Here is a 72089-nt window from a genome sequence, read left to right as displayed (position 1 = left end):
CTTTCAGGAGTAGGGACTGTAAATCTGGTCAAGAATGTTGCGAAGATGAATGCTTCTAAACACAGAGATATCCTGGATAAACAACTGCTGGCTCTGCCAGAAAGCATAAACAGATGAGGAGTGTGCCAGCGCAACCCTGAGGTGGCTTCAAAGAAAGAAAACTGCTGTCCTTCAGAGGCCTTGTCAGATTTCTGTCCTTAACCAATCTAACATCGCTGACAAGAACTGCCGATTGTTGTCCACCACTGCTCCCCAATAACCTGGCACAGTTTAAGCACTTTTGCGCGGAGTAATGGGCAAATCTTGCTCCATCACATTGTGGAAAATTAAATACCTGGTTGGAATATTAATTTATGTGTACTAAAGGTTGGAGTGTGAGTATTTTTCAAAGGCAATGTATTTATATAGGACGATATAAAATACTGAGAACATCAGCTGTAGAGTCCTTGAAAGTGAGTCCATAGGTTGTGGAATCAGTTTAGTATTGAAGTGAGTGAAATTATCCATGCCACTAGAGCAGCCTGATGTTGAAGGATAATAACCGTCCTTGACCTGGTGGTGTGAGCATCAAGAATGAATTAACCAGAAGGATATTCGTATTAGATCAGAATTGGCCACAGATGAGAGTGAATAATTTGTAAAGTTTTGCAGGGAAATAGAATATTCAGCTCTAGGAACTGCATCGCATCTCTCTGACCGTTTCTGTCTCTGTACCAGATCACCACCCTATTTTCCAGTAAACTCTGTCACCTCTCTCTGTGGGTGAATTTGCATTTGTGGCTTTCAACATGTAATACCTGCGTGAGTGAAATTAACAGCCTTTTCTGCTGAATCGGTGTGTTTCCTGTTGCAAATGTGCTGTCAAAAAGAGAGAGGATTAAAACATGCAGTATTATTATTTGAAATACAGTAACTGCAGAGACACATTGACTTATTTAGGAGGAATTTGCAAAAACAGGTCACTTGGAAAAAAAAATCCTGTTTAAATATACCGGACTTTGCCTCCACAACTGCGCCATGAATTCCAATTACCACTCTCTAGCTAACGAAATTCCTTTTCACCTCTGTTCCAAATGGACGTCCATCTATTCTGAGGCTATGGTCCTCAGTCCTAGACTTTTCCATGATGGAACACATTCTCTAACGTCCACTCTGTCCAGGGATTTCAGTATGCGAAAGGTTCCAATTAAATCCTTGTCATTCTGGTAAACCGCAGCAAATACCTACACAGAACCATCAAATGTTCTACTTATGTTAATCCTTTCATTCACAGGAACAATCCTGCAAGCCTCCTGTGGATATTCTCCAATGCCAGCACACCCTTTCTTCAAAAACGGCCCCAGAACTACTAAACCCTCTAAATGGAGTCTGACAACTCCCTTATAAAGCTTCAAAATTCAATCTTGCTTTTATATTCTTGTCCTCTCAAAATGAATTCTAACATCGCGTTTGCCTTCCTTACCAACAACTCAGCCTGCAGGTTAACCTTTGGGAATCCTTCAGGAGGACTCTGAAATCCCTTTGATTCGCTGACTTCTGAATATTTTCCTCTTTTAGGAAACAGCCGATACCTTTAATCCTACCAAATAACATGATCATACACTTCCCTACACTAGATTCTATCTGCTACACTTTGCGTAGTCTCCTGACCGATGTAAGTCCTTCTTTAGGCACCCTGCTTGCTCAACGCCACCTCCACTCTACTTATCTTTTTATCACCCATAAAACCATCAATCCTGTCATCCGGACTATTGACATACAGTATTATGTGAAAAGAAATTATCTCAACACCGATCAGGGTGAATCACAACTAGTCACCGGCTGGCATTCAGAAAAAAGGCCCTCTTTATTCCTACTCCCAGATTTCTGTCAGTCAGGCATTCTTCCATTCATGCTGGTATCTTTCCTGTAATACCATGTGCGCTTACCTTGTGAAGCAGCCTCCCGTGCAGCACTTTGTGAAGGGCCTTCTGAAAATGCAAGTAAACAACAAACACCGACTCTCCTATGTGTTCCCTACCTGTCATTTCCTCAATGAATTACTACACTTAACAGGTAGGAAAACCTTGTTGACTATAGCCTATTTTATCACGTGCTTCCTAGTACCCCAAACTTTATTTTTATTACTGGAAATTTTTACCAACCATTGAAGTCAGACTAACTAGTTTATAATTTACTGTCATTTGCCTCCCTCCCTTCTTAAAGAGTGGAGTGTCTTTTGCAATTTTGCATTCCTCTGAAACCATTCCAGATTAAAGTCATTGTTGAAAGATCACTACAAATGCCTCTACAAATTTTTCAGCTCCATCTTTTAAAACCCTGAGGCATAGTCCACTGGTCTATGTGACTTATCTACTTTCAGCTACCCAAGCACCTTCTCCTTAGAAATAGCAAGTACACTGATTTCTTCCCCAACACACCAATTTCTGACCTACTGATGGTGTCTTTCACAACGAAGGCTGACGCAAAAAAACAATGATTGAGTTTTTCTATCTTTTCTGTCCCCCATTACTACCTCTCCAATGTCATTTTCCAATCTTGCCTCCGTTTTACATTTGAATATCTGAACAAGTTTTTGGTACGCTGTTTTATATTTTTGGCAAATTAACTTCCATATTTTATCTTTTCTGCTTGTTGGTCTTTATTGGTGTGTCGAGGAGAAGGTGTCTCGGGAAGTCGTTGTAGAGCAGAGGGTCTTGGTGGACAGCAAGTGATGATTTCAATTCAGCATAGAGCGGGATGGTGTTGGGGGGGGGGAATGAGAGAACAAAAATATCTCTGTAAGATCAGAGGAAATGAAACCTTCTCCCAGTCTCAAGACCACTACCTCATTATTTGTCTCTGGTAGTATTTATTTATTTTGCGATTAATGTCTTGCCCTTTCTTGTCAGCACAAAGCAATTTTCGCAACAGATGTCAGTGATAATAAACCTGATTTTGTTTCTCAGTTCCGTCTCTCACCTCGGCCTTGTTTCCAACTGTTGATTCATGTCGTCCTGTGGTTTTTCACCAGATGTTGTCTTTGAGTCTGACACAGAGAGTCCATCGGTCATTCTCTGTCTGTTTCCATTCACAAACACAACATCAGTATGTGGCACCAGGGACGGCAGGAATCTGGAACAACATACAAGATGGTGGAGGTATTCAGAAGGTCTGGCAGCATCTGCAGAGGGAAATGTTTTGGTTGAGACCTATAATTAATCTATGATCAGTTAACTCCTCAGAATATATCCAGCCCAAAACTGTGTCTGTGTCCATGCTCTCACACCATACACAGGATTGTAATGGACAGAGAGTGAGGGACAGACTGCAGGATTGATCCTTCCACACCAGCACAGTGTCAGATATGCACTTTGTAGAGGAAGTTGGGATTCGGTCAGACAGGCAACGTGGTAATTACAGATATTGTGGGTCAAACGGACTGTTCCTGTGCTGTACTGCTTTGTGCTTGAGTGGCATTCGTGTTTTGTACATAGAACACATTACAATGACACCACAGACAAGAGAAGATCTGCAGAGGCTGGATATCTGAGCAACACACTCAAAATGCAGGAGGAACTCAGCAGGCCAGGCAGCATTTAGGGCAAAATAAACACAGTCAACATTTTGGGATGAAACGCTTTGGTAGGACTGGAGAAAGGTGGGGGCAGGGGGGAGTTGAAACTTGGAGGGGAAGGGCTGAATCAAAGAGCTAGAAAGTTGATTGGTGAAAGAGATATTAGGCCATGGAAGAAAGAGAAAAAGGGGAGAGGAGCACCAGATGGAGGTGATGGGTGGGCAAGAAAATTACATAAGAGAGGAAAAAGGGGATGGGAAAGGGAGAAGGGGAGATTACGGGAAGTTTGAGAAATCGATGTTCATACCGTCAGGTTGGAGGGTACCCAAACGGAATATAAAGTATTTTTCTCCCTGTTACGTAGCTTGTAACTGAGTTACCAAACCAGCAGAAACTAAAGGTGTTTATTAGTAAACTAAGCAATACAGTACAAAAATGCAAATATACATATAAAACAGGTTAGCAATTATATATACGGAAGTGTAGAAATAAGAATCAAAACCAAGCTCTATCGTAGTCTAGGCGTAAGTGGATAGTCTTTAGATAATGCAGAGATCAGTTCAGTTTAAGGCGAGGTAGTTGCTGTTGTGACGTTGGAGAGAGAGAGAGAGAGAGAGATGTGAGCAGCTGGATCAACCAAACCTTCCGTTGTCTGCTTGTTCCATTGTACTGACGTGGTCATTCGGTTATTACCCCTCCGTTTTCGGCTAGACCATTCTTCCGTTGTGGTCTCGTCACTCTGGCCTGAGTGGACACACCCACAAGCCCCCACCGGTCCTGCCGTCACACTGTGAGCTTTGTGACCGACATCCCAATTCGGTCCTCCAAGCCCCCACCTTCCTGTTGGTGCCCAACACCCTTACAGTGTCTCGTGGCGTGTCTGCCGGTCTCAGCAGACCCGCCTTTTATCTCCCCTAACGTGATACCAGCCATCCAGCAACTCCATCTCCATCAAACTGGCCACTCTGTCCTTTCTCAGCAGGCACCTGGCATCATTCTGCTGTGTCAGCAGGGATCCACACAAACACGCCAAATGTCCTTGGCGTTAAAGTCAGCAATTAGCGAAGAAGCCATAATACTAAATGATCAATTTTAATCTCTCTCTCTCTCTCTCTCTCTCTCTCTCTCTCTCTCGCTCTCCCCCCCCCCATCTGTGTTGAATGACTCTCCCTCCCCCTCTGTTCTTCATCATCTGTGTCGTTAGCAGCACCAGCTCACGGGTGTTGGTCAGTGTCCAAAAGCCAGCCTCATTCTACCATTCTACTGACATTTTTAAAGTGTTTGTCCACAGAACGTATGAAATCTACGGGTACATAACACTCCCCAACCAAAGTGTGGCTTTTTCACGACAGTGGAGAAGGCCTAGGAGGGACAGATCAGAATGGGAATGGGAAGTAAAACTCAATTGGGTGGTCACTGGGAGATCCTGCTTGTGCTGGCGGATGGAGCATAGATGCTTGGAGAAGCCGTCTCCCAATCTACGTCAGGCCTCATTGATATAGAGGGAACCACACTGGGTGTGCTGAACACAGGATATGACCTCAACAGACTTACAGGTGAATTGCCACTATCTTGTGGATCTATGGAATGCTCTGCCTCAGAAGGCAGTGGGGGCCAAATCTCTGGATGCATTCAAGAAAGAGTTAGATAGGGCTCTTACAGATAGCAAAGTCAAGGGATATAGGGAGAAGGCAGGAACATGCTACTGATTGTGGATGATCAGCTATGATCACGTTGAATGGTGGTGCTGGCCCAATGGGCCAAATGGCCTACACATGCACCTATTGTCTATTGATTCAAGTGACAAGTTATTTGGTGATGTAAAACTGATGTATATTGGTATTTATTCTCACTGTGTTAACTCCAGAATTTTAAACACTGGAATTATTGCATGAAATGAATCAATCTGTGAAGGAATGGAAATCTGAAAGATTTGTAGAGCTGGCTCAGGCGGGATAGCAGTGATATCTCTGTGGAGTGTAAGACCAAAATGTTCAGCCTCCCAGTCTCAGCTCCATCGCTCACCTCAGACTGGTTTCCATCTGTTGTTAAGTGTTCCCCTGCGGCTGCACACCGGACATCGCCTCTCCGTCAGACAAGAGTCCATTACTCTCGCTCTGATACCTTCCTGTAACAGACCCGTCATCAGTGGACTCTCACCATTGGAACTTGCACACCTCGGAACCTCGTCCATCCCTCACCCTGAGAGAGCTCACTTTGTCTGTTCCTCATCATAAGAAGCTCCCTCAAAAACCATCCCTTTACCTCAGGATCTTATCAGACCATCCCTGCACCTGAGGAGCTCCTTCAATTCCCAAGAGCTTGCTCATTTCATCCTTAATTAGACCTTTCAAACCCTCGTCGGTCCATGATCATCACTGCATCACAGGATCTCCGACATCGTAGACAATGAACTTGGAGTAGGTGTGGAGGCGGGAGAGAGCATGAGAGGAGCGAGCTTTAGCCGCATTGAGAATCCAGGTGTCCCTGAAAATTCTTAGCTCCCAAAGGAGTTGAGGAGGTCAGCTCTTTTGGTCTTTCCCGTTTTCAGCAATTCCCTGACCTCAGACACTCCCTCCATTTGCATCAGAGATACGGGTTTGGGGTCATGAGTTGTGGATAGAAGATTGGAGTCACAGAGCAGAGGACTCAAATGATAGATGGAGTTTTGGCAGTTCGTTGTCTATCGGGGAGGGACGGAGGAGATTTGTGAGTAAAAGCATGGGAAGGAGGATGACCAGATGATGAGTGGGCGGGAGTGACTCAGATAGTGGTGGAGTAAGTGGGATGGAGGGTTGCACCGCGTCAGAAAAGGCCATCGGCAGAAGGTTAAACAGAGTGTTGTGAGAGGGGGCACCGAAGGAAAGGAGAAGAGGGATGAGGATTTGAGATTGAGTGACCAGGCAAGTGAGTGTAAGGTGAGGAAAAGCGTGTGACTGTTTCTCCGATGCTGGGAAAGCAGTTGTCAATGGTAGCCATCACAAACTGGCCGCCAGCCAGTGTGGTATGGGCGGCGATAGATGGGAGAGCGAGGGAACAGAGAGCCGAATGTTTCAGGAGTGACAGGATGGCGTGGGTGGGAGAGAGCGACTCGTAACAAGGGAGCTGGAACCGCGGGGAGGAATGTGACACGAGAAGAGGGTGGCATTGTTAACCTACACCACCCACCCTCTGTCTCCAAAATCCACCTCGATTTTTTTTGCTACCCCCCTCAAGTAGCTCGGACGGAATCTTTCAGGCTGTCCTGTGCAGTGAGGAACGTGTCATCACTAGGACCTATCAAAGGCAGGAGTGGCTGCGGGATTTCTGGAGAAGATGGAGGCGAGGTGTGGCGGTGCGGGCTAGATAGCGTGTATCACCAACATCATCGGCAGAGGCGAGCGGCAGGGATCAGATTGAGCGGGGAGAGTAGAAAGAGAAGTTGAGGAGAAGAGGCGAGACGAGTAAAAGCATCATCGCCCTTGCGTCATCCATTACCCATTACCATAGCCTTTCTCTCCCATTCCCCTTTCCCTTCTGTATCCCCTGTTCTCTATATCTCTTCCCCTACCTCTTTCACCCCAACCTATTATCCTCCCTCCACCCCCTCTCCCCACCCTTTTCCCCCCTTCTTCCCTCTGTCTACATCTAATTAGTACCCCTCCCACTCTCTTCCTTCCCCGTCTCTTCCCACACTCTTTTCATCTATCTCTACCATCTCTTCTATGACCCGTCCCTCGCCGTCCACACCCAGTGCACAGGAAGGTCCCACTCACCACCAGAGGCTGCGCGGTGGAGCACTCAATGCTCCTACAATTGATGATGTTGATAATGTCCGTGAGGACGGGCATCGCCAGAGAGACAAGGCAGTTTACCAGCAAAAATCACCGTGATTACGCTCAGAAACCTCTGAGAGAGAGAAGGGCGAGTGGGAGAGGAAGATATGGTCCGGCCGAGCGACATGGGAGGGGCAGAGAGCCTGTCGGAAAGACAGTAGAGAGGGAGAGAGAGAAATTGTGTGAGAGCGAGAGGTAAGAGACAGAGGGGCGGGAGAGTGGTGAGAGACAGATAGGAGGAGGAGAGAGAAGAAGGGTTATGTTTGGAGGTGTCTGCAGAAAAGAGAGGAGAGATGGGAGAGGGAAAGTTGGGTGTGGGTCTGAGGCGGAGGTGGGAGAGAGAAAGAAGGGGGCGCATGGTGAAGAGGGGAAGGGTGGGAAAGAGTTGGGCTTAAAGAAAGGGGGCGAGGGGAGGTGGGGGAGAATAGTCGACAGAGGAGAGAGACGTGAGACAGAGATGGCAGAGAGTGGTAGAAGTCAGAGGGTAGAAAAAGGTGAGGGGGAGAGAGAGAGGTGAGAGGGAGCGGATAGAGATGGAGAAGGGTGAGATGAGAGAGGTGTGAAAGGGGGAGAGAGGGTGAAAGACGGATGGGAAAAGGCAGGTGAAAAACAAAGGTGAACAGAGGGAAGAAGAGGTAAGAGTGCGGGTCGATAGTGTGGGAGAGAAGAGGTGAATTGAGAGTGTGAATGAGACGGGGCGGGAGCTATTTCCTCTGGAGCTGTAGAGAGTGCTGAAAGACGAAGAAGGGAGAGCGTAACAGATGAGAGTCAGAGGGATAGATAGCCGGTAAGAAAGAGGAGGGGTAGTGTGGAATAGGGGGGAAAGGTTGTGTAGAGACGGTGACGAGGGAAGGAGAGCGTTTCGCGAGGAGAGGGGGAGTTTGGGTGAGGGAGATGTGTTTAGAGGTGTGGGGGAGATAGTGAAGAGAACTCGGTGTTACCTCGGTCATTTCTTCGGCAGTCTGAACGGGGCACAACTGCGCAAGCGCATGAAGGTCGGCCTGTGGGAACAGCGGGAGAGTCGGCGTCGTAGGACTGGGCGACGGAATAGTGGAAGGCAGGGTAGGGAGGCATTGTCTCGAGAGGCTTAGGCGAGCAGAGGCTGAGGAGGAGTTTGCACCCGGTGAGGTATAGCGCCGGGTATGCTCCTTTAATTAATCAATGTAAATTAGGAGTAGGTAATGGAGGCAGCAGTTAGGGCAGTCGAGTGCTCCGTTTGCAGTACGTGGGAAGTCAGGGCCTGATGACTACACCTGTGAAACATGCATCCAGCACCAACTCCTGACAAACTGATTTAGGAAACTGGAGCTGGAGCTAGATAAACTTTGGATCATTCCTGAGGCAGAAGCCGAAATAGACAGGAGTTACAGGGAGATAGTCACCACTAAAAGGCAGGAGGCAGGTAACTGGCTGACTGTCAGGAGAGAAAAGGGGAACAGACAGGAGGAACAGAGCAACCCTGTGGCCGTTATATAAGTATACGGTTTTCGATAATGTTGTTGTGAAAGACTTACCTGGGACAAGATGCAGTGGTCACGTCTCTGGCACCGAGTCAGGACTTCTCAGCTCTGAAGGTGAGGAGGGAAAAGAGGAAAGCAGTAGTGGTAGGCGACTCGATAGCGAGGGGGACTGATAAAAGATTCTGTGGGAGAGATCGAAAATCCTGGATGGTCTGTTGCCTTCCTGGTGCCAGGGTCCGCGATGTCTCGGATCGAGTTCTCAGTATTCTCAAGGGGGAGGGAGAGCAGCCAGATGTCGTGGTCCATGTACGGACCAATGATGTGGGTAGAAAGAAGGAGGAGGTCCTGCAACGAATGTTTAGGGTCTTAGGTGCAAAGTTGAAGGACAGGACCTCCAGGGCTGCAATCTCAGGATTGCTACACGTGCCACTTGCTAGTGAGTCTAGAAATAAGAAGGTATTGCAGCTAAATACGTGGTTAAGGAGTTGATGCAGGAGGGAGGGCTTCATGTTTCTGGACAATTGGGTGTTGTTCCAGGGAAGTTGGGACCTATTCCGACGGGACGGGTTGCACCTGAACTGCAGAGGGACTAACACCTTTGCGGTAGGTTTGCTAGTGCTGCTCCGGGGGGTTTAAAAAGGGTTGGCAGAGGGAGTGAAACCAGATTGTTAGAGTACATAGTGAGGTGGAGGAGGATAGAGGTCATACGAGAACTGCAAATATATGCATGCCGTAAAGCTAATGAGGCTAAAAAATAGGCTTTCTGGAAAGAGAAGCAAAATAAAGGGTGTAAATATAATAAGGCTAAAGTACATGTACTTCAATGCAAAAAGCATTAAAAGTCTTTAATCGGCCCATACTTTAGATCGGAGCCAATGGTGTTAAACTAAAGTACTTGTTCAATTAACAATTAGTTAGGAGTGCAGTAATTAGTCTGGAGACCCATCCTTTGTATAAATCAGGGACGTCTGAATGCATCAGCTCAAATTGTCTGCTGGAGCTGTGAATTGAGGAGGAACAGAATTCATACATTCTCACTGAAATGGTGTATCGTGTCATCTCGCGAATAGAAGAATTGTACTATCCTTTTATTTCAGTCTTTGGAATTCTCGGTAAGCCACAGTGCTTGTGTCACAGTGTCACCGTGCTAAGTCTTTGGTGAGGACTGAAGTTTAATTCCAATATTGGGATTGTTTCTTTCGCCGCTTTCCACTGTCACTTGTCCACTCCCAGTGATCCGCATTTGAGGAATTGAATAGAAACACCGGGAATGTGGGTTCTGAGATCTGGATGGAAAACAAACTGCTGCAGGAATTTAGCGATTCGGCTAACATCATTGGAAATCAATGGATTGGGCAGTGTTCCTCCAGCTACTTCTGTTCAATAACGGGATGTTCGGGTCTCTGTGCTTTTGTTCTTGTAGCAGCTACACTGTATTTGGGAATATTCTGTTTACACACGGAGATTATACCAATTGATTGTCCGCATTTATAATTGAGCGGTTTTCTGCGTTAGGTGTAGCAGTCAAACCATCGATTGGCAGAAACTCTTCAGCAAATGTGAAGTGTTCCATGTTGCAGCATGAAACTTTTTGTGGATTTTAGGAAATGTGTGCGCTGTGACTGAATGTGAAGCAGTTGATGGAAAACACAGCGAAGACGATGCTGAGCCAATTTTCAGAACCGAAGTGTGGCGCTATAGTTACTGTGAAAAGTATTATATTACATCCACATAAGACGAGGCTACAAATGTCTGACTGCGGTACGGAGCTTGCTGCTGGCCGTAGAATTCCGCCTCCCCACCCCGTTTCTCTGCAATGCATTCCATGGGAGATGTCATGTCTCTCTGTGAGTTTGTATTAGAAACAGTCAATGTTCGGTTGTGTAGTCTGTGAAATGGAAATTGCTGGATTAGGAAACAAATCGGGGGAATGCTGGAAGCACTAAACTCCCAGCAGCTTGTATGGAAAGACAAACCAGATAACTTTCATATCAGGGAATATATATATATACATATATATTCATACTCTGAGATCAGTACTGAGGAGAGAGAAATTAATGGGACTGGTGTTTAATATTCTGCATCTGAGACAAATGAATCAGTTCTTTTTGAAACTCGGTCTCCGGTACTTAGTAAATTTATAACACACCTTGTGGACAGTAGAGAGTCAACCCAGGCCTGCTGGACCCTGCCAATGGTTCTGCTGCTGGGCAGTCCTGTTAAATCCTCCCCTGTTGTTCATCTCTCGCTCTCCCTGTGGTGATGGGTTCCAAACAGTCACCACTCTGTGGATGAAGAGGTTTCCTTTGAATTTTCTGCAGACTGAAGAAGTTGAGCTGACTGCAGTTCTGCTTGACATGTTCTTCACCCCTCAAATCTCTGCGCTAAAAGAGAATGACATTGGTAGTTAACCTCCTTATTCCGGGCTTATTCCACATTATGGATCATTTTCCCTGTTTCTATAGGATCGTTATAAAACACCATTGTCGTCTAAAGACTGAAATCAGAATGGAAGCCATTAATTGGATGTTCAACTGAGCAGGGTCAGAATCTAGAGGCGGGTCCGCACAGGGCAGAGTTTGGTGTACTGGAGGATGGTCGGGGTAAGAACGTATGCTGAGAAGGGAATCAGAAGCGGGACGTGGCTACAAATGACACAGTGGAAATATTTGGAAGCTGATTGACAAAGAAAATATTTTGTTTGTCTGACTGATGGCACAAGCAATACCTGTGGTGAGATGCTGTACTGGTCGAACGTGTGTGTTGGGAATTTATTTTATCTATTGAAGGAGTTGTTCCTGCTTGTTTATCTTGTAATATTATATCCAGATGTTTATTATGGATTGTCCTATCTGAAATAATGTATTGATTATCAAATAATTTGTAATATTTTGGCTCTAAAACTGCATCAGGCTGGAATTTATGGTGCCTTTATGAAGTGATGGTTGGTGTTCATGAGTTGGTATTTTAAAGCAAGATTTTGGTGAAAGATGTTTGTAGCTTTGTAAGTAATCAGATTGAGTTAAACTGCTGCCTGATCCTGGAATGTGTTGGATTGTGCGTGGTTTCTCTTGGCATTTTCTGTACTTACTGCCTTGTTTGTTGTATTTAAAGTGTTTTTGTTTTTTTTTCTTTCTTTTGTTGACCACCTTGTCCTGTATTTCTGCAAGGAACCCCTCTCCTTCTGGGAAGAGGTCTCCAACTCTCAGTCAGGTGCTCGATGCTTCCTTGTCACCATCTCATCTGCTCAGATCATTGGGATGTCTCCCATGGAGAGTCATTCTCATTCCAGTGTTTAATGTTTCATTCCACAGTGATGATTCATTTTCTCTCAGTGGGCATCGCATTGAAGTTTCTTTGGTCTGTATTGCTTATCACAATTGCATGTACACACATGGAGTACTGAATCCTGTTCATTTTTGATGAAAATATATACGTAGTTTTATCTGACTCTTGTGTGTGATTTTTTTTTCATGTGTGTTATTTCTGTTCCTCCTTCTGTCCAAGGTGGTGTTAATCTAAGTGGGCTTGAGAGCAAATAGTCTTTTCTAAAGTTTTCTGAAGTTCTTATTTATCTTTGTAAATTTTACTGATTGAAATGGGACCAACATTTTAATTAAAAAACAGTTAATGTCGGTATTGATGGAAGTTCGTATGGCCTCTGTTGTATTTGTTAAGTATTGAACACTGTTTTCCAGTTTTTTTAAGCCTTGAACTAAATTTTGTTAAAGGGCTTTTCTACAAACCCCATTTCCAGAAAAGTTGGGATATTTTCCAAAATGCAATAAAAACAAAAATTTGTGATATGTTAATTCACGTAAACCTTTATTTAACTGACAAAAGTACAAAGAAAATATTTTAATAGTTTTACTGACCAACTTAATTTATTTTGGAAATAGATATAAATTTAGAATTTGATGGCTGCAACACACTGAACAAAAGTTAAGAGAGGCATGTTTACCATTGTGTTACATCACCTTTCCTTTTAATAACACTTTTTAATCGTTTTGGAACTTAGGATACTAATTGTAGTAGATTTGCAATTTTGAAATTTTGTCCATTCTTGCTTGACCACAGTCCGTGGTCTCCGTTGTCTGATTCTCCTCTTCATGATGTGCCATACACTTTAAAAAGGAGATAGATGTGGACTGGCAGCAGGCCAGTCAAGCACACGCACTCTGTGTCTACAAAGCCACGCTGTTGTAGACCGTGCGGACTGTGGCCTGGCATTATCCTGCTGAAATAAGCATGGACGTCCCGGGAAGAGACGCCGCCTTGATGGCAACATATGTCTCTCTAAAATCCTAATATACGCCTCAGAGTCAATGGTACCTTCACATACATGTAACTCACCTATTACGTGGGGACTGATGCACCCTCATACTGTCACAGATGCTGGCTTTTGCAGCTTTCGCTGATAACAATCAGGATGGTCGTTTTCATCTTTGGCACGGAGAACTCGATGCCTGTTTTTTTCCGAAAACTAGCTGAAATGTGGACTCATCTGACCACAGCACATGGTTCCATAGTCTGAGATTCGGTCCACCTGAGATTAGCTCGGCCCCAGAGAACTCGCCGGAGTTTCTGCATGGAGTTGATGTATGGCTTCCTCCTTGCGTAATAAAGTTTCAAGTTGCATTTGTGGATGCAGCTACGGACTGTGTTTAGTGACAATGGTTTTCCGAAGTACTCCCGAGACCAGGAGTCTATAATTGTCACAGTAACATGACGGTTTCTCAGACAGTGCCGCCTGAGGGCTCGAAGTTCACGCGCATTCAACAGTGGTTTCCGACCTTGCCCTTTACGCACTGAGATGCCTCTGAATTCTCTGAATCTTTTCACAATATTATGTAATGTAGATGTTGAAAGACCTAAATTCTCTGTAATCTTGTGTTGGGAAATGTTCCTTTTGAACTGACTAACAATTCTCTCATGAATTTTGGCACAAAGTGGAGAGCCACGACCCATCCTTGCTTGCACAGACTGAGCCTCCGATGGATGCTACTTTTATAACCAGTCATGGTACCTCACTTGCTACCAATTAGACTGCTTAATGTGGAGTCTTACAAACCAGTATTACTTGAAAATTCTGTGCACTGTTCAACCTTATTTTAACTCTGTCCCAACTTTTGCTGATTGTGTTGCAGCCAGCAAATTCTAAATGTGTGTATATTTACAAAATACTCCCCCCTCCCGGTTGCACCTATCACTTACCACTTCTTCTACCCCTTTCACCCCCACACTTCTTCCTCTGACGTCTCATCTTTATTTTTCCCCAGTTCTGTTGAAGGGTCTTGGCCCGAAACGTCAACTGTTTACTATTTCCCTTATATGTTGCCTGGCCTCCAAGTTTCCTCCAGTATTTTGTATATGTGTTGCTTGGATTTCCAACATCCACAGATTTTCTGCTGTTTCTGTTTTTGATATAATATAGCAAGAAAATAGTGGGAAGTTAGATGATTGGAAAGCTTTTACATAAACAACAGGAGACAACTTAAAAAAAACACTCAGGAGAGACAAGATGAAAAATTAAGGTAAGTTAGACAAAAATATCAGGTATCAAAAGTTGTTCAGATATATAAAGAGTGAAAGCGAGGCAGGAGTGTTACTCGGGCGTGGCGGTGGATGTACCCAAGTGCAGAGCACGGATGCGAAGGCAGAGTCGGGAGTCGTTATTAACGTAGTCGTTATTCCAGGACTGATGCTACACCCAGAACTGGCAGTCCTAAGAACCATGAAATGAGGTTACTCACACCGGAGTCGACCACCGTACTGGCAGCTCCTTGTTGTGCTCGCAGGGCTTTTATACTGCATTTGCTGATAAACGAGTGGGAACTAAACGAGGTGACTGAGGCCCAATTTCTGAGGAAAATAGCCAGGTGGGCGATTGCCAGAAGAGACCATGACAGTACCCCTCCCTCAACGGGAGCTGCCAGGCAATCCTCCAGGCCTGCCTGGATGGTCCTGATGAAAATCCTGGGCGAGCGATGGGTCGAGGATGAAGGAGCGGGGCAACGCTCTTCTGGACCATGCCCTTCCCAGTCTACCAGGTATTGGAGACCCCTGCCCCTACGGCGCTCATCCAGTTGTCTTCGGACAGTGTATGCCAGATGGTCATCGATGATCCGGGCAGGTGGGGGAGTCTCAGCCGGGGGACACAAGGGGCTGACGGAAACTCCGTTAACTGGGAAACATGAAAAGTTGGGTGGATGCGCATGGATCTTGGTAATTTTAGGCGAACCGCTGCGGGATTGATAACACTTTCGACCTTGAATGGTCCCACGAAGCAAGGGGCAAGTTTCCTACGCTCGTTCCTCAGCAGGATTTCCCTGGATGAAAGCCACACCATCTGCCCTCGTTGGTACTCGGGCACCGAAGTCCGATTTCGGTCGGTTGTCTTCTTACTACGTCTTGCTGATCTGAGTAGGGCCGTGCGTGCCTCCTCCCACACTTTAAAGCACCGATCGATATGGTCCTGAACCGATGGTACTGCAATATCCTCCACCTGCGCGGGGGACAGCGGGGGTTTGTACCACAGGGAACACTCAAATGGAGACCTTCAAATGGCTGAGCTTACTACAGAGTTGTGGACGTACTCAACCCACGGGAGGTGGTCGCTTCCAGTCCACGGGTTGTTTGCAATTACACAATCGTAATTACACAGTGTCTCCTCCAGGTCCTGGTTGACCCGTTCCATCTGCCTGTTCGTCTGGGAGTGGAAGCTGGATGACAGGCTGACCGTTGTACCCAAGGCTTTCCATACCAGTGAGATGAACTGAGGACCTCAATCGGAGACGACGTCCGCGGGGATTCCGTGGAGGCGGAAGGCGTGGCGGATGAGAAGGTCTGCGGTTTCATAGGAGGAAGGGAGTTTCGGGAGGGCTACCAAGTGCCTTGGGGAATCGGTCTACCTCGGTGGGTATGGTGGTGATCTCATGTGAAGTGGGTAGACCGGTGACCAAGTCCAGGGCAATGTGTGACCAGGGACAGGTAGAGGACGAAGTAAACACGCAGGTAGCCGATGAGTGGCTTTTCGCCGGGCAGAGATGGAACATGCCCAGACATAGGAAGGGGTATCCGCCTCCATGGATGGCCACCGAAAGTGTTTTTTTCAGGAGCGGTGGGGTCCGGTCACTCCTGGGGTGGCAGGCGAACTGAGACGTGCCCCCATTGAAGAAGCAGAGGCCATACAGGTGATCGCCGGGTCCATTGGCGGGGTCGGGGTCATCCCATTGGGCTTCCTTTACTTTCGAGTTAATCTCCCAAGTGAGGGTGGCAACCATGCAGGATGGTGGGAGGATAATCCCTGGGCTGGAAGTGTCCTCCTTGGAGTTGTATTGGCGGGAGAGCGCGTCCGGCTTACCGTTCCTGGACCCTGGGTGGTATGTGAGGGAAAACTTGAACCGTCGGAAAAATCATGCCCAACAGGCCTGGCGGGAGTTCAAACGTTTGGCGGTCTGAATATACCCCCTAGTTCTTATGATCAGTCCATACCACAAACTTTTCTTCTGCCCCCTTCAGCCAGTGCCTCCATTCTTCTTGTACTAGTTTGACTGCCAGGAGCTCCCGATTCCCCACATCGTAATTCCACTCAGTGGGGGACAGTTGGCGAGAATAGAAGGCGCAGGGGAGAAGCTTTTCACCCGAACCTGATCGTTGGGACAGGACTGCGCGTATCCCGGAGTCAGAAGCATACACGTCGACAATGAATTGTCGGGCTGTGTCCGGACGGACCAGGATGAAACGCCTCTTCAGGTTGGTTAATGCCGAGTCAGTTTCAGAGTCCCAACGGAAGGGGGTAGTAGGCGAGGTGAGCCGCGTAAGGGGGTGGCGCCACTCGACTGCAGTCTCTGATAAATCGGCGGTAGAAATTTGCAAAGCCCAGGAATTGTTGACGGCGTTTGCGGGTCGTGGACCTCGACCATTCGTCCACTGCCCAGATCTTCTCGGGGTCTGCTCTCACCTGCCCCCTGTCAATGAAACAACCCAGGAAGCTGACCAAAGGAAGGTGGAACTCACATTTCTTCGCCTTCAAAAATAATTGCTTTTCCCACAGGCTCTGGAGGACTTGACGGACATGGTGAACGTGGTCTTGGGGGGTGCCAGAAAATATCAGGGTATCATTGATGTAAAAGAATACAAACTGATTAATAAAGTCTCTCAGTAGGTCTCAGTCTGGCTCCATTTGGCTATCCTCCCGGTAGATTAGTCGATGTGAGATCTGTGTCAGCCATGGATACCCTAGAACTACCGGAGCTTGAGGTGAACGAATGAGACTGAATAGCACCTCCTCTCGATGGTTACCGGATAGGATCAAGGTCAGGGGAAGAGTACGGTGGGTCACCCGAGCCAGCAGTCTTCCATCCAAGGCCCCGACCTTCAGGGGTGTAGTTAGCAGCTCGCTAGGTACTCCAGCCTGGGAGGCCATGTCCTCATCCAGCAGGTTGTCCTCGGCACCGGAATCCACCAACGCGGATCGGGACAGAGACTGTCGTTGGGAATTCACAGTAGCGGGGATCTGCATCCGAGTCTAAGGGGGCTGAAGGGAGTGTCGTCAGACTCACCGGAACAGTAGGAGCGGGAGCTCTGTGAGGAACGGAAGTGGGAGAGTGGTTAGAGCTGGTTGAAGAAGGTAAGGTGGACCGTGGGATGGACCAAGGAGCGGAGTAACGGGTCTTCTCTCTCAGACGTTCTCAAAGTCGATGATCTAATTGAATGACTAGTGAGATCAGAGAGTCTGGACAGTCCGTGTCGTCCCTCGCGGCAAACTCATCCGAGAGTTTCGTCCGAGATATCTTGTCCGAGAGGCCCTGTCGGGACACCTCGCGTAGGGCCTTGTCATTCCACCCAGAGTCTGCGGCCAAGGTCCGGAACTCAGTGGAATACCTGGCCACACTTCGCGAAGCCTGATGAAGAGTAAGCAGCCGTTTGGCGGCGTTCTTACTGCGAATGGACTGTTCGAAGACTTTGCTCATTTCAGCGACATAGGAGGAGGAACAAGCCTCTGGTCGGTTGCCCAAGCCAAGCCATCCCCTCATAGCAGCCCCATGATGTACGCAATCTTTGATTTATCGGAAGTGTAGGTACGTGGCTGCGGCTCGAAAACCAGGGAGCATTGTAGCAGGAAGGCCCGGCCCCTAACCAGGTCCCCTGTGTATGGTTCAGGCTCGGGTACATACGGCTCTCGAGGGGATGGTCTTGCTGATTCCGGGGGCGAAGCCATCCCGAGCGGTGCAGTTTGGGTAACCGGGATTCTTGGAGGGGACGGAGAAAAAGAAGCGGAGACCCGGTTCGCTTGTTCACTGACCTTCAGTACATTCGTGGTCAGCGTCCCAAGGTTTTCCGTGATCTCCCGAAGTAGTTGGTCGTAGTTGCACAATAGTTAGCCCTGGCTGGCCAGGGCCTGTTGTACGGGATCCGTGTCCGCTGGGTTCATCGTAGCCAGTTCGTTCTGTTGCAAGGACGTGGTGCTGGAACGAACCCAAATGCTGAACTCGGGCGCGGAGGCCATGTCGGGAGGCGTTATGGTCGTAGCAAGCGCGGAATTGGTGCCAGGAGAGTATTTAACCGGAGTCGTGGCTTTCGTAGAGTATTCAGAAACGATGCTAGACTTAGAACTGATCGTCCTAAGAACCATGGAATGAGGTTACTCGTACACGAGTCGACCAATAAACTGGAAGCTCCTTGTGGTCACAGGTATTTGACACTGCAGGTGCTGATAGAAAACACGTGTTTGCAGTTAGCGGAACCTGGGAATGATTGGGAAGAAAATGAGGTGATTAAGGCCCAATTCCTGAGGAAGATAGCCAGGTGCCAGAAGGGACACTCCTTGGGCAAGCATTTTTTATCCCCCTTTGAAGTTTGGAAGCCAAATTCTTACCACTGTTTTTGAGTCTGTATACAACTCCCATCACTGTCGTTGTACCCTTGCAGTTCCTCCCCTCTATTCGCAAAGAATCAGCGTCTTCCAACTCTATACCTCCTCTTTCGGATAATTTGATTTATTTTTCACCAACAGAGCAACCCCGCTCACTCTGCCTTCCTGCTTTGTTTTGATATAACGTGTATCCTTGGACTTTAAGCACCAGGCTATTTTTTTCAGCCACTATTCAGTTCAGCCCTGTATCCACCCTTTTAGATTACTCAGAGACGCCAATAACATCATTCCGATTGGCAACTGTACTGCAAGTTTATCTGCCTTAGTCTGTATACTGCCCCATTCAAATGTAACATCTTCATTTCTGTATGCACGCTTTTCGATATTGTCCACCATTTCTGTTGCATCTTTTTGACTGCAATTTTGCCCTATCGACAGCCTCTCCTCACTACACGTTGCCTCTGTCTGCCCAACCAGCTCCCTCATCTCCAGCTCGTTACACAACTTTCCTCCATTACTTCCTGTATTGAAATACATGCAGCTCGGGTCAGTAGTCGCACCATGCTCAACTTTTGATTCTTTGCTCTGTCTGCAGTCTTCCCAACATCTGGCATTCTGGTTCCCATCTCCCTGCAATTTAATACAGTGTATTGTGGCTAAGGATACCTTGGACACGCCGCTCATCCGGGTCTTCCACAGGATGCAGTTCTGTTCCGCCTCAGGGGCTGCGTCGAGCACTATGATAGAAAGAATTGAGTTAAATGCTATCACAATGAAATAATAATTAGCTGACACGTGCATCCTCACGAGCGCAACTGCCGTATCTGCTGCGCTGCTGAATCCGTGGTCGTGACAGAGCCCCTGACTAATTATTATTTCAGTGTGATCGCTGCCTGCTTGCTTTCGGCCTTGCCTGAGAAATTGGAGTGTTTGAGGAAACTGACTCCCAATATTCATTTTATATTAGTAAACACAAGGAAATCTGCAGATGCAGGAAATACAAACAACAACACACAAAAAATGCAGGTGGAACACAGCAGGCCAGGCAGCGTCTATAAGGATGAAGGGTCCTGTCCTGACGAAGGTTCTCGGCCCGAACCGCCGACAGTGCTTCTCCTTATAGATGCTGCCTGGCCTGCTGTGTTCCACCAGCATTTTGTGTGTGTTGTTGTTCATTTTACATTAAGTTATTCCTTTCAACCACACTGTAGGCTTCATTTTCCTTTTGATAATTTTAGTTAATGGCCCTGTTTGGCGTAGCGTTTATTCTTTTCTCTAACTCTGTTCGCAATAAAGTGTGTGAACTATCGACCTGCTTCAGTGTCTCTTGCTCCGCACTCGGGCCAATATATATATATATATATATATATATATATATATATATATATTTCACAACCAGGCGGATATGATGCTGATCCTGATTGTTGCAGGATGTTTATTCCCAAATGCCAGCTGACATTCCATGCCCAGCCTGGTTGACTTTGTGACGGTGGGCAAAAACTGGCTTACATGGTCTATCTTCCAGATGGACCTTCACTCAGCCTGTTCGACATTTTACGGGGGCAGTTAAACCCCGCACGACTGCAGGAGAGAGGGGTTTGCATCAGAGATCGCTCATCACTGCCTTCCAGTGTGGACTGAATGCAGGGTTCCTACGTGAGTTCGCAGTCCGGAACGAGAAGGATAGTCTGGATGAAATGATTAACCTGTCTGTTCCACGTAACGACTGGATAACCGACTGGCTCCTCGCTCGACACACAGCATCTAGTCCATGGAGGGGCTTATGCAAGTAGAGCGCGTGTGCCTGTCTCAAGAGGAATCAGAGTGGAGCAGGAGAAAGGTTTCCTGACTCTATTGTGGTGATCAGGACTATTCCGGGCGCATGTTCCAAGCGTTCTGTAAAAAGAGAATACCCGTCAGCAGGGAGGGGAATCCTGACGGATTGGTTCTCTCTGCAGTCAGCTTCCTCGTTGTGTAATGCTGTCAGTTTCCTTTTCACCCATCGACTGTGGTGCAGATCGGAATCTCATAGACATCTTTCCAGCTCAAAGATGGGAAGTTCCGATTCAGGAACGAAGAGAAAAAAATCAACGTCGAGGCTCTGTGCGGTTGATCTCTCTGCACCGGCCATATCCACTCTTCCACCCAACCCCTCCAACTGAGAGGTAATTCACAAACACGGCAAAATCTGCAGATGCTGGAAATCACACAAAATGCAGGCGGAACTCAGCAGCATCTATCGAAAAGAGTCAATAGTCGACGTTTCTAATTGAACCCTCCTTCAGGACTGAGATGGAATGAGGGAAATATCTCAATAACATCGAGGAAACGGCTGGCAGGATGGTGACAGGTGAAGCCAGGTAGATGGGAAAGCTCAAGTGCAGAAGAAAATTGAATCCATTAGGAGAGGAGAGTGGAGAATAGGAGCAGTGGACCCAGACAGACGTGCTAAGCACGTGAGAGGACGTGAAAAGTCAGAGAGGAAGAGAGGGAGTGGGAGGGAGGGAGATTTGTTCACCGGAAGGAGAAATCGATATTCGTGCCATCAGGTTTGGGGAGGGCTACCCATACGGAATATAAGGTGCAGATCCTGGACGCTGAGGGTGGCCTTAAACTGGCACAAGAGGAGGCGATGGGTTAACACGTCGGAACGGGAACGGTAATGGGAATCGGAATGAAAATGTTTGGACACCGGGAAGACCCGCTGGGAGCGGATAGTTCAATTTATTATCAAACTTGTATCAAAACAATCTATCTTGCGTTTATTTTTCTCCAGAGAACCACAAAACAAAGAAAGAGCATGAGTCTTTCAGAGAGAAAAATCAAACTCCCACCCCACCCCCCACATCAAAAAGAACGCCATCCCGATCATCAACCCCCAAACCCCAACCTTCCCGCACAAAAGAGAACAATAACATCGATCCACCCCCCCCCCCCCAAAAACAATCCTACCCTGCACAACTGCAGAGGCGTTGGTGTAACCAGTGTAGAGGCGGCCGCATCGGGAGCAGTGTACACAACGGGCGACCCCGGAAAATTCACAGGTAAAATGTCGCCTCACCTGGAAGGATGTTTGGAGCACGGAGAGAGTTCGGCCGTCCGGCCCTTTCACTGTGACACCCTGAACTCCACATCAAATCCGTCCAAACGAATCTGGGGGAACTTTAATGACCAATAAATATAATTCCTCTCAGCGATCAGCTGTCTGAGTGATTCCCTGACTCTGGGAGGAAGGGGTATCTATGGTCCACAGTGTCCGGATGTTGAGTTTGATGAGGAGTCCGGGCTGTCTATTTCCACAGAATTAAAAAGGAAGTCCCGTCAGCAGGTCACTTGAGGCTTCTTACTGCAGATCTGGTGTAAGATCACGTGGTGTGTTCGTACTGTCCCCGGATGAGTGGTGATGCTTCCTCTGTGTTGTGTTGGGACATCTGATGTTGGCCATTGAATCCCGTTAACTTCCCTAAACTCCCCTCGCTTCCTTCAGCTTTATGGCTGTTGTTTCTCCCCAATTGTGGTGGGTGAGAAGGAAGAACGTCCCAGGTTGTGGGGATCTTTGATTTCACAGCCTGCTTTACCGAGGGACTGGGAGGCCTAGGGGAGAGAATGGTTTCTGTGATGTGCTGATCTGTATCCAAAGGTCTCTGCAGTTCCTCACAGTCACGAGCAGAGCAGTTACCATGCAAAACTTGAACTGTCTAGATAGGAAAGTTGCTATGGTTTGTTGATAAAAATGTGGTGAGGGTCAAAGTATATATGGCAAAGTTCTTGTTGTTTGTTCTAACTTGGTCATTTTAGAATCTTCTATATGGTAGTGTATGCTGTTAATTCAGTATCTGTGTATTGCTGAAGGCTCATCAGTGATTATCCTTGATCCCTTCTCCCACCTGGTTCCATCTGCTCATTCCCTGCCCATCTTGTTCAACCTCTGTCCAGCCTCCTCACTCCCACTTCAGTGATATACATCAACCATCTGGGTCAACCTCAGTCCACCCTGTATCCCACCTCTGCAATGTTATATATCAGCAATCTTTCTTTTAAACCTTTGTCTTCATTGTGAAGTGTTCTTTTGCATCTTTGGCCTTGCTGAGTTATTTCCAGAATCAGTTTTTGTTAGATGGAATGCCAGAGGGTCATCCGGTACCAGTTGTGTTGTGCATTGGTGTGGAGGTACTAGTTTATGAACAGTGACTGGCTGACACACTGTAGCATTTTACTGGCAGCAAGGAGTATTGGGAGAGTTGGTGCTTGGGCTCTAATCCTGCGATCGACATTCCAGGCATATGGAACTGTTGGTGTTTTGGCTTTGACTTTGGTTAGTGTTTCTACAGATGGGGCTGGATGCTTGTCCTTCTGCAATGAAGAAGATATCTTGAGAAGCTGGACATTGGTTGTGGGGAAATCCCGGATTGCACTCCCCAGCCTGAGACGTGGGGATGATGTGTGAGACTCTCAGGGTGGGTAAGTGGCAGGTGCAGCTCTGTGACTGTGTGAGGTTGGATATCACAGTATTAGATCCAAGTAAAATGCCCTTGGGGATCAAGCTGTCGGGCAGTGGGAAACCACGACTGAAGATGAGGGAACAGCAACAAGTGAACCAACCCAAGGATTGAGAGCATCAACTGGAGAGAACCCATCTGACTTGGAGATTCCAGTGATTCAGTCAGGAGAAAGTTTCGTGAGTCTCATTTACTCAATCACTGGTCCTTTAGAGATTGCATACCTGTAAAAGGGAAGGTAGGGAATAGATGGAGGGAGACTGAATGTGCCCAGCAGAACCAGTTTTGCCTCTGTCAGATCCAGTTGTAATCACTGCAGGTCTGGTAATGTGCTTCCAGCAGTCCAGCCCTTTAAAAACAGTCTCATTCTGTGGAAGTCGAATCCGGATAAAGTCACTCAGACACTGTATATGTACAAACTCTTCATTCCAATTACCCGGGGCTTACAGCGCCTAAACACAATTTACAAAATAGTCATAATGGCTTACACACACAGACCAGACTGCTGTGTCCTATCTCTGTGCATGAGTACACAAGGAGATAAGCATCTTGAAGCCCTATTGAGAAGAAATACGGCTCAGCATGGCTTAGCACATCTGTTGATCATCAGCAGTTTCTTTCAGAAAAACAGGCTGCTCCTGTTTAGCAAAGTGTTAACCCTTTTACATACATTATCATTCCTTCCTTTTGATCATTATGTACAACTATTGAGCCATAATGCAATATCATGCCCGACATATTACCTAACAGGTCTTCAACCCTTCGGTGAACCCATGTAAATCCTGCCCTACTTACTTGATGCTGTCAATCTCCTTGGCAGTGTGCTTGGAGAGGGATGTAATGTTAGTAGACTCATTAGGGATATAAGTGCAGCATTCTATGTCACTAATAGCACAGGTTCCCCCTTTCTCAGTGAGGATAAAATCTAAAGCCAAATGATTCTGTACGACTGTTTGCTGGATTGCAATCATTTCAGTGGATATTTCTGTTACTTGGGCCTGTGTTTCTGTCAGAGCCCCTGCAGTATTGTGGCCAGCTCCTCAAGTGCTGTAGCCAAATTGATTATCTCTGGTGAATTCCTGGCTACTCCACAGGAATGAAAAGTGATCTTCCAAAATCACTCAGTCTCAGTTATTCCTCTCCGCTGCTGGGCACCTGCAAGTCTGGCTAGGATGCATGTTTCCCAGTCTAGGAAGTTCTGTTTCGTCAACCCTTGTTTTGTCAACGTTTAAGCGAGGAATCCGAGGCTCTTTGGCTTGAACCTGGGACGAACCCAAACGGTGGTATGGGGAACCACAAGTCCTCTCTGTCGCCAAAGGAAATCCGGAACTTTGGCCAGAAATGCACTGCCCTCTCTTCCTCTAGCCTCTCCTATCACTGTGACTGATATCTAATGGTCCTCGAGGGGTGCATAGTATTGGCTTACCTCAGTTGTGCACCCCATAGGGTCGTACCACAGAGTCACATGATAGTTGGCCACTGCCAGAAGGGATGCAAACGCAGTTGAGTCCAGATTAAGTGCCACCATTGGGTGGTCAGAAACTGGGGAAGATGTCGTCTGTTCACTAGTTCCAGGGTGATACCCTTGTCCATGCACAGAATCTCTTGTTTCAAAGGATAGGGCATGCTTTTTTCCTGGAAGATTACACCCCCGACTGGTGGTGACTGTAAATGAAACTTCACACCGGATCCCCCCGGAATTCCACCTGCAGTGGCTGGGTACGTGAATACGTACGTTCTGTGCCTTCGAACCCAGACAGAGGGATTGTGGTGGCTGATGGCTGGAATCCCTGTTCGGATACCATTTCCTGATTGAGAGTGTTTGTGGTTGCCCCCATATCAATCAGAAACAGAATTGGAATTCCAGCAACTTGCAATACTACATTGGGCTCTTCCTGAGGGGTGATACTCATGGTTGGAAGCATCCTTGCTTGTCAATTTCTAAGCGGGCTGTTGTCCCCACCGGTCCCTTGGTGGGTTTTTGTTCCCATTTCTGATCTCCAGATGTAGCCCCTTCGCGTCCTTCTTCCCGCTGAACCTATTCACTTTTAGTATGAGTTCCCTTCAGGATTGATCGGGATTCGAAGGTTGGGTCCCAATAATTTGTCAAAGCTCATCGCATTCGATTTCGGTCATTGTCAGCACAATCCATATTATTTGTTTTAATCACGTTGGCTAACTTAGTTGTTAAGCATCGGAGCAGTAAGGCTTTAAACTGGGGGGACGGATTTCCACCATGACAGGCTTGATCTCCTGCGAAAGTGCCATAGCAGGCCCTAAGTCGCTCCTAATGGTCCTGATTCCCCAGGCTAAGGTTTGGATTCAAGTATTTTAGTGATGTTTACGGGTTGCTGGAGAGCCCTTTCGGAGGCTTGAATAATCTGGTCTGTCTGTTCATTCTCATTATGGTTTCCCGTCTGTACCTCCTGATAGGTTTGGTATCTCAATTCTGCCTTCCAGTTCCACCCCTCATCAGCTGGGAGAATCGTGCAGCAGAGACCGAATAAATCTTGTGGAGTGGCATTACACATTTGTATAGTACTGTGGACACACTGAACAAACTGTGTTGGTTTTTCTTTTCTACCTGGGGCCTGATTCATGATCATTATCATTTCTTGAGGCTTCCAGGGTGCAAACACGGGAATCACTGAGGGCTGTTCCTTTTCCTGCTCATGGATTGGGCAGCATTCAGGTGGGCAATTGTCTTTGTAGAGCCATTAACTCTGGAGTTTTTTTGGATTCTTCCCTTCCTGTCTCGGAATAATCCTTGGTATTCCCTTTCTGGATCTCAGGGTGTAGAGACATGCCGCTGTTTTACCCGGGCAGCCACCGTATCTGAGTACTGGGAGGATTATGTTTCGGGGCACTGGCTGCACTTGGCTACTGGCAAGGTGGAGGAGAACGGTGGGTGCCCACTCCTCATCATGGTCACTGTCCTCAAACAGTGTTGGGATGCCAGACACGAGGAAATCTGCAGATGCTGGAAATTCAAGCAACACACACAAAATGCTGGTGGAACACAACAGGCCAGGCAGCATCTATTGGGAGAGGCACTGTTGACATTTCAGGCCGAGACCCTTCGTCAGGACAGCCAGATATGGGTTCAGGATCCCTTGTTTCCCTATCAGTTCAAACTTCAAACTGACTTTCCAGCCCTGCTGTCCTATCTAGAATGGCTTTGGTTTGTTTATATTGTTTTTTCCTGCTCTTGTTTTCGGCGCCCATCCACCCGTTCACGTTCCGCTGTTAGCCTCTCCCAACCTTTGGCGTTCTATCACTTCGTCACATGCATTATTCCACCAACTTGCGAATAATATACTATTCCACTTTGCATCTGCCTTTCCTTCCATTCCCTTTTCAACAATTTCCATTTCTGTTCACAGTTCTTTTTCCATATCAAATTTACTGCTTGTTCTCATGAGGTAATATCCCAGGTTCCCCCCCAGTGGCCAGATTTTGTTCCTCAATTTCTTATTCAGCGCTGCAAACTTTTTCCTTGTCTGGAAAACTCTCACACATTGTGTCGGGCTGCTCCTGGCCCACTCATATCAATCAACCTCAATTGACCAATGTTCCCTAACTATTTTACCCGGCACAAAGCCTCCTGCTCAATTAACAATCGGATAAATTTACTAGACTGGCACTTCCTGCCCACTTAATAAATTTACCTGGCTGGAACCTCCTGCACAATTGATAAATTTACCTGGCACATCTGCCTCTTGCCCACGTCATAAAATTTACCCGATACCGCCTGCTGCCCATTTAGCAAAATTTAACTGATACTGCCTCCTTTCCACTTCATAAAATTTTGTCTACCTTATACGAGTCTTCCAACAGATTCTTCCCAATCCCGTCAAGGTATTTGATCAGCCTTGGGCAAGCGACTAACGGAGAGAGACAAAAGGTAAAATGCTTATTGGGTGCAAGACAGATGTTCATTCCTGTCCTTAACAGTGAGTCCTCCTCTCTTTATTCAAACAAGGATACAATGTATAATGTAATCAACTCTCAGTGTGTCTCTCTGCAAGCCGCAGAGAGCTGCTAGTGAGACTGACGTGTTGTTCGTCCATCGTCATCGTCAATGAAGACCTCGATGCCATTATGATGATGATGGTGTCGAGACTAGAGCATGATTTGGATTTAAATGAGGGAGAGCTGTGCAGCATCAACCTCACTCTGACTTCCCAATTCCCATCTGGATCCAGTGGCAAGACAAGAGTCGAGACGTCTGGAGATGAGACTAGGCACAGTGGTTGACCAGGATGTCTTCTGTGTCTTGTCCTAGTCTGCACGTTCCACAATGCTTGCAGAGACCGCCTTTTTGACCGTTGGACCTTCCATTGGTCTCGTACGCTCTATCCGCTGGAGTCTGTCTTCACGTGCTGGGATAGACAACTCCCTATCTCACTGCGCGTTTGAGACCCGTCAGCTACCCTCACCTGGTTTAGCCGGCTTGTCGTAGCCATTGCCCGGGGTGTGGCTGCTGTTGCTTTCAAACAGCTACTAAAGTCAATGAAAAGCATTCTGACGTGAGAGTTGGGGTTGTCCAGGTGGGTCAGGGCAGAGTGAAGTGCCGTGGAGATGGCGTCCTCTGTTGAGCTGTTGATGATAGAGTAGTAGAGAGAAGGAAAGAGCGAGGACAGGGGTGGAAGAGAGTGGGAGACTGGTCGAGTAGGGGTGTAACTGAGAGGGATAGGGAAGGGGGAGGGAGAGAGAGGCGGTGAGGAAGCACAGATAATTGAGAGAGGCGATGATAAGGAAGGGATTAGGGAGAGGCGTGACGTTCAGGGAGACAGTGAGCAAGAAGGGAAGTCTGGAGTAGAGGGCCGGAAGATGAAGAGGGACTGGGAGGAGGGAGTGGTGAGGGAGACAGTGTAAGTAGTCAGGAGTGAGGGAGAAATGCAAGTAGATGGTGTGACTGATTAGAATTGTTAGACCAACTATTTATTCAGTCCCCATTTGCAATGTCATTAATCATGTCTGTTCACAGTCACTGACAAAATCCACCGTGGGATTACGTTTCCAGGCCAGGAGTTTTACCGCGTGCGGTTCTGGTCTCCATATCCAACAGCGGGGAATTTTACCGCATACGATTCTCAGTCTCTGTATTCCACACCGGTTATTTGTGTACTGCTTCCCGTCTCCGTGTTAAATTATTATTGTGCTGATTGCCACTGACCTGCTCTCCATACCCCTCCCATCCACGTACATATCCAAGTTTCTCAAACAGATGTTAAGCCCTCAGGCAAAGTCAAGAATCAAGAAGTAAAGAATGTTGAGATTAATGTCCAGTTCTTCATATATTTCAATGCAAGAAGTATTGAAGAAAAGGCATTTAAGGTCAGAACATAAATCGACAGGTTTTACAATATTGTAGCCATTAGAGAGACAGGGGCAGGATTGACAGATCTATATTCCGGGGTTCCGTTGTTTTAGACACCACAGAGCGAAGGGCGGGGGGGGGAGGGAGGTTAAAGAAGAAGTGGTCGCGTTACCGGCACGGGAAAATACCGTGGCAGTGCTCCATCAGAACAGACTGGAGAATTCCTCTAGTGAGGCGTTAAGGGTGAAAAGGTCGGACCACGTTACTGGGGCTATATTACGGACCACCCAGCAGTCCGAGCCATTTCGAGGAACGTATTTATAGCGAGATCCCAGATTGTATAATGAAACATAACTTTGTGAAAGTAGCTGATTTTAACTTTCCACACATTCACTGGGCCTCCCATGCTCAAAATTCCTAGGTTGGATAGTGTTTGTTAAATATGTTCAGAAAAGTTTCCTTCATTAGATACTGAGACACGGCTGGTGACAGAAGATTGTGTAGGCGAAATCTTAACACCTAGCGATCACAATGCCGTTATTTTAAAAGTAAATATTGTTAAGCAACGGTCTGGTTTGTGGGGTCAAAATTGGCATCAAAATGCCAATTTTGATGGTATCTAAGAAGGCTTTGAGAACTGTGCTTTGCAACACGCTGTTATCAGGCAGTGGTGTACTTGGCGAAAGCGATGCCTTCAAAAGTGACATTTTGAGAGTTGCGAGCTTGTATGTGCCTGTCAGAATAAAACGTAAAGTAACAGGTTTAGAGAACTTTGTTTTTCAAGCGATATTGTTGCAGACATTGAAGAAATACATGAAGTAGCTTAACAGGTATTGGCAGGTAGGGACAAGTGAGGTACTTCTGGGGTATGGGAGATGCAAGAGAACACTAAAGAAAAGATCAGGAAGGTTAAAGAAGACACGGGGTTGACCAAGGAGACGATATGACTAGAATCCGAAGGGGATTTCAGAAAAGGAAAAACCGAAATAATTGCAAGAGACAAAATTTGTATCCTGAACGGTCATCAGTGCATGAAGCCAATTGTTATCGGGAGCTGTGGGAGTTACCAGTTTAATTCGGGAGACGGAGGCAGAATCTGAAGAGGCGAAGCAGCTCATTGACCATATACTTATCACAGAGACGGACATGTTCCTGCCTTGAGGCAAATTCAGTTGACAAACTCCCAGGTCCTGCCAAGATGCTCCCTCTGAAAAGGCAGATGCAGAAACTGCTCGGGCTCCAGCAGAAATGTTTCAATCACCATTAGCGGCGGGTGAGGAAACGGGAAACTGGAGAATAGCGAATAAGGTGATAAGGTATAAGGGCAGATTTGAGGAATTTGCCCCATGGAGTCGGCACTGCCATTTCATTCTGGCTGATTTAATTACCCTCTCTGACTCAAGAACACGACCATACTATAATTGATCAGAATTAGGTCACTTGCCCCATCGTGTCGATGAGTAATGTGTAATGTTGTTCCGCTGTTTAAGAAAGCTGATGTGAGCTTGACATCAGTGGTGGGAAAGATAGTGGACGGTATTCTAAACTATCAGCTTTGTGAGTATTTGCATGGACAGGGGCTGATTACGGATAGTCAGAACAGTTTTGCGTCCTGCAGGTCAAGTCGAATGAATATGATAGCTTTTTAAGGGCAATTTACTAGGAACGTTGATGAAGGCAAAGAAGTGGATGTTATGTGCATGGATTTTATCAAGATATTTGACAAGGTCCCGCATGGGATGCTGGTCAATAAAGTTCAGTGGCTTGGCATTCAATGAGAGGTAGTAAATTTGTATTAAGTATTAGCTTTGTGGGAGAAGCGAGGAAGTAATTGCCTCTCTGACTGGAGGCCTGTGACTAGTGGAGTGCCAAAGGGATCGTGCCGGTTCCGCTGTTGCTTGACATCTATACCATTGATATGGATGATAATGTGGCTAACTGGATCCGCACATTTGCGGATGACTCCAATATTAGGGGTCCAGTGGACAACAAGGAAGTCTATTAAATTCCAGTGGGATTTGGACCAGCTGTACAACTGGTGGATGGATTTTAATGCAGACAAGTGCGAGGTGCTGCATTTCAGTAGGACACCCCAGGGTAGGATTTACACAGTGAACAGTACGCTGGGGTGTGCGGTGGAACAAAAGGATCTGGCAATACGGGTCCTTAGTTCATTTAAATGTTGGCAGAGGTATAGGGGTTGAAATGAAAGCCTTTTGCGCACTGGCTTTCATAAATCAAAGTACTGATTACAGGAGACAGGATGTAATGTTGAAGTTGAATTAGACGCCATTGAGGCCTGACTGGGAGTACTGTGCGCAGGTTTGGTCATCTGCTAACAAGAAGGATATAAATCAGGTTGAAGCAGTCCAGAGGAAATTTCAAAAGACCTTGTCGGATCTGGAGGACCTGAGTTATAAGGAAAGAAGGATAGGTTGGCATTTTAATTCTTGGAGAGTAGAGGGAGATTTAACAGAGGTATAATAAATACTGAGGCATACGTATAGGACAAATGCAAGCAGGATTTTTTCACTGAGCAACACCAAATTCTGGAGGAACTCCTCAGGCCAGACAGCATCTATGCACAATGTAAGCTGTCGATGTTTCGGGCCGAGATCCTTCATCAAGACTGAGCCTGAAATGTTCAATCTTTTCAATAAATGCGACCTGGCCTGTTGAGTTCCAGTGTGTGGAATTCACATTGGAATTGCATTGTGTGCCTGTTGGTTTGACTTCCAGCATCTGCTGATTTGTCCACCGAGGTTGGGCGAGACTACAATGAGTAGTCTTGAAATATATTGACTTGACCTCTTGGTGGGGGAGCATTTTGGAGAGAGTGACCACAACTCACTTAGCTTCAGCATAGGTGTGGAAAGGGATAAAATCAGACAAAATGGTAAAGTGCTTAACTGGGGAAGGGCTAAATTTGAAGGGATGCGGCAGGAGCTAGCGAGAGTAAATTGGAAACAGATGTTCAAAGGGGAAAGCACAGAAGTAACGTGGGAGAAGTTTAGCGACAACTTGAGCTGGGTTCAGGATAGATTTGTCCTACTGAGGCAAGGAAAAATGGTAGGAAAAGGGAACCGTGGCTGACGAAACATGTGAGGCATCGTCAAGAGGAAAACAAAAGCATATGTTAGATATAAGAAACAGGAAATAGGAGGAGCATATGAGAAATATAGGGTAGCCAGGCAGGAGCCAAAGAAAGGACTTAGGAGAGCTCGAAGGGGGCATGAGAAGGCCTTGGCTTGTAGAATTAAGTAGAACCCCAAGGCGTTCTCTGCGTATGCGAAGAATAGGAGGATGACGAGAACGAAGGTGGGAACATGGACAACATGCACCTGGAGGCGGACGAGGTTGGAGAGGTCCTAAGTGAATACTTTGCTTCAGTATTCACACGTGAAAAGGATCTTGATCTGGATGAGGTCGAAGTAGAGCAGGCCTGTGTGCTGGACAATGTGGAGATTAAGGAAGAAGTAGTGCTGGATCTTCTTAAAAACATTAAGATTGATAAATCCCCAGGGCCGGATATGATACACCCCAGGTTGTTGTGGGAATTAAGAGAAGAGATCGCAGGAGCATTAGCTATGATCTTTGTATCCTCTTTGACTGCAGGGGAATTGCCAGAAGATTGGAAATGGCAAAAGTAGTTGTCTTGTTTAAAAAGGTTATAAGGAGAAACCTGGGAACTATAGACTGGTGAGTCTTATGTCGGTGGTTTGCAAACTACTGGAAAGTATTCTTAAGGATAGGATCTACGAGCATTTGGAGAAGTACAGTCTACTCATGGATAGTCAACATGGCTTTGTGAAGGGAAGATCATGCCTCACGAGTCTGATTGAATTTTTTGAAGAGGTAACAAAAGAAATGGATGAGGGTAGGACAGTGTATGTGGTCTACATGGACTATAGCAAAGCATTTGACAAGGTCCCTGATGAGAGACTCATCCAGAAAGTCATGAGGCGTGGGATAAGTAGAACCTTGGCTGCTTAGATAAAAAATTGGCTTAAAGGAAGAAAGCAGAGTGTAGTTGTGGAAGGAAAGTATTCTGCCTGGAGGTCGATGACTAGTGTAGTGCCGCAGGGATATGTCCTGGGACCCATGCTATTTGTGATTTTTATAAATAACCTGGATGTCGAGGTGGAAGGACGGATGAGTAAGTTTGCGGCTGAATCGAAGATTGGAGGAGTTGTGGATGGAGCTGTAGGTGATTGAAGGTTACAAGAGGATATAGACAGGCTGCAGAGTTGGGCAAAAAATGGCAGATTGGAGTTCAATTCGGGCAAGTGTGAGGTGATGCATTTTGGAAGGACTAACCAGAAGACTGAGTACAGGATTAATGGTCAGTTACTTAAGAGTGTGGATGAACAAAGGGACCTTGGGGTTCAAATCCATATATCCCTCAAGGTCGCTGTACAGGTTGATAGGGGCGGTTAAGAAGGCCTATGGGTTGCTAGGCTTCATCAACAGGGGGATTGAGTTCAAGAGTAGAGTGGTCATGTTGAAACTCTACAAATCTCTGGTGAGACCGCACTTAGACTATTGTGTTCAATTCTGGTCAGCTCATTATAGGAAGTATGTGGAAACTATGGAGAGAGTGCAGAGGAGATTTACCAGGATGTTGCCTGGATTGGAGAACAAGTAATATGAAGCAATGTTAGCAGAGCTGGAACTTTTCTCTTTGGAGTGTAGAAGGATGAGAGGGGACTTGATAGAGGTCTATAAGATTATGAGAGGCATAGACAGGGTGGATAGTCAGTACCTGTTTCCCAGGGCACCAATAGCAAACACCAGAGGGCATATGTAAAAAATTTAAGGGAGGGAAGTTTAGGGGAGACATCAGGGGTAAGCTTCTTTCCTCAGAGGATTGTGAGTGCATGGAATGAATTACCAGGGATGGTGGTGGAGGCTAAAACATTAAGGGTACTTAAGAGCCTCTTGGACAGACATATGGATAAAAGAAAAATGGTTATGGGTAGTGTGGGTTTACTGTTTTGTTTAAGGATTATATGGGTCGGCACACCATGGAGGGCTGAAGGGCCTGTACTGTGTTGTAGTGTTCAGGGGCGACGGATGAACGTTGAAAAGCTGAAGAGGAAAATTAGCTCGTTTTCAACGTTTCAGAGGAGGTTGGATAGACACATGGATGGCAGGGGCATGGACGGCTGTGGTCCGGGGCAGGTCGATGCGAATAGGCAGTCCTTTTCACAGAATAGATGGGCCGAAGTCTGTTTCTGTGTTGTACGTCTCTATGACTCCGTAAATTTGCATCTCGTTATTGGAAATCAAACCCACATCCAACTTCCATCAGTTCCCACTCTCACCACCCTCTGATCGAAGAGTTTCCCCTTATATTCACCTTAATTATTTCAGCTTGCATGTCACACTTAACCCATGACCTCTAGGTCCAATGACACCCAACTTAAGTGGAAAAAGCCTGCTTGCATTAACCTTGCCTTCACCCCACAGAGTTGTATGTACCTCTGCACTGTTCCCTACGCCCAGTCCAGGTCTCCGTAGCCCACGCTGCAAACTCTTTCCTTGAAGCTAACTGTTTCGCAATCTCTTGCATCCTCTCCCCCAGCGTTCTGTTCCTCTCTGCCTCCACCTGTAACCACCCTCTCCCACTTTCACTCACCCTCTTCAACATGTTCCCTTTCACTCTCTCACCGTCTATCTCCTCCTTCCCTCCACCCTCTCCCTCTTCTACTCACCAATCTCCACTTATTTCTGTTTTCTCTCTTCCTTTTCAAATCTCTCTCCTCTCTGTCTCTATTTCTCTCGCCTCCCCCACTCTCTCCATTCACTACAGTCTCTGTCTTCTCCACTCACTCTTTCTGCCTTAGGTCATTGTCAGTTTGCGAATGTCATCAGCGCTTTGGCCTGCACTCCCTTAAATATTTTTAAATTGGAAATCATTCCAATTGGGTCCCATTTTCCCTACCACATAACTCCCTGACTGGTTCCAATTTTCAGTCACTCCATCTTTCCCCCCTGACAGCCAGGTTAACTGCAGTGAAGTTTGTCAGTTTCCCTGTCTCTCCCTCCCCGATGGCCATTCCAATAACAGTGAGGACGCCCATCTCAAGGTCGTGCGTCACCCCCTCAATAGCGCCCATTTCCAAACAACCTCTCACTCCTTACATTTGCACATTTTCTGTCCATTTGGAATGGGTGTCTGTTAAGAAAGATAAATTTCTCAAATCTTTCAGGCGCAGTGTAAATCAACAACCCGCTCGTTAACCAAAGCCAAAGGTGTTTCTTGTGGCAAGAAACTGTTCACAATACTCAAGGTGATGCCTCACCCGGGCCTTGTTAAGCCTCAGCATCACATCTTTGTTCTTGTATTCTAGACCTTTTGAAATAAATGCTAACATTTTACCTTCTTCAATACCGGCTGAACATGCAAAATAAACTTCTGGGTGTTCTGCACAAGTCCAGCTGCATTTCAGATTCCTGGATTTTCTCCACTCGGCGTTATAAAAATATAGTACGCACATATATTTCTACTACTAAATTGCACGACCATGCATTTTCAAACATTTCCCACTTACTTGCCCATTCTCCTAATATTTCTAAGTCCTTCTGCATCAGACCTGTTTCCTGAACTCTACCTGCCGCTCCATCAACCTTCGTATCATCTACAAACCATCTATTCTACCATCTAAATCGTTAATGTACATCAGAAAAAGAAAAGCTCCCAACACCGACACCCTGCGGAACACCACTGGTCACTGGCAGCCAAACAGAAACTGACCCTTTTATTCCCACTCCTTGCCTCCTACCAATCAGTCAATTCTCTAACTGTGTTAGTACCTTTCCTGTTATACTAGGGGCTCTTAACTGGGTAAGCAGCCTCATGTGTGGCACCTTGTCAAAGTTCTTCTGAAAGTCCAAATATACAACATCCACTGCATCCCCTTTATCCATCCTACTTGTTATCTTCTCAAAGAATTCCAACAGGTTCGTCAGGCAGGATTATTGTGTACTGTGTCACCAACTACATTATCATTTCTCTTTTATTTTTAACATACTTAAAAAAAGTTTTTACTATCTACTTTGATATTATTTGCTGGCTCGCTTTCATATTTTGTCCCTTCTAAAGATTTTTTCGTTGCTTTCTGTAAGTTTTTAAAAAACCTCCCAATATTTTGCTTTGTTGTGAGCCCTTTCTCTTGATTTTGCAATAGCTTTGACTTCCCTTCGCAGCCACGGCTGTATTAGTTTGCCATTTGAATATTTATTCATTTTTGGAATGCACATGTCCTGCGCCTTCCTCACTTTTCTCCAGAAACGCACGTTTTGCCATTCTGCTGACACCCCTGTCAGCAGCTCCTTCCGATTTACTTTGGCCAGCTCCTTTCTCATAACACGGTAATATACCTTATTCCACTGAAATACTGCTACATCAGATTATCATTCCGCTCTTCCAGTTGTATCCCTTGCGATCCTTTTGTTCTCATCATGTTTGTGGAATCCTCAATAATTCTCCTTCACCTTGTCTATTAGAGGAACTTCATGCCTTCTAGCCTCCCTTATTTCTTTCTTCAGTGTTCTCCTGCACGTATTATACTGCATAAAGGCCTCATTCTATTCAACTTGCTAATCTCTGCCATGCACCACCTTTCTTCTTTTAACCGGCACTTCAGGAACACTTGCATATCACGGTTTCTACACTTGTTATCCTGACCTTTCATTCTGCCAGGCACTTGCAAGCTTGCAGTCTCCATATTTCGTTTTTGAAGGCCTCACACCTTCCAAGTACACTTTTGCCACAAAGCAGCAGCCTGTCTCAATCCACACTTGCCAGATCCATTCCGATACCATCAAAATTGCGCCTTCTTCAATTTAGAATCTCAACCCACGGGTCAGGCCTAACTTTCTGTACATTTACGTGGACATTACGGGCATCGTGCTCACTGTATGCAAAGTGTTCCCATACGCAAACTTCTGCCCCCTGCCCTGCCCCATTCCTCAATGGAAGAGTCAGTATTGCACGCTTACTGTTGGAACTTCTGCGTACTGATGAAGGAGAAGTTCTTCGACACACATGACAAACTCTATCCCACCTGGTCCAGTTACAGTATAAGATTCCTAAGTCATTATGTGGAAAGTTAAAATCACCAAGTGTTAACAACCTTAAGTTTCTTACAACAATCTGCGATCTTACAAATTTGTTCGTCTAAATCGCTAGGGCTGTTGGACTGTCTTTTATATAGCCGCATTAATGTGGCCATACCTTTCTTATTTCTCAGTTTCACACATATCGCTTCGCTAGCTGAGTTCTACCGTCTGTTCTGACAGAGCACTGCCTGGTAACGCCACTTATCCTTCATTAATCCTGCTCCGTCATGTCTTAAATAATTGCCCTCGAAATAGCTGTGACGGGTGTGGGGTGTTTGAGTTGAACCTCGCCCTGCAGCGGATATCCCCGTTGACAAAGGGGGTGGAACCCGAACCTGGCTGGATCAAATTCACAGCTGGGACAGGATGAATTAAACGGAGAAGCTGGTTGCGACAGGAGAATAAGGAGGAAAAGTAAGATCTGTATGGAAAGTCCAGACAGAAACTACTTGCGACGGCGAGGGAAGGTTCACACATCCTCTGTAATTCTGTCTGTGTTTGCTGCATTTGTCCTAGTCCCCACTCCTTTCGCTGACCGACTTGTACCAGACCGGTGAGGAGCTGTGCAACCAGAACTGCGGACTGCCTCATTAACCCCGGATCATCCGGACCTGTCTATCTGTAATCAGCGACTGACTCTCCATAACCGAATAGTCCCGGGAGCAGCAGCACCGGCTGAATTCTCGGTGCATGGTCGGCACATTTGTCATCCAGACAGCACTGAACTCCGACTGGTTTCAACATCAGAGGTAAATTCTGTCTCCGATTCTGCAACTCACTGAGAGTTTACAGCGGGGCTCGGCTTTTGTCGGGACTGGAAATCCACACAGAACTAAACTCCGACCGGTTTCAACATCAGAGGTAAATTCTGTCTCCGATTCTGCAAATCAGTGAGCTTTTACAGCGGGGCTCGGCTTTTGTTGGGACTGGGAGGAGTTCTGGCAAGATCAATGAACTAATTATTGACCAAATGCATTAAAGGAAGCGACCTTGTTACCTTCAATCATACACATTTTCTAGGGCGGTTTCCACTGAGTCAGTGCAGATGAACCTTGTGCACGGTTAGTGATATCCAAAATATTCCCTGCGACAAGGCTGGGTCCCCTCTCCGATTTCTCTTTCTCTCTCTCTCTCTCTCTCTCTCACTCTCACTCTCACTCTCACTCTCACACTCACTCTCACTCTCACTCTCACTCTCACTCTCACTCTCACTCTCACTCTCACTCTCACTCTCACTCTCGCTCTCACTCTCACTCACACTCACACTCACACTCACACTCTCACACACACACACACACACACACACACAAACTAACTACTCAGAATAACAGAGCGACTGTGAGATTTTACTGTTCGGGACGACGCAGTGGAGAATGCCACAGAGCAACTTATTTAATTAAATTGCTAATTATGATATTAAAGCTACACATGATAGGTGTTTGAGGTAAAATTAAATGCTAGAATCTCACAAAGTCTATTAGCAATTGTAACAAGTAGTCATTCAGATTGCAGACACTGTGGAACTTTCTTTTCCCTACCATCGGGTATTTATTGCTTTATTTTCTGTAACAGAAGTAATTTAATACAATATCCAGCCAACTTGGTGCAGTTTAAGGGGAGTGTCGAACTGGTCTGTTTAGTTTCAGCAGAGGATCCGCCCTGCGGACAGGCAGCAGCTTGCACGCAGAAAATTGCACCGAGTCTCACACAACAGCGACACCGGCGCCCACTGAGTGCGAACAGAGGGCATCTTTCACCCTGGTAGTGGCATGTGAAATATGCCACGGGTCAGTGACCCGTCACCGATCTCTCTCAAACAAGAGAAAATCAGCAGAGGCTGGAAATCCCAGAAACACACACAAAATGATGGAGGAACTCTACAGGCCAGGCATCATCTATAGAAACAAGTAGCGTCGACCTTCGAGACCCCAGCTAATGTAGTTCACATCGCGTCATTGGTTCTATCGCTTTTACCTGTAGCAGAAAGGCTTAAACTTTCTTCACATTTGAATGACAGTGTTTTGCTGCACCGGTTTGGATTTGATTTCAGCAGAATGGCCGCTCCCTGTTCTGAGGAATGTGCGTGGACAGGCTGCTGCTTGCTCGCAGACCCTGAGCACCGAGTCTCACAGAACAACAAGCCGCACTTTCCAAATCAGTCGATGCTCTGCCCTCTTCCCCTTTCCATTCTAGTCCTGATGAAGGGACTCGGTCCGTGACGTCGATTGTTTATACCCATCCATAGATGCTGCCTGACCTGCTGAATTCCCCCGGCACCCCATGTGTTGCCATGATTACGAGAGATCCGTACGGGGAGGTAGGCGGGGCTATTTGTAAGAAACGACACACAGTATTCTTGGGGAATTAATGTGAGAATCATTCCGCTTCTGATATTTATTGCGGAACTTTATTTTCAGTCAACCAGTTGTCTGTGCATTGGATCAGCGATCAAGGAGATATTTGTTTCTTTTTAAGCCACTGGCTGTGGTGCCTTTTGCGTTCCAACTGTTTCCTGCTGGCATGATTAACGTTTTCCACAGGTTAGGTAAAAATCATGATCAGCTCTAGAACAACGGCCACCTGTTTCAAAGCAAGGGAGCGAGCTCTGTACAGCAAACGCCTGTCCCCTTTCCATAGTTTCAGATTTCAGACGAATACATCTATTGTTCCTGTGTTGATTGTGTTCAATTTGAACTCTTCTTCTGAATGGCCAGTGGAAGAAAAAACTGTAATTCTGTTTCAGTCCGGGATTCTTGATAAACAGTGGGTTTGAAGGGTTACAGGGATGGATATGGGGGAATAAGTAATGACATTTTAGATTTGATCACCCATGATTCAATGATTTGTAGCAGTCTCGAGGGTTCGTGGGGTCCATTATGCGTATGGATATCTTGGCTAGAGAAAGTCTGAGGATTTATTTAATGTTAGCCGTTGTAATGACTGTATGCGAAGGGAGGTACTATTTTATTTATGTATTTGAACTGAAACCAAACATTAATTATTTACGTCCAGCTTTGTGCGTTATTTATGTGCCCCAGCTGCGTTAGGGGGTCGAACTAACATGGAGTGCTGGTCAGCACGGTATCGGACCGAGAGAGTTCCCTGTTAACCCCGTTGCAAGCTCCCTGGGGCAGTCGTGGCTCCGGTTCACCGCCCCGCCCCGCCCACTGCCCGACACGCGCTCTCTCGCAGAGCTCGTAACGCTCGCGCCCCCAGGCTCACACTGAGACGATTTGGGAAATCTTGCGCGCCCGTCATCTGCTAGACATCTGTCATCACGTGATGTGCGAGTTATTTGGTTCCCATTGGTGCCGGAAAATGTCAATTCATGCCTTATCTCAGTCTGAACTGTCCGTGCAGGTTAAGCACACCGGGCCAGATCCATTGTCGCTCACCCGGGAAGTCAGACTGTGGTTACCCGGAACCGCACTGAACGCCATCCGGTTACAGCATCCTATATCAGGTTATGGGCTTTATCGTTTTCCTTGCAAGAGAAAGGGTCAACGCGAATTTGCCCATTCCCTAATGAGAGTGAGTTGTTGGATAAATTGGATTTAATTTCAGTAGAAAGACCACTCTTTTGTGAGGAATGAGCGCGGACAGGCAGCTGCAGAAACACAGCCCCGAGTCCATCAGAACCACAAATGACGCCTCCCTAATCAATCAATCATCTGGCTCTTCCCCCTTCCTTTCCTGATTAAGTTTTCGACCCGGTACGTCGACTGTTTATTTCCATCCACGGATGCTACCAGGACTGCTGAGTTCTCCTCGCAATTCATGCATTGCCATGGTTACGAAAGTACAGGGAGGTACCGCGTGTGGGGCAGAGTGCAGAATAAGATGAAATTATGAGAAAGGAACGATGGATATTGAAATCATACCCACACTGTCAGAATATTCCTGGGAAATTAAGAAGAGATCTCCGCGGAGCCCCCAGTGGCCGGACGTCCCCACATTGGTCGGAAGCCGGAGAGACAAGATGTGGGCTAGGCTGTCCGGCCCTTTCTCTGCGACACTCCCGGCTTCGACATCAACTCCATCCATCCGACTTTGGGAAAACTTTAACAATCAAGAAGCGTAATTACTCTCAGCGATCAGCTGACTGAATGCTCCCCTGGATTTTAGGACTTAAACGCTGCAGGACTGAGAAGTCTTCTGTTGTCTAATACACGATGTGCAGATCTGGCTGGCTTTTCTGGTTTGCATTGCTAAACAGTTGTTTTTTCAAAATTCTGAACAACAAGATACTGCACCAATTAAAATGATAGGAAACAGGATCAGCCTGGAAGATCCTCCCCCAAAAAACTGGGATTTTGTGACCCAACTCGAGACAAACACCTCACTGCCCACTCAACCAGTAAGATAGTGCAGCCGGGCGATTCCCATGATTGATTTTGTTTTCCTTTGGAAATCAAATTAAACGTCCATTCAGGTATTTTAAAGCACAAGTGTCCCTCCCCCCACACCGAGATCTGTCGTCACGTGTGCGTATCATACACCCGCTACCCAGCTCGCGCAGAGACGAGTTAATGGCTGAAGTACTAATCAGTAACTTCTCCTCCAATGGCGCTCTCACAGAGTATTCACAAGCCCGGTAATTCCCCTTGACGCAAAGAGAGGCAGAGTAGCCAAGAGGGCGTTATCTCTGCTGATCAATGTCTCCTCCCCCCACCAACTCCCCGTTAAGGCGGAACAAACCTCATAGTGAATGTCCCGATTTTTGACTTATTTTCATTTCCCTCCGAGGGAAGTTGGGAAGTTTGTGAAGCGTCTCCTGTGGCCGGAGTTTGATGTATCAGTGAAATTTTGGAGGAGACCATTCGGCCCATCGGCCTGATGCTGGCTCCACGGAGAGGGAGGGATCCCGGCAGAAGAAGGAGGGAGAGAGGGGGGATTTTATTGAAAGGATGAAGATGGTGTGAGAGGGGGCGGACAGGATGTTTGTCCCAGTGGGGGGAGATGGGACTCATCTGTGGAAATGTCTGAGCCCATGGTGGTGGCGAGCAGAGGGATTCACCTCATTGGGGACAAAAACTGGCACACTGTTGACCTGCAAACAGGGCCAATCGTCCAGGAAAAGTGGGGATTGGAGTAGTGTTGGGGGGGGGGGTTGGCAAGGATGGACTGGCCTAGCGTCTTATTGAATGACAGGGCAAGCTAGAAGGACCGAATGGCCTGCTCCTGATCCTGTCGTCTGTGTGTTTGACTGAGAGAGGAAATTGAACTTTTCAGTCTATTATTGACACAAGATGTATATTTATATATCTTTAATGACATCAAACCATATTTCTGCATTGCTAATGACACAGAATTGTATAATTGCATAATTTATGCTCCAAGTGTTATCTGAATGTACTTGCCTGTGATGCTGCTACAAGTGAGTGTTTCTCTGTACCTGTACCTTCCCGTACTTGCTCACTTGGCAATAAATTCAACAGGACCTGGGAAATTCAACTGAGATGTCAGTAGTGATAATCATCTTGGCACCTCTGTAGGTCGAATGTAAATGCAAGACAATTAACAATGTCAATGAGCACAGGGATCTTAGAGTCCAAGTGCATAGCACTCTGAAAGTGACTACACAGAATGATCGGGTGGTTAAGGGGGCAAATTGCATGCTTAACTTTATTATTGGAGGCACTGAGTTCAAAGCTGTGCTGAAGCTTTATAAAACTCAAGTTAGACTACACCTGGAGCATTTCATACAGTTCTGATCGCCCGATTCTCGGAAGGATGTCTGGGATTTGGAGAGGGTGAGAAGAGGATTACCAGGATATTGCCTGGATTAGAGGGCATGAGCTATATTGAGAGGTTGGAAAAACTTGTGTTGTTTTCTCTGGAGCAGTGCAGAAAGTGTCAGGTTACTTCAAGTAACACTGTGGTGAGCTTTCCATCTTATCACACTGGGGGCATTCAGTTTGCTTATAACAGCAGAATGGAAACCGTCCTTGAGCCTGGTGGTACATGCTTTAAGGGTTTTGTAGTTCACCCCCGATGGGGAATGTGTGAGTTGAGAATATCCCAGGTTGTGGTGATTTTTGAGTACGAGGCCTGTTTTACTGAGGCGGTGGGAAGTGTCGCCAGAGGCCGTGGAGGGTTGGTTGGTTTCAATGATGTACTCAGCTGTGTCCACAGCTCTCCACTGTTCCTTGCAGTCATGGGCAGAGCAGTAGCCAGACGGAGGTGTCAGGTATTTGGACGGGATACTTTCCATGATGCGTTAATAACATTTGGTTGTGGCAGAAGAGTATATGCCAAATCCCCTGTTGTTCTATCTTGGTCATTTTAGAATGACCAAGTACCTACTATTAATTTAGTATCTGTGTATTGCTGGGAGAGCATCAGTGACCATCCTTGATTGCTTTCCCATCTGGTTCCATCTGCTCATCCCCTTCGCATCTTGTTCAATCTCTGTCCAGTCTGTATCTCACCACCTCAATGATATATATCAATCACCTTGTTCAATCTCTGTCCAACCTATATATCATCACCACAATGATAAATATCAACAGTCTGTCTTCTACCGTTGTCTTCATTGTGAAGTATTTTGCCTCTCTGAGTTATTTCTGAAATCGCTGTTTGTTACCTGAGATTACCAGAGGATTTAATGAATACAGCACGAGGTAGGGTAAAGACAGCCATTACAATTTTAGTTTCAATGTTACCAAATGACCGCTGTGTTAATCTTTCTCAGACGGAGACACTCAGCGTTTAAAGTTGAGTCTGTTATTTTCTGTTTTGGTCATGTTTGTAGAGTCACGTTCTCCGTGGCCAGGAACAACCACAGGATCTGTAGGGAGTGGTGCACATTTTCCTCTCTGTGGTCACTTCCCCTCGGGGGAGTTAGTGGCCTCGGGAGTAGAAGTAACAGATTGATAGTGGATTGGGGAGGATGTCAGGAGGACTGTAATAACCATTGGATTGAAGAGAAAACTAATGAATGTGGGACTTACATTCGTGCGACTTTGTTCAGGCCGTCACAAACATCTTGTAATCAGTCAATAGTTGTGCATCATTTAAAGTAAAAAGAGAAAATGCTGGAAACGTTCAGCAGATCGGGCAGCATCTTGGACAGTTCCAGTTCTAACACAGGGTCTTCTACAGTTTCTTTTCCCACACATCCAATCTGATGTACCGTGTTTCCAGCAGTTTGCTATCAATTTTGTGTTAAAAGCATTTTATTCCTATTAGCCTGCAGGAAATGTGATCATTGCGGAGGACAAGATCCCATTTTCTTCAACTCCAGATATGCCGCCAGATCTGAACCCACTGTGAGGACATTTATATCTCACACGAGGCTGTACTTCTCCGTGTCCTGACACCCGCTACCCCTTCCCAATCTGCACTCGCTGACAATGACGGTGACAGATGTCCCAGACTCTGGGGCTCTGTAACAAACACAATATTAACAGCAAGATTAGACAGCAATGAATATGAAAATAGTAGTGTTGCTTCCTGAAAGGACACACGAGCTGAGCTGTCTGATTCAACGGACCAAATCCTCCCTTGTTTACAACTTAATTGGCCACGTGTCCATCCTGCCCGAGTCACGCATCATCTGATACGCCCAGTATCCCACCCTCCCTCTGCCCTGCCAATCGCCCCACATCCTTCCCACCATTCAGCGCACACCCACACACGTAGACTTATCCCCTTCACCCACATCCACCTTCCCAGCGAGGGGACACCGAACTAACTGATCCCACAATCCCGGCTCAGGCGCAAAACTAAAATGGGGGCTACAAGACTGGAGAGCCCGAAACTTCTAGCTGTCCAGCAGAGCTCGATCCGGATCATTTCTCTTTGCAAACGGCCCTCGATTTACACAGACTCGAGATAAGCCCCTTCCTCACCGGCACCCGAACAAGAGTACTGTACCGCCGGTGACACCGCGCATGGGTTTTGCAGGGGGTTCGCCGCGGCATCATCCGTGGCCAGAGCGTTCGGCTGTCCGGTTCCTTCACTGTGGCACCCCGAACTCCACATCAACTCCATCCAAACCACCCTGGGCAAACTTTAATGGCCAACAAACATAATTCCTCTCAGTGATCAGCGTTCTGGATGATTCACTCAGTTTTAGAGGAAGGGCTACCGACAGTCGACATTGTCAAAGTGTTCAGTTACTCAGGAGACAAAGACCAAGGACGAGAAGTGTTCTGTTACCTGATGCAATCTGTGATTTCCCTGCTGGCAATTCCAGTTTACATCAATAAAACTGTCGTTTATGAAAATCCTGAACAATGAGACACTGCAGCCAGTCCATCCAAAAGCAGACTACCCTGGACAGTCCCTAGACCCCTCTGCTGACGCATTGATCACATTGCCATGCTCATATTCCCAGATGGACGGTGGTTTCTATTGTATTCTTTGTTGCAGCGGCTCGGCGGCCGATGATCTTCAGTTTTGGGATTGCGACAAGCCCCTCGCTCCTGGGTGAAGGAGCCGGGGGTTGGATTACTGACTGCATGGCAAAGGCATAAAGTTCACATCGTTGAGTATTGAGACCAGTCCCGAGTGAGGAGGTCTGATGCTGGGCAGGGAGTCCCGTTAACTCACTCGAACTGGGGGCCTTCGCCCCGCTTCCTGGACGGAACCTGCCGGGGTCCCGGGTCCTTCACACCTAACCGCCTGGGATGAGCTGCCGTTCAGCCCCTTTTGTTCTGCTATTCGGGAGAGGTGGAGATGAGGCGTTGATGCTGGAAGCACACCCATCTCTCGCCCGTTTGGACAAGGCAGTGAGATCTACATCCGTCACGTCCTTTCGTTGTGTGTGGGAAATATGCTTTTCTGGACTCCATTCCACTCTTATGGCCTGCCGAAATGCAGTCAATGTTTCTGGGTGTATTACCCATTTATGTGAGAATTTAGCCTTTTCTATTTTTCTGAGCTTCTCAGAAAGGTGTACACATCTGAGTATTGAGACCAGTCCCGAGTGAGGAGGTCCGATGCTGGGCAGTCCCAGGATCCTGTGTCCCACAGTGGGTTTGATTTCACTCCTGCTCACCGCACCCCCACCCCGGCACTGATGATATAACAGCCAATATCCGCATGCTCACTGTTCCACGTTGGGCTGCAGCTTCCTTTCCATTCTGCGTTGGGATTGTCTGTGAAGTCGGGTTTGGGAGAGGACCCTCGGCCCCGGGGGCAGTGAGCCGGGAGAAGCATTACCAGCACAGGGTGAATTAAATGCAGCACGAAGCAGGGTAAAAGGAGCCATTACAACTTTATTTTCATTGTTATGAATTCAGCCGCATTACTCTTGGTAATGATTAAACTCACAGTTTACACTGAAGAGCTTTGTTATCTGCCTTTTTGTTTGTTTTTGGTGAGCCACGTGTTCATTGACAGCCGACGAAGGACAGTTGCATGATTTTTTTTGCTCTCTGATCACTGTCCCTCTGTGAAGAGACAAGTGAGCTCAGGAGCAGATGAAACAGATTGGCAGTGAGGTGGGGAGGGGAAGTATGTGGTGAACTCTGACTGTATGGAATGAAGAAAAGACTAATGAACATGGGCATTGCAAAGTCTGTTCAGGACGTCACAAACATCTTGAAATCAGTCAGTGTTTGTGCATTAATTAAAATAAAAAAGAGAAATTGTTGAAGATTGTGGCAGACCTCCAACCTCCTAGATAACCACGTCTGCACCAGGTGCACCAAAATGCAACTCCTCAGAGAATGCGTTAAGGAACTGGAGCTGCAGCTCGATGTCATTTACCTCATAAGGGATGCTGGGGAAGTTCAAAGTAAAATTTATCAGAGTACCTATAAAATGATCATCCCCTCAAAACTAATCAGTAAACTCCAAGATCTGACCTCAACACCTCCTTGTGCAGCTGGATCCTGGATTTCCTCCCTTGTAGACCCCACTCAGTTCAGATCTGCAAAAACATCTCCACCAGAAACACTATCAGTACCAGAGTACCACAGGAATGTGTACTTAGTCCCCTGCTCTACTCGCTTTACACCTGTGACTGTGCCCACCTCAACTACTATATATGTTTGCTGATTATACCTCTGTTGTGGACTCTGTCAAAAGGGGTGATACTGTACTGACTGAACCACCTCAGATCAGATCACACTGGTAAGTCCTCACCAGAAACATCTGAGGTTTGGTAATCCAACTCAAAAAAGAGTCCACACTGCCCACTCCATCAACAACATGGGGAAGCCGGGCACATAGCAGGGGACTTTCCCTAACACAACACTGGCTTCAGTGATGAATCCTGTTAATTTTCCTTCTTTTTTCCACTGAAATCTTAAAAAAAAAAGTTCATTGAACAGCTTTTGAAAACAAGCTCTCACTCACATGAGACATCTCTCTGTGACACCACACTGGGATCTGGCAACAGTTTGCAGCCTCATATGCCTAATGGGTTCCCCACAACTGGATCTGACGCCCGTCTGCGCCCCCACATGCCTGACGTCCCGTCTTCAGTTCCTTTCGTCACACTGGCGCTGAGACAGTTGAACTTTACCTGCTAAGCTAACAGTTACCTGACCAATCCATCCCACTCCATAGTCAACAGAGGAATTGCATTCTTCCCATTGGTGCGAAGAGATGTCAATCACTAGTTACACCCAATAGTAGAGGTAGACCAGCCGAGAGGGCATTACCCCCGCTGATATGGACTCCCGCTCCCGGGTGGTACTCACCGTCAAAGCAGAAAAATTCCGATGTCCAGCATTTTGAATTATATCCATTTTCCTCCAAGGCAAGTTGGGGGTGATTCTGAAGTATCTCCTGAGGCCAGTGTCTGATGTATCGCTGAGAATTGTGAGGAGACTGCTCAGCCCATCGGTTGATGTTGGCTCCGCCGGGGAGGGAGTTATCACAGCAGGAGGAGGCAAAGGGAATAAATGTGGTGTGAGAGGTTGGATAGGATGGAGTCTGAGAGGTGATCAAGGAGTAGGATGAGGGACGGAGCCCATTAACAATGGGGAAGGGACATGAGGGTCTCGTCTGAGCCCAGTGTGGTGATGAGCAAAGATATTCACCACTTTGGGGGCAAACTCTGGCAGTCTGTATTTTCATGTTGTTAGTGACACAGAATTGTATAGTTGCTGTTCTGTGTGTTATCTGAATGTACTTGCTTGCAATCCTGCTACACACCAGCGTTTCTCTGTACCTGTACTTACTGTGCTTGCTCACTTGGCAATAAATTGAACAGGACCTGCGATAACTCAGTGAGATTAGATTAGTGATGGCCATCTTTGGCACCTCGGTAGGTCAAATGTAAAGAACATAGGAATAGAAATCTACAGCACATAACAGGCCCTTCAGCCCACATTGTTGTGCTGACCATGTGGTCAAATCAACACGTACAAATAAGCTACAGGAACTCAGCAGGTCGAACAGCATCTGTTGAAACGTACTACTGTTTCTGTCTTGTGGGTGATATAAAAAATGCAGGACTTGTACGTTCCACCCCACCACAAGAAGACCAATGCTATTCTACCCTTTATACGAAAAAATAATTTGTCAGTGGAGGCAGTGGAAAGTTTCAAACCTGTTGTAAAAGCACTTTTCGATCAGGATTGGTTTTCCACCTTCCCCCCAGGTTTTTTTACAAGGTGAGGGCAAGGGTGCTGGGAGAGGACCCACAAGCTGGACACAAACACGTCTCTTTTGGATCAATAAAATAGCGTTTATTGCTCGCTACACAGAGAAACGGGAAATCGAGTAGGTCAAGGGGAACACGAACTTTGGGCTAGGAAGCTAGGGACCGCGGACCTGGAAACTGGGAACGTGGATCGTCGCGGCCATGACTGGGACCCTGGGCTTGGAGACAGGGAACTTGGATCGCCGCGGACCTTGGGCCTGGAAACTAGGGCCTTGAATCGCCCCAGCCAGAGACGTGGACACTTGGACCTGACACACCGAGCCAGGACTCCGCTTTCAGGTCAGGTATCGAGCCGGGACTCTTCTTCGAGGGCTGGACACGGAACATCGAGCCAGGACTCCCACCTTCAAACTCACCCCTGGCAGTTGAGCTTGCCCGGACCCACCCTGGCGAAGGAAGGCGAATTTCCGGCAGTGCAATGTGGGGGTGGATAACCCTGACCTGTGGTGGCGACGGTGACTTGCTAATGCTTCATAACGCTCTCGCCCCGAACAGCTAAAGCGAGGGGCTTATAAGCTGCCGGTCTGGGTCAAATGTAAATTACCCTAATGGCCAAGCTCAAGGGACACGTGAAACGGGATTAGAAGCGAATGAGGAGTCAATGGTCCAGATTATAATGCAACCAAACTAAATTTAAAGGGGAACGGATCCGGACCATGCCCTTTATTTTGATACGTGCTATGTACCTGTCTAAGAGTCTCTTAAAAGACCCTATTGTATCCGCCTCTCCAATCGTCACTGCCAGTGCTTCCCACATACCCACCACTCAATGTTAAAAACCTTACCCCTGACATCTTCCTTGCACTTACCTCCAAGCACATTAATACTATGCTCCCTCTTTTTATCCATTTCAACACTGGGAAAAAGCCTCTGGCTATCGTTGCAACAAATCCCTCATCTTATGCATCTCTGTCAGGCCACATCTCATCCTGCGTTGCTTCAAGGAATTAAAGGCGAAGTTCACTCAAACTATTCTTATCAGACATGCTCCCCAATCCAGTCAACATCCTTGTAAATATCCTCTATACGCTCACTATAGCATCCATATTGTTTCCTGTAGAGAGGTGACCAGAAGTGAACACAGTACCCCCCAAAAGGAGTGTAATCAAGGTCATATATTGCTGTAACATTACCTCACGCTCTTGAACTCAATCCCATGGCTGATGAATGTCAATACACCATATGATTTCTTAACAACACTGTCAACGTGGGCAGCAGCTTTAGGTGTTCTATCGACACAGAACCCAAGATCTTACTGATCCTTCACGTTGCCAAGCGTCTTACCATTAATATTTACTGTCTACAAATTTTAACTACCGAACTGACCCACTTCACGCTTCTCAGTATTGAACTCCATCTGCCACTTCTCTGCCCAGTTCTGCATCCTATCGATATTGCACTGTAATATCTGACAACCCTGCAGACGATCCTCAACACTCCCAACTTTTGTGTCATCAGCAAACTTACTAACCCATCCTTCAACTTTCTCATCCAAGTCATTTGTAAAAATCACAAAGAGAATGGGTGAACACTATTTGTCACCATCATTCATGCAGAATACAAACCATCTACAACCGTCCTTTGCCTTCTGTGTGCATGCCTGTTCTGGATTCACAAAGCAATGTCTCCTTGGATTACATACTCATTATTTTCCGAATGAGCTTTCAATGGGAAACCTCAGCTAACGTCTTAATGAAATCCATATACAGTACTTTCACTGCTCTACCTCCATCAATGTGTTTTTTACATCCTCAAAGAATTCAATCAGGTTCATAAAGCATGACCTGCCCTCGGCAAAGCTATGCTGACTATCCCTAATCAGATTATGCCTGTCCAAATGCTCATAAACCCTGAGTCTCAGGATCTTCTCCAAAACTTGTCCACAACTGAAGTAAGACTCACTGGTCTATAATTTCCTGGGTTATCTCTATTCCACGTCTTGAACAAGGGGACAAGATTTGCAACCTTCAATCCTCTGGTAATTCTCCCATCCCTATTAATGATGAAAAGATCATCACCAGAGGCTCAGTAATCTCCTCCCTTGGTTCCCGTAGTAGCCTGGCGTATATCTCATCCAGTCCCGGCAACTTATCAAACTTGATGAATTTCAAGAGCCCCAGCACATCCTCTTTCTTAACGTCTATGTACTCAAGTGTTTCAGTCCACTGTAAGTCATCCCCACAACGTCCAAGGTCCTTTTCACCTGTGAATAATGAAGCAAAGTATTCATTAATTACATCAGAATATTTTAAATGATCGGCTGATTGAGAAACATCTGTTGAGGATGCGGCAGTGAATTCTAACCAAACTAATGTGCGTTGCCTGGTACGCCACGGATTTGTTATGGCGTCCTCTCAGCTCCAGTGATGATTGTTGCAAATGTCGGTGATATGTACTCAATCCTTTCTTAGCAATCAGCAAACATACAAACTTGAAGCGATGAAACTGAAGTATACCCAAGTATAAGTCCAGCGTGTTTGAGATTATAATAACAACAGAGATGACTTCCGTCAGTCCCCAGCTGTGTACCGCACAGAATAAAGAACAAATGTATAACTGATTCCCTTTGCGTTTCTGATACAGGGGCTTCCACCTGAAATATTCACATACTGTATGTCTTGTTGAATAATTCCAGCATTTTGTTCTATATATGTCAAATATTCTTTTCCAAACTTGCTGTTTCGGATATATTGTGGGTCTACATTGTGCTTAACAAGGAGCCATGTAATTGTCTGATAATAGGTGATATGGTCAAAGAAATCGTGACCGAGTTTAGGTGATAATAATGGTCTTAAAGTCCTGCCAGAGAAAATGTGGTGGTTCAGGACAAGATGTTGTAATGGTATATGTGGCATTACATTGTTTGGGATGTCAGAGTGTCTCTGTATAGACTCAACCCGTGTATTGCCATAGGTGTCAATGCCAGGGGATGTTAAACTGAAAGGGTGAGAATCAGGTATGACTGATAAATCTGTATAATTCAGTGACGAGAGGAGTGGATGTCCCTTTGGTCAGCAGAAATGATTCACCCCACACTGCTGTAACAGCTGTCCATTACTCTCCATAGCGCCACCAGTGGTAGGAGGACCAAAGCAGTGGGCGCTCTCTGCTCAATCTGGCTTGTCATTCCATTGACACATCACTGCCAGTCCAGGATACAAGACTGGTTCCTAAAAGCGAATTGCCTGCAATATAGCGAGAAGATACCCTGGAGAAACCTGTCCCAGTGTACAGTCCATGGAGGGAGTGGAAATGGACATTGTGAGACTGTGGGTGGATGGGCGCAGGTGGATCAGGCCCTGTCAAGGCTTCATTGGACAGGCCCAAGATGTTTGGAGGTGTTTGACTCTGTTTAAAAACAAAACGGGGTACTCCTTTAAACCCCAATTAATGTCTGACCCACTTTTTGTTTGTTACAGAGCATCAGAAACTGATCACACCTGTCCTCAAAATGAGTCAAGCTCCGAGCAGTGGAGGCGATCCAGTGACGTCACCATCGGGAAAGGACACGGGCATGTTGTCGAATTATTTTAATTTATAAATACTCTGCTGAGTCTGCGTCTGGGTTTAATTCATACCGGCAATTCACAAAACTGAGCAGAGAGATGGGAGAGAAGTTAACATCTCCGGGGGGAATCACAGACAAATGTGGAAGGAGTACAGTTACCGTCTGCTCCTGCTCCTCTAGCAGATTGTGATGCCCATTAAAATAGCAGGTTACTCCAGAAGACAAGACATTCTCCAGATGCTGAAAGATTTGGGCAATGAGAAGACGCATAATATATTTGCAAAACTCAGCAGGTCAGGCAGCATCCGTGGAGAAAAATAAACATTTGAAGTTTTGGATTAGGACCGCAAGGAATAGAAAGTAATGTGGCAATACCTAGAATTTCTGTCCCCTTATTTCCAGTCCGATGAAGGGCCTTGTCCTGCAATTTTGACCGTTTATTCTCCACCATAGATGCTGCATGCCATGCTGAGTACCTCCAGCATTTTGTGAGTTTCTCCAGAGATTTTCCAAGGAAGGGCTTGACCAGGCAGGCAGACAGCAAACCAGAGCAAAGCGGTGGTGTTGGGCAGTACCAGGAGAGTGATGGTGATGGCTTACTATATTCTCAGGAATAAGCAGATTCCTTTCCAAACAGAGCGGTATATTCCCGGGGACACGAAAGAGCAGCTTCAACACATGGAACTATACCCTCTCCTACGCCCCTGGCACCACCACAAGCCCATTCCTCCTACCACCTCCCCACCTGCATATGCATATTTTGGACTGAGTTTGGTGATCTTTAGTTACTGCCCAATATGGCGTCAGTAATTTATTTAATTTCCCCATTGTGCTTCACAGTCTTGAGCTCAGTGATCACCGAGCTCCTGGCAAGCTGGGACGATTTCCAGCTGCTGCAGTTGACGGACTTCTACCGGGACAGGCTGGAGCTGGCGATGGAAGGAAGGGTGCACGGAGTGAGCCTGGCGTTAACGGCCGAGAATCAGTTCAGTGGAGAGGAACATCGGGTGAGTGGAAGGGAGAATGGGTTTGAATTTTCACACATCACAGGACTGATGGTGTTGGAGCTCTGACTCATCGGATATTAAATTAGACAAAAGAACAACTGGGAAACAAATACTGTACATACAATCGCACACATGTGAATCTGAACGAGTGATAGAAAGGGGTGAAGAGACCACGTGGACTGCTGGGTAGCTGCTCAGTGTTCAGAGTGAGTTGAGCAAGTAACAGTTGTGTGTGCTTACAGTATGAAATGGAAGTATGACGGGAGGTTTCGGTTTGGGAATAACATGCAGCATGGCGGCAGGATGTCAGTGAGAACCAGGGCATCACCTGTGGGTGCCAGAGGAGCTCGAGTGTGCCCTGATCTGGGTGGAGATGATTGTGTTACGATCTGCAACTCCAAACTGTGTGGATCGGGGTATACTGCACTGTTGTAATGTGTAATCACTGAATAAACCTCCACTGGAAAAGGCAAAGGAAAGGTATCAAGTGTCAGCCAGTAATCCGCTATCACTGGCAGATTGAGGAGATGAATCATATCACCTTTTGTGCAACTTCCCTGCGATTGTCCACTACGTTTTAAAAACCCTCCTGTTTTATTTCTTCATCTGTGATCGTTATTTTATGATTTCTGTTTTACACCGTCAAATCCAGTGAGGAATTATTTATGGATTTGGAGCCACGTCAATGAAGCGGTCACAGACCAGCCAGGATCTCATTGACTGGTGGACCAGGTTCCCTCCCTGTGCTCTGTACTCAGAATGTACAGTCCATGTCCAGACAGGTTCAGCACCCGTCCGGGTGACTGCTCAGTGTGATCCCGTTACACAGCACATCATTTACTTCTCATTCTCTGTGTGAATCTGTCAGTCCCCAATATGTTCACCGTTACTCTTCACAGAAAATCTCTGATCTCGCTGATAAGGGAGAGCGGGCGGACAGTTCTAAACTCCTCCTGAGCCTGGTGATGGAGAAAGGCTCCCGTGCCCAGAGGGTGATGTGGGAAACCTTTGTGAAAATGCGGATTGGTGTCCCAAATTTGGACAAAATACTGAAGGAAATGCAGATATATGGTGAGATAATATCAGACATTAATTTAAATTTGGATCGCATCACATCTCACTTTACAATTTTACGAAAATGATTTCCTCAATTTGTTTAAATTCAATCAGGTTGTGATCCCTCCCATCGACCAAATCCCGGTCAACTTTTACAAGAGGTTCTCAGTGAGCTGAAAGGTAAGTGAATGTGCTTTGAACATTGAAGATTATAACACTGGAATAAGCCATAAGGCAAATAATATTGTGCCGAAAGAGCTAAGATGTAAATCAAACATATCAATCACTAACCTATCCCTCCTACAACATGTCCCTATGCCTCCATCCTTCTTACATCCATGTGCCTGTCCAAACGTCTCTTAAAAGCTTTTAATAATTTGCCTCTATCATCTTACCGGGCAATGTGTTCCAGGCAACCACGACTCTCTGATTATCCCTGACATCCCCATTCATTCTGCACACTCTCAACTTCAATGTATTCCCTCTGGTATCAGACATTTCAACCGCGACAAACCAATTCTCTCTGTCTACTCTATCTATGCCTCCCATAATGTTGTCTACCTGTGTCAGAGCTTCCCTCAGCCCCTGATGATCCAGGGAATACAAACTAATTTTATCCTGCCTCTCATGATAGCACATGCCCTCTGAACCAGGCAGTATCCTGGTAAACCTCTTCTGCTCCCTCTCTAAAGCCTCACAATCCCTCCGGTAGTGGGGTGATCAGAGCGTTACGCACTGGTCCAGACAGGGCCGAAGCAGAGTTCATCAAGTTGAAACTTGACCTCTGTCTCCACCAGCGGCTGTAATTTGGGCAGGGCCTCTAAGTTGTTCCGCCATGCGGAGCTGACCATGTAAATGTTGGCACTGTGACAGGGAGCACAGAGAGACACAAGGAAACGTGTTTGGTAGAGGGAGAGTTTTTAAAGGACATTTGAGCAAAGGGACAGAGATCTGCCGAGTTTGAGGAAAGTGGTCAGACCGCTCTGGGGCCTGCAAATACAGATCTCTCCACCGGAGAGTGGAGAAGGGGGTGATCTGGAGAAAGGAAAAAAACATAAACAACTTATATTTCCTCACACCAAAAAGTCAAAACCTTCCCTTGTCAGCCAGTGACCCCTCCTGAACAGCCTCACCCTTAACCAGTTTCTAAAATCCCCCGGTTCCTGCAGATTATCGTTTCTTAGAGTTGGGCGTCACTGAAGTTCCAGTCACAGAATAGTAACAATAGCATCACTTTAATTAGAAAACCGGGTAACATCCCAACTGGTCTGTTCAACCACAGAGTAGCATATGAACACACTGTGTTCACATATACACTCCCTAGTACAATCACTGCTACAGTATTACAGAGGGTGAGACTGGGGGACATATTCCTCAGCTCAGTCCACAGAAGCTGAAATTCCTGTCTGCCGGTGTTGTGTGATGGACACTGTGGGAGGGTGAGAGATGGGAATTAGGACAGGGAAACCCAGGGTTGTGGGATCGCGGCAAGAAAATTGCAAAGGACTGAAAATATCTATAAATAGTATTGCAATTAGTTATATTGTGACCATCTGGATTGGAAACTTCACTACATCCATAAGCCCGTCTTGTCTGTGAAAACGGAGCCCGGGGCAGTGCATGGGCTCAGAGATTGTGAGGCTTCATCACTGCAGACTGAGTTAGATCACCCAACTGCACATTTAACAGAGGAAAGAGCGTAGGAAAGACAAATATCACAAAACATATTAATATTGCATCAGCTCATGTTTTATCTGATTATTAGAAACTTTTAATAGAAATATAAGGAATCCTGGTCAGAACCCTGGTTCAGTCTCTCTCATTTACACAAACAAATCGCAAAGACGATAATTTAAATATGGGTCCATTGATAGAAGCTTACAAACTACTCAAGTCCCTGTCACCACTGTTAATGTTGTTCCAGTTCAGTTCCGGTCAATGAAACCCCTCAGTTTCCCTGCACCATGGATTTGGTAAATTGCTGCAAGCCTCTTCTTCACTTTTCCTTATGTTGTTTGCCGAGAGAGCAGACTCAACTGTGAAATATGGACTGTTCCAGAGAGATGTTGAATATATCTGTTAGCAACTCAGTTAGCTGGGCTGCCCAGTCTTTCAGAACCCCACCTGGTATATTATCGGGCCCTGCAGATCTGGATGGGTTGACTCTGGCCAGGGTCGTCCTCACCTCAGCTTCAGCCAGACAGAGGATCTACTGATTATTGAAGAACATAATTTCTGCCACTGTCACATTCTCTAAAGTAAGTATGTCCACAATCACTGTTTTCCTACGCTCCCCATCACAGCCGAATACATTGAATGGAGACCCCACACATACACAGGGTCAGGAGCCCACACAGGGTCCTGACACACTGTGAGACCCCACACACCTCTGTTATGGTCCTGACAGACTGTGAGATCAGTTTTATTAGGGAGATGAATGTAAATGAACCCCTAGGAGGAAGCTAGGGACTGCATAAATGAAAAGGAAATGCAATATAATGTAGCGAAAGTGAGTGGGAAGTTAGTTGATTGGGAAACTTTTAAAATCTAACAAAAGGCAACAAAAAATATGAAGAAAGCGAAAGAATTGAAATTATCAGCAAACACACAGAAAATGCTGGAGAAACTCAACAGACCAGACAGCATCTATGGAGAAAATACAGTCAACGTTTCGGCCTGAGAAAATCCGGTGGGACTGGAGATAAAACGCTGAGGAGTCGGTTTGAAAGGTGGAGGTCGGGGGTGGGAGGGGAGAGAGAAACGCCAGGTGGTAGGTGAAACTTTGAAGGGGAGGGATGAGCGAAGAACTGGGAAGTTGTTTAATGAAAGAGACAGAAGGCCATGGAGAAAAGGAAAAAAAGGGTGTGGGGAGAACACCAGAGGGAGGGGTAGATGATCTCGGTGTGGCCTCTTGTACATCGGTGAGACACGACGTAGACTGGGAGACCGAGCATCTACGCTGTGTCCGCCAGAACAAGCGGGATCTCTAGAGGCCACCCATTTTATTTCCACTTCCCATTCCCATTCCAATATGTCAATCAATGGCCTCTTCTAATCTCGGGATAAGGTCACACTCAGGTTGGAGGAACACCACCTTATGTTCCGTTTGGGTAGCCTCCAACCTGATGGCATGAATATCGATTTCTCAATCTTCCAGTGAAGCTTCCGCTCCCCCTTCACCGTTCCCCATGCCCTCGTACTTCTCTCGTGTTATCTCCTTGCCACCTTCCTCTGGTGCACCCATTATCTTTCTTCCAGGGCCTTCAGTCTCTATCAAGAATCAACTTCCTAGCTCTTTGCTTCATCCCTTCCCATCCAAGTTTCACCTATTGCCTGACATTTCTCTCCTCCCCCCACCCCAGCTTTCAAATCTTCTCCTCAGCCTTTTACCTCCAGTCCCGCCGACGGATCTCGGCCCAAAACGTCAACTGTCCCATAGATGCTGCCTGGCCTGCTGAGTTCCTCCAACAGTTTGTGTGTGTTGCTTGGATTTCCAGCATCTGCAGATTTTCTCTTGTTTGTGAAACTATAGGCCAGTTAGCCTAACCGAAGTGATTGGGAAACTGTTGGAGACTATAAATTATTTTAAATTTCTGGGATTGCACATACGGATTGCTATGTTTACTCTGATTGCAAATTTAGATGGAGACGTAACGTAACGATTTTTACTCCTCATGTATGTGAAGGATGTAAGAAATAAAGTCAATTCAATTCAATTATTAATGTTCAGGTTTCAAGGTATTTAGAGCCTAATGATAAAATAAGTCAAAATCAAGATAATTTATATGAAGGCAAATCTTGCTTTACGAATTTGCTAGAGTTCATTGAATAAATACGAAGCAGGGTGTACAAAGGAGAGACAGAGGATGTCATTTACTTGGATTTCAGAAGGCGTTTGATATGTTGCCATACATGAGGCTGCTTAACAAGATAAACTCCAACGGCGTTACAGGAAAGATACTGGCATGGACAGCGGAATGGCCGACAGGCAGGGGGCAGCAAGTGGGAGTAAAATGAATCTTTTCTGGTTGGCTGCCGGCTTTCCTCAGGGGTCAGTATTGGGTCCGCTACTTTTCAGATGGTTTGTTAATGATTTAGATCATGGAATTGATGGTTTTGTGGCAAAGGTTACAGATCATATGAAGATAGGTGGAGGGATCGGTAGTTCTGAGGGAGCAATGCGATTGCAGCAAGACTTAGACAAATTAGAAGAATGGACAAAACCTGGCAGATGGACTACATTGTTGGAAAACATATGATAATGCATTTTGGTAAAAGGAACGATACTACAGACTGTAATCTAAATGGGTTGAATGTTTAAACATCCGAGTTTAATGTGGCATTATGCTGGCATCAATGTTGTGGGCCGAAGGGCCTATTCCTGTGCTGTTCTATGTTCTACGCAGGAACTGTGACAGTTGAAATCCTGAACCACCTGCTACCGAAGTTCCTCTGTCTCTGCTCTCTTCTACACCACCCGACCTGTAATCGGCATGGTTTTCAAACTTGTATTTCAAGTCACAGACCGGTAGCATCTCCCCTTTCTCCCCTTTCCACAGACGTTGTCTGATCTGTACTCACATCTACACTCCCGTCCTTCTACAGCTGTGCTGCAGAGGACAGGCCAACATGCTGCATATCTGTGGCGGACTGAAAGGCCCTACAACGGGTTGTCAAAACTGCCCAGTGCATCACCGGCACCCCCAGCCTACCTTCTATCAGGGACGTACATACAGAAAGGCTCCGGAAAAGGGCCAGCAGCATCAGGAGGGTTACCACCTATCCTGGTATGGGCTGTTTGCCCCTCTCCGGTGAGGGGGCAGACTACATAGCATGCACAGAAGGGCAACCAGACTCAAATTCAGTAACTTTTCCCAAGCAGTAAGACTGATCAACACCTCCAACTGTCAAAGGCGGATCGACCCGATGCAATAACGCAAGGTACCATGAATTCAATAAAACCATAATATGGGGGGAGTTACAGATGTTCTCCCAAAGAGACAGTGCCCTCCCCCGAACACAATTCCACACAATTTATAACAGCAATCATTACAGGAAATATTATAATTACGTGAGTTAATACAGTTTTAGAATAATTTCAATCACATGCTAAGATACAATTAGATGTAAAATCATTATTGGTTAGTTATAATTATTCCTGCCAAGGCCAGCCTGGATGCAGCCAAACTTGCTCATATTGGTACCTCCCCCTGACATTTCCCCCTGCTCTCGAACATGATGTCCCATATTTAGTTATGCCTTAAGATGTCCATTCAATCATACCATACCCATATTTAGTTATGCTAAGCACTTTGACCGAACATGCCTTGTGCGTCACCTGTTGCTGGGTGGAGTTCCTTTCTGACTGATCAGTAGCATAAGGTACCTATAAGACTATTGTTCATAAGCTAATCATACCCCTTAATCCATTCCCCCATCTACCTATCCTTCTACCTAAGTTTACCTTTCCCTTCATCACACAGACTAAGCCTCCCCTCCATAACTGACAACCCCCACTCCACCACCACCACCTGAGTTCAGAGTGACTCCTGTACCGTATATATTTATATTTATTGTGTTTTCCATTGTGTTCTTTATCTGAGTTTCCTGTGCTACATCAGATCCAGAATAACAATTATTTCCTTCCCCTTTTCACTTGTGTATCTTCAATCTTGAATCTTTTGAGTATTTGCAACATGGACACTTTCGGAGACACCAGACTGCAGATCTGCGTCTCGAACCATTTTCTGGAGGAACTCAGTAAGCTGAGCAGCATCTGTGATGATAGGGGGTGGGGGGGGATTGTTTGCATTCTCTGTCAAGATGCTGACTATCTCAATCCCCTGAGCAAGACAGTGACATTTTCTCCCCCAACAACTCCCACCCACAGTGCAGGAGCTAATCAACAAATATACTTTGTGCTTTGAATCAGTGACTGTATGAGGGGGAGCTGTGGTTACCAGTCCTGTTCCTTTGACGGAATGCCCACAACCCTTTTCTCCATCTCCATATCAAACATCGGGCTTTCAAAGTTCCTCTACAGGAACGAAGATAGCTCTGGGTAATCGTTGTTTTCCAGTACAGGACAGTCGGGGGTCAGTAAACTACCAGGGCAATACGCATCTTCACACCACAATTAATCTGGAAATGTGATGATCTGGTGTTTATCTGGACCAGGCCTCTCTATCCAGTCAGGAGTCTGTTAATAGAATTTACTGTACGAGCCTCCATTGATGAATCCAATTAATGAAATAGCTTTGAACTAATTCTTGAGTACTTAAATACTGAGTTCTGAATTGAGGCATCTAAAAGTTTGTCCACTGTCTGTTCCCATTGAAGATGTTCAACAGAAACACAAGGAGACTCTGCGGGCAAAAACTGAAACACTGAGAGTGAACACAATCCTGATGAGGGAGAAGGTGAAGGTTTTCCAACTGGTTGATCGATACGCTGAGCTCACGGTCATTTCTACTGTTCGAGATCGGACACTGGTGGAACATGAGCTGCTGGCAAGAGGCAGAGACCACGAGGAGTGGAGAGAGAAATATCTCCGTGGAGAGCTGGAAAAATTCGGGACTGAAACATTGTTCCAGAGCAGTAACTCCAAATCTGGGAGCTCGGCAGCAGTGGCTGGAGCCCCGGGGATCGGGAAAACAACGATGGTACAAAAGATTGTTTACGACTGGGCCACAGGGAAAATATACCAACAATTCCAGTTTGTGTTCAGTTTCAAATTCCGGGATTTAAACTCCATTAACCGTCAAACAAGCCTGATGGAACTGATTCTGGATCAGTATCCTTACTTTGGGAATATCCTGAGAGAGGTCTGGAAGAACCCAAAGAGATTGCTGTTTATATTTGATGGTTTGGATGAATTCAAGCACAGAATCGATTTTGCTGACAGTCAGAGAGACACAGAACGCAAGCACCAGTGCCCAGATCCCGAGTGCTGGTGTGAAGTGTCTGACATTGTGTACAGTTTAATCCAGGGCAAGCTGCTCCCAGGGTGTTCAGTGCTGGTGACCACCCGCCCCACTGCGTTACATTTATTGGAAAAGGCTGAGATCAGTGTCTGGGCTGAAATCCTGGGATTTGTTGGTGAGGAACGGAAGCAATATTTCATCAGGCATTTTGAAGATCAGACGGTGGCTGCAGCTGTTTTCAAATACATGCAGGAGAACGAGATCCTGTACACCATGAGCTACAACCCCTCCTACTGCTGGATCCTCGCTCTGGCATTGAGCCCCTTCTTCACACAAAATGTCAGGGACCCGCAGAAAGTACCCAAGACCATCACCCAACTGTACTCCTACTATATTTACAACATCCTGAAAAACCACGGCCGAGAGATCGAGAACCCCCGTGAAGTGTTACTCAGGGTTGGTCAGATGGCCTTCAGAGGAGTGTCCGAGAAGAAGATTGTGTTTACGGATGGAGATTTGATCAAGTACAATCTGCAGCCTTCCCAGTTCCTGTCCGGGTTCTTGATGGAGCTTTTGGAGAGGGAGGATTCTGGCCGGTGCGTGGTGTACACATTCCCACACCTCACCATCCAAGAGTTTATAGCTGCAGTTGCACAATTCCTGACTATACATCCCGGGGATATCCTGAAATTTCTCACTGAAGCCCACAAGACGACAGATGGGCGATTTGAGGTATTTCTCCGTTTTATTGCTGGTCTCTCCTCCCCACTGACAGCTCGGGGCCTGGAGGAGCTTCTGGGTCCATTTCCTCATCAAACAACCTGCCGGGTGATTGACTGGGTGAGGGAGGAGGTTAAACGCCAGAGTGGTAACACGAGGAGCGAAGCTGGTAAAAGGAGCCTCCTGAACACATTACACTACCTGTTTGAGTCTCAAAATCGTGGGCTGGCTCAGGCCACACTGGGATCTGTGGAAACACTTTCATTCAGTCGAATGTTACTGACCCCGATTGACTGCACGGTCCTGTCTCATGCCATCGGAATCTGTGATACAATAAAACATCTCGACCTTTTGGACTGCCACATTCAGTGTGAAGGAATCCAGCGGCTGGGGCCCGGGCTGCACAAGTGCCAGGAGATGAGGTAACTTCATTTGTCTCTCACTCTGTACTGTGATACTGTTCCAATTCAAGGTTATTTCAATGTTAAGGAATTTGGATGAAACTGTAGTGAATCAGATAGTAAAGAACTCTGTCGAATGAGCAGGGGATCTGTCAGTAATTCCCCAAAGTCAGGAAGGTTCTGTGGTTTCTTTGTGAGGGGATGTTAGACTTCATCAGATCAGTGAACAATGGCCATTAGTTTAATGGTCGTAAATGACAGGGATGGCAGTGTTTTTGCTGCCTGTGACACGTCCATTGACAATGCCCATGTCACTGTTTCTGACACCCAGGCCAACACTGACTGCAGCAGGTGGTTTGGAGATTTACACCCACTTCCCCTGAAGGTCAGTGTGCTGTCCCAGTGAAAGCGATTGTCTCCCCCTTCCCATGTGTGACCGTCACCATAACTCCACCTGCGTCATTTTGCTCTTTACCACCATATACCCAGACTTCACGTGGCCATCTCCTCTCCGATTGTGGGCCTCAGTTCAGGACAACCTTTCCCGTGCAATATACGTCCAGGTCACCTCCCTAGTGGGACAGAGAGACAGATACTTCATTGATCTAAAAGGGAATTACAGTGTTACAGTGGCATTAGAAGTGCACAAACATGTAAGTATACAAATATGAGAAGAGAAGCTGAAAAGAATAAAAATTAAGCAACTGAAACAGAGTAATCACATCCCCGGCTATAGATTGACTTTTTATAGAGTCTAATGACCGAGGGTAAAGATGACCTCATATAGCGCTTTTTGGAACAGCATAGTTGTCTTAGTCTAGTACTCAGAGTACCCCTATATTCAGCCAAGGTGACATGCAGAGATGGAGAAACATTGCCCAGAACTGCCAGGATTTTCGGAAGGGTCCTTTGTTCTACCACAGCCTCCATGTGTCTAGTCTGACTCCTATAACACTGTCAGCATTTCTGTTCAGTTTATTGATCCTGTTGGCATCACCCGTGATGATGCCATTCTCCAGAACACCATATATAAGAGATTATAATGGTGACAACAGACTGGTAGAACATGTGAAGGAGAGACCTGCATGCGAAAAATGAACGCTATCTCCTCAGGAAGTCGAGGCAACTCTTTCTTTGCTTGTACCCAGCCATGTGTTGGCTCTCCACTCGAGTCTGTCATCCAGGCTCTTGCCCTCACCACATCCACGTTCTCACCATCAGTAGTAACAGGGAGCCGTGAAGGTCTGGTCTTCCTAAGATATGTCAACATCTCCTTTGTCTTACTGAGTTGAACTGCTGATTATCTTTTCTGATTTCTATCCTCCTAAGGGATCTCCCTACCCCATCTCCCATCCTCCTGTGGGATATCACTTCCCTCGTCACGTTCTTCCTGTTAGGATCTCTCTTCCCCATCCGCCTTACTTCTGTGTGATCTATTTCTCTACCTCTTCTTCCTGTTGGGATCTCTCAGCCTTATCCCCCATTCCTTTTAAGAGATCTCCCTCCCCATCCCACTTCCTCCTGAGAGATATCTCTCCCCATCCCCTTTTCCTCCTGAGGGATCTCCCTCCAAATACCCCTTTCTCCTGAGGGATCTCCCTCCCGATCCTCCTTCCTGCTGAGGGATTTCTTTCCCCATTCCCTTCCACCTCTGGGATCTCTCTCCCTCACCCCTTCTGCTAGAGGATTCTTCCCAATCCCCCTTCATCCTGAGTGATCTCTGTCCCAATCCCCCTTCCTCCTGAGGGATCTCACGCCCCCCAACCCCTTTTCTCCCATGGGGATCTCACTTTCCCCATACCCTTTCACTCCTGTTGAATCTCTTCCTCGATCATCCCGTATCCTTTGTTATCTATCTGTTCCAGTGCTTTTACTCTGGTGGAGTCACTTTCACCATCACCTCTGGACATTTTCCCACCCACAACTCCTCGTTGTGGGAAACAAAATGTGGTAAGTTTACAGGGACAGAACGACAGACTAAATTACTAACATTCGGTGACTAACCTGGAGCTGAGCAATTCCGATCAGTGATTTATCAGAGGTTTTAATGTTTCCTCATATCTCCAAGTGATGAAAATCCCTCAGACCCACCGTTGGAATCACTTGATTCATCAAATTGTCTGTTTGAGTTTAGACTTGGGTGGAATGAACTGGGAGATTCAGGAGTGGAACTGGTGTCTGCGGCTCTGATGAACCTGGAGTGTAAAATACAGAAACTGTGGTAAGTACCAGACTGTGGGAGATTGTGTTTACTGTCACTGGGTGTCTGACACTGAACATTAATATGATCAGTTGTCAGTCCCATCTCCTGTCTCTCTGTGTCCTGCCCCTCATTCTCTCTCATCTCCAGGCTAAACCACGTGGGTATCACCGATTCTGGTGCTGAGGGTCTCATCTCCGCACTCAGTACAAACCGGTCACTGACAGTTCTGAACCTCAGTGGTAATGAACTGGGAGATTCAGGAGTGAAACTGGTGTCTGCGGCTCTGAGGAACCCAGAATGTAAAACACAGAAACTGGGGTAAGTACCAGACCGTGGGAGATTGTGGTTATAGTCACAGGGTGTCTGACACTGACCATGAATGTGATCAGTAAATGTGTTTTGATAAACACTGGGGATTTGTACCGTCTCCTTTCTCTCTGTGTCTGTCACTCTCACTCTCTCTCATCTGAAGGCTAAGGGAGGTCAGTCTCACAGATTCTGGTGCCGAGGATCTCTCCTCTTCCCTCAGTACTAACCGATCACTGACGGAACTGGACCTGAGTCGGAATGAACTGGGAGATTCTGGAGTGAAACTGGTGTCTGCGGCTCTGGGAAATGCAGAGTGTAAGATACAGAAACTGGAGTAAGTATCAGACTGGGAGGTAGTGACACCAGAGATACCACACATCCCGGCCCCTCCCTGTTTGACCAGCTGCCTTCCAGAAAAAGGTCCAGAACACTAAAAGCCAGAATAAATAGACTGAGGAACAGCTTCTACCCCGGAGCAGTGGCCTCCATCACACCACTCCCACAGAATAATGACTGAAACTGTGAGCACGCACATGCACGCACAAGGACTCAAATACTTGCAATAGAGGCACTTTGGGCATTATTGTGATATTCCGGTGCTGCAGCAACTTATTTACTGCTACTTATCTAGTTAATACTGTTTTTCTATTACTGTCTTGTTTTTATCTACCGCTTTACTTAATTGCCTGAGAGGAAGCCAAACAGAGATTCATTGTATCTATGTATAATGACAATAAAGATCATTCATTCATTCATAGTCACTGGTTGCCTGACACTGAATATTAATGTGATCAGTGATTGTGTTGCTGATAAACACTAGGGATCTGTACCGTCCACTATCTCTCTACATCCTTCACCCTCACTCACTCTCATCTCCAGCCTGGACGATGTTGGTCTCGGAGACGCTGGTGCGGAATATCTCGCCTCCGCTCTCAATACAAACAGGTCACTGACGCAGCTGAACCTGAATGGAAATAAACTGGGAGATTCAGGAGTGAAACTGGTGTCTGCAGCTCTGAGGAACCCGGAATGTAAAATACAGACACTGCAGTAAGTACCAAACTGTGGGAGATTGTGCTTACATTCTCCGGGTGTTTGACACTGAACATTAATGTGATCAGTAATAGTGTTACTGATATCGTCTCTTGTCGCTGTGTCCTTCTCATTCTCTCATCTCCAGGCTGTGGGGTGTTGGTCTCACAGATTCCGGTGCTGAAGATCTCGTCTCCGCTCTCAGTATGAACCGGTCACTGACAGGGCTAAACCTCGGATGGAACTCACTCAAAGACCGATCTGCTCCCGCTCTCTGCCGCCTCATAGAGACCCTCCCGAATCTGGAGCGGATCGAGTGAGTGTTTGTGTTAATATTCAGTGTGGTAAAATATCTGCAGATCCGCGAGAGATCTGCCGATACTTGTCTATGAGTGTTGTTGAAAAACTTTTTAAAAATTGATACATTTACGGGATGTGGAATGTGGGCGTCACCAGCTGAGCCAGGATTTATTGCTCACCCGCAGTTGCCTTTGAGAAGGTGGTGAGGACTTCTTGAAGCACTGCGGTCCCTATGGTGCGGGTATACCCACAGTAGATTAACCCCAGTCCCAGTTACTGATACTGTTTTATAAGCTGTTTATTTCGCTGATTGTTCCATCTGTTTCAGGCTGCGGTACAATCAGTTCAGTTGGAATGGAAAGGAGGAACTGAGGTCTCTGCAGGAACGCAGACCTGGACTGGACGTGATCCTGTGAACATCTGCTTGTGGGATGGGAAGATTTTACCCTCCCTTTTAATGGCAGCCCTGTAGATTTAACTCCCAATGGTTGTAATAGACCCTGGCTCCAGAGAAGACCTCGGCGATGACTGAAGTGATCTGCAGACACGTAGTCCCACATTCCGTGCGGCGGCACAGCTTTCGCTGGATGTCCGGGTGCAGGTTTCGCCAGGGGGACCCTTGGGAATTACACACCGAGGGTTGGGAGTCTGGCCGATATAATACCTCGACAGTGACCCTGGATCTGCAGCAATCTCAGACGCTGCCCTGATGTGTGATTTTATAATCAGCAGTTCCCCGATGCAGAATGACGGTGAGAAACGGGAGTGATTATTCAACCTGTCACTCGTTGTCACTGGTCAGTTTATTGTGAGTGACTCTCAGTAAATCGGCAGCAGCTGATTTATTCCCCCAAACCGGTAGGACACATGTTGTTTAATACATATTTGACATGATAAAATAAATTAATCTTCCTGTCTTGATGTCTGACCTGAGTTGTATTTGATACATAGTGACCTGAGGTTACTGCTGCCCCATGAACCACATGCACTGCAACAGTTGTCCTGAGCTCCTCACAGTGGCACAGCACAGTCTCACCTCCAGGCTGAGGGAGGTCAGTCTCACAGTATCGCGTCCCTCTCCCCGTCTCAGAAACTCCTTTCTGAAGAGGAAGGATGAGTGTAAGCGGTTTTTAGTTTCTGTACCCCTCTCACTGGAAGTTTTACCACACGTGGTTCCTGGTCTTCATATGGCAAACAGTGAAATTTACCGGGGTGGTTCCTCATCTGTCTACACACCTGGAGTTTTACTGAGCATGTTTCCCAGCCTCTGGATTCTCCCTCCACAACGCTTGGAGTAATAACTCACAGAATCTGGAGGTGATTTATATTTATATGAAGTATATTTATTATTTCTGATAAACAGTCCTTGAATTCCAGTGGAGGGTGGTCAAGAGAGTCTTTCATTTCAGAGACCCCCGATTGAAAATGGTCTCTAGGGAGAAAACAAAGCAAGGATATAAAACGTTCACCTGGGAGGGAGTGAAAAAACTGTCTGAAGAAGGCTGCCAGGGAGAGGGTGCTGGGCTAATTGAAAATGTTGGTCATGGAAGAATCGATGGGCTGATTGACAATGGGCATCATTGCCAATCGATGACTTACAAAGTAGCCGAACAAATAGTGGATGTATTAGTGATAATTTTTCAAAACTTTAGATTCTGGATTAGTTTCTGAGAATTGGAGGGCAAACGTAACCCCACTTTTTAAGGAAGGAAGGAGAGAGAAACCCGGGAATTATAGACCGGTTAGTCTGACTTCGGTGGTGGGGAAAATGCTAGAGTCAGTTATCAAAGATGTGATAACAGCACATTTGGAAAGCGGTGAAATCATCGGGCAAAGTCAGCATGGATTTGTGAAAGGAAAATCATGTCTGACGAATCTATAGAATTTTTTGAGGATGTAACTAGTAGAGTGGATAGGGGAGAGCCAGTGGATGCTGTATATTTGTATTTTCAAAAGGCTTTTGACAAGGTCCCACACAGGAGATTAGTGTGCAAGCTTAAAGCACACCGTATTGGGTGTATGGTATTCATATGGATAGAGAATTGGTTGGCAGACAGGAAGCAAAGCGTGGGAATAAACGGAACCCTTTCAGAATGTCAAGCAGTGACTAGTGGGGTACCGCAAGGCTCAGTGCGGGGACCCCAGTTGTTTGCAATATACATTAATGATTTAGACGAGGGAATTAAATGCAGCATCTCCATGTTTGTGGATGACACAAAGCTCACACCAGCCTGCGCCGCTCTGGAGAAAACAACACAAGTTTGTCCAGCCTCTCGTTATAGTTCATGCCCTCTAATCCAGGCAGTATCCTGGTAAGCCTCTTCTGCGCCCTGTCCAAAGCCCCGATATCATTCCGAAAATGGGGGCAACAAGAACTGTATGAAACACTCCAGATGTGGTCTAACTAGTTTTATGAAACCGTGTCACGAACTGTAACGTTTTAGAAACGAACCAGCAGCAATAGAGTTCGCACCGGAGTCTGGTTTTGATGTTAAAATCACTCTCTTTATTAGTATCTACTTATAATATAGTAACTTAATGAAATAAATGAAAGTTAACAGTGTTATGTGTAGATACGTGTAAATGTATCTCACAGACTATCGAGCGTGAGGGAACAAAGCTTAGAGTCTTGAGATGGTAAAGTAGGAAAGTTCAGTAATCCACGGAATAAATGATGGGACAGAGATATTTGTAATCCAGGGTGAAACGTAGAGAAAAGGCCGTTACTTCGACATAAGCGTCGACGAAGTTCTTATCCGCTGAATCCGTCCAGATACGAGTTATCAGCGAAAGTGACCTGTCACAGGAATACCGTCTTCCCGGGGTTACCACACAACATACCCAGGCGAGGGTTAATACAAGATATTCCCAAATCCACTGTTATGGATTATACGAAGTGACAGCCACACACATTCGTTGTGGTTCCGTGTACCGATGATCAACGCTCTCTTGGGGGCATAGCAGAGTTCCAAGCCTCAGCTACGACTAACTGAAGCGATCAGCTTTTCCGGTCTCTCTCTCTCTCTAAGTCTGACTGACTGCCTGTCTGCAGATCGCTCTCTCTCTCATGGTTAATCCACAGTCAGCGCTGTCAGCCTGTGACTGACGTCATAGTCCCGCCTCCTCACGCCGGCGCTCTTAAAGAAACAGTCACAGTACGACCGCAGGCTCGGAACGGCTGCAACACAACTTCCCGACTTTTGAACTCAATGCTTCAACTAATAAAGACAACCACGCCATTTGCCTTCATAACCACCCGATCAATCTGTGCAGTCTCTCTCAGGGAGCGATGAACTTGGAGTCTGAAATCCCTCTGATCATCAACACTTCTGGATTTTGCATTTAACAGTGTACTGTCTCATACATTCGACCTACCGAGCTGCCGAGATGATCATCACTAATCAAATCTCACTGAGATTTCTCAGGTCCTCTTGAATTTATTGCCAAGTGCACAAGTACGGGAAGGTACAGGGACAGAGAAATACTGACTTGTGGCAGCATCACAGGCAAGTACATTCGGATAACACACGGAACAGAAATATACGATTCTCTGTCAGTAAAACTCTATAAATATGCAATATGTCATTAACAATATAAAAATACATTGTGTCATGATCAATATTAAAATGTGCATTTGTGTCAATAACAGACTTGGAAATGTTGAATTTGGTCCCTGTCTCCATTCCCCCTGTAATCCACAGCCAGCTCCTTTGTTTTTGTCACAATGAGGGAGAGGTTGTTTTCTTGACACCACCGTGTCGGGGTGATGTCTTCTTCTCTATACGCTGCCTCGTTATTTGGATTCAATGTAGTGCAGCCAGCAAATGTAATTAGCAGATTGGAACCCGCCACTGCAGTCCCACAGTGCACTGAACTCTGGGGAACTCCAAACGCTACCTCCTTCCAGTCTGAAAACGACCCACTCATCCAGACACACACTACCGGCAGTTTATCGATCTCCAACGAAAAAGCCTAATCACCTACTCCCGATGTTCAATACCATTGCTGTCTCTGAGTTTACTACTGTCAAATGCCGGGAGGGACATAATAATCAGAAAGTCTCCAGTCACAGCCGTGTATATAAAATGTGATCTCAGTAGGTGTGTGGCGCATGCTCAGAATGCGAAGGAGACAGACAAACAGCCAAGTCACAGACTAATGAAGGGGAGGAATGATTCATTTTGATACAGAGAGAGAAGCAGAGAGTTTGATATTGTGCCTGATGCCGGAACTGTGGCCAGTTAGAGGATGAAGTCTTTTTCCTCCGCAACAAGGAGGGAACGACCACGTGTCCATGTCCGTGATCTGACTTGATCCATTGCCATGACGTTGATAGCCGTTTGACGTCATTCATCGCAGATACACCAACAACTTCGCCCTGGGAAGCGGCCGTTCAACTGCTCCGTGTGTGTGAAGAGACTCATTCAGTTAACCCACCTTGTCATGCTCCGGTGAGTTCGCAATAAATAGAAGCCACATTTCTGTCCGGAGTGAGCAAAGAGATTTACTCAATCATCCCAGCTGCTGCAACACCAGCAACTGCACGTCAGGGAGGAAGTTCAAATCATCTGTGTGTTAAACGTTTAACCATCACGGTGACTAAAGGCAGCTGCAGGTTCTTAAGGGACTGTTACTGTCAAATTCTGCAGTTCTTGCGACTGCTCATCGCCCCCAGGACTGAACCCTGGTCATTGAGCATTGCAGGGGTCCGTTCTGCTGATGTTAGACTTAAACTAGACTGGTGTTTAATATTCTGAATCTGTGAAAGATAAATCACTTCTGTATCAAATTCCATGTCTCACTGGAGAGGCCTCTTGGCCCATCTTGCTCCTGCTCATGTTTCTGTTCCATATCAGTATATGAAAATCTACCCCTGCCGTTCCCCTCTCACCCTCCCTGAGATGACAGGTTGCCACTAGTCACCACTCTATGGGATAGAAGATTTGTTACGTACCCCGTAACTGGGTGTTTAAACAGCAGAGGAAGAAGAATTCGTTGGAGCCTGGTGGTACCAAACTAAAGATGTTTATTTATAAAAATAAGCAAAACCATAACAATAATGCAAAGATACATATAAAACAAGTTAGCAGTAATAAGCCTCAAAGTGTAGGAATAATAATAAGCAATAATAAACAAACTCTATTGATGTCTAGGGGCAAATGTATTGTCATAGAAAAGTATGAAGTTCAGTTCAGTTCATGAGTACTGATGTAGTTATGGTTGTTGTATTGTAATCGTTGGAGAGAGAGAGAGAGAGAGAGAGAGAGAGAGAGAGAGAGAGAGAGAGAGAGTACTGTTGTGAACTACAGAACGAAGGAGGGATAGAAACTAATGTATTCATATCCTGTTCAGTATCAACACGGCGCTGCCAACACGGATCCGCCGCAGGACAGAGAATATTCGAATAAAGAATACCGTCAAACACCTGATGTGTAGAAAAACATATCCAAGGTGCAGACAACAAAAGTAAGCAAATATCATTCATAAGTGAAGCTCCTGAAAGTGATTCCACAACCACGAAGCCACTCATCACCGCAGCCGATTCAGGAGTCCATTAGATGCAGGCCAGCGCCGATATCAGTAAACCTGATCGAGCGGTGAGTTGAACCAGCCCTTCCCTTGCTCCCAGCCCCGACACCACGACGGGTTCAATCTGACACGGCAGTTAAATTGTTCAAATTGCCGATCGTTCTTCGCTTACAGCCCAGGGCCCTGCCACTTGCACATTTTGTCTACAAAGTTAACCCGGAATGCAACAAAAAAAAAAACGAGGTACAGATATAAAAGATGATCTATCAGGGTAATCCAGTCAGTTACATTAAGGAATAAACCAAAAGTCTTTGTCAAGTATTCAGTATGAGAGAGGCAAGAATGGATGTTGGCAGTGCTGAGAGAATGACAATGAGAATGGGAATGACAGTGCTGAGTGTGTAATGCAGTTCAAAGAAATGTCGGATGAAAATAACTATTATGCCTCAGCCTTCACTGTTAAACACACCAGCAATATACTTAAAAGTCGCGAATGTCAGAGCGCAGGGGTGGGTGTATTTGCTCTTGGTAACGAGTAGGTACTTGGGATGCTGAAAGGTTTGACAGTATATAGGTCACCTGGACAAGATCGAGGAAACACCAGGGTTCGAAAAGGGATTTCTAAGGAGATGCTGAAGCGATTCGTAATGACCATTCAAGAATCACTAAATTCGGGAATTGTTCCAGCGGAATGGGAAATGTCAAATGTCCGTCCGCTATAAGAATGTGCTCGAGGCAGTAAATAGGAGACTATAGGTGAGTTATCCTGTTCTTCAATGACCCAGTCAGAGTCCTGACCTTAACCCAGTCGAACAGACCTGGGA

At 46.3% G+C, this 72089-nt stretch overlaps 1 protein-coding gene across 1 annotated transcript; it reads left to right on the top strand.

The window, feature by feature from the left end:
* The first annotated feature begins 27095 nt into the window (after window positions 1–27095).
* On the top strand, window positions 27096–66634 carry LOC132388974 (NACHT, LRR and PYD domains-containing protein 12-like). The gene is made up of 12 exons (XM_059961397.1): window positions 27096–27111; window positions 51697–51789; window positions 52626–52792; window positions 53692–53863; window positions 53963–54028; window positions 60188–61913; window positions 64027–64113; window positions 64243–64413; window positions 64568–64738; window positions 65284–65454; window positions 65585–65752; window positions 66065–66634. The coding sequence occupies exons 2-12, from the start codon at window positions 51729–51731 to the stop codon at window positions 66150–66152; spliced, it is 3048 nt and encodes a 1015-aa protein (XP_059817380.1). The 5' UTR covers window positions 27096–27111; window positions 51697–51728; the 3' UTR covers window positions 66153–66634.
* The last annotated feature ends 5455 nt before the right edge of the window (window positions 66635–72089 follow it).

This window comes from Hypanus sabinus, unplaced genomic scaffold (genome assembly GCF_030144855.1).
Source record: "Hypanus sabinus isolate sHypSab1 unplaced genomic scaffold, sHypSab1.hap1 scaffold_446, whole genome shotgun sequence".
In the NCBI taxonomy this organism is placed as follows: Eukaryota; Metazoa; Chordata; class Chondrichthyes; order Myliobatiformes; family Dasyatidae; genus Hypanus; species Hypanus sabinus.
Note: the sequence above shows the minus strand (reverse complement) of the source record. Positions and strands in the feature narration are given on the sequence as shown.

What these genes read in the sequence shown, in the direction of transcription:
- LOC132388974 (XM_059961397.1), top strand. Translation starts at nt 51,729, where the DNA reads ATGAGTCAAGCTCCGAGCAGTGGAGGCGATCCAGTGACGTCACCATCG. An exon ending in ACCATCGGGAAAGGACACGG is followed by an intron (nt 51,790 to 52,625) that starts GCATGTTGTCGA and finishes TGTGCTTCACAG; the next exon opens with TCTTGAGCTCAGTGATCACC. An exon ending in GAAGGAAATGCAGATATATG is followed by an intron (nt 53,864 to 53,962) that starts GTGAGATAATAT and finishes AAATTCAATCAG; the next exon opens with GTTGTGATCCCTCCCATCGA.